At 43.4% G+C, this 58,038-nt stretch overlaps 1 protein-coding gene across 3 annotated transcripts; it reads left to right on the forward strand.

Annotated features, from left to right (window-relative positions):
- The first annotated feature begins 7,770 nt into the window (after positions 1-7,770).
- On the forward strand, positions 7,771-56,919 carry LOC118785659 (runt-related transcription factor 1-like). 3 transcript variants are annotated; one of them, XM_036540488.1, is made up of 7 exons: positions 7,771-7,820; positions 39,178-39,434; positions 42,124-42,280; positions 46,681-46,785; positions 49,651-49,836; positions 53,753-53,911; positions 54,212-56,919. In XM_036540488.1, the coding sequence occupies exons 2-7, from the start codon at positions 39,216-39,218 to the stop codon at positions 54,718-54,720; spliced, it is 1,335 nt and encodes a 444-aa protein (XP_036396381.1). In that variant the 5' UTR covers positions 7,771-7,820; positions 39,178-39,215; the 3' UTR covers positions 54,721-56,919. The 3 variants fall into 3 exon arrangements, with proteins under 3 accessions (XP_036396381.1, XP_036396380.1, XP_036396379.1); XM_036540487.1 differs by lacking the exon at positions 7,771-7,820 and adding an exon at positions 34,314-34,402; XM_036540486.1 differs by lacking the exon at positions 7,771-7,820 and adding an exon at positions 38,054-38,501.
- The last annotated feature ends 1,119 nt before the right edge of the window (positions 56,920-58,038 follow it).

The raw sequence follows: 58,038 nt of genomic DNA on the forward strand, positions 1-58,038 counted from the left end.
ACATTGACCACGCGAGACCATTCCTTGATCAGATGTTCCTGGTGATGGTTGATGCCTACTCAAAATGGCCAGAGGTCTTCATTGTGAAAAAATGTCACATCTACAAAGACTGTGAACATCCTCCTTGCCCTGTTTGCACGTACAGGCTTACCAGAACAATTGGTTAGTGACAATGGCAGTCATTTCACATCAGAAGAATTCCCAGTCTTCCACCAAGAAAAACAGCATTGAGCATATTACGACTGCACCTTACTATCCTGCCACAAATGGGCTTGCAGAGAGATCTATCCAGTCCTTTAAGCAGTCCATTAAAACTATGTCAGATACAAAGCTGTCACTGCAAGAGAAACTGGCAAAGTTCCTGCTTGTTTACCGCAACGCTGACCATTGTACAACAGGTCAAGCTCCAGCTGTGATATTCATGGGAAGACGTCTGAGATCACGTTTGGACCTCCTAAAGCCTGATCTGTGTCGAGATGTGACTCAGAGGCAAAACACCCAAGCTGAAAGACAGCCTCCACCCCAAACGTTTGAAGTTGGCCAACAAGTGCTTGCCAGAGATTATTGTCATTCCAATCAGAAATGGTAGCTTGGTGAAATTGTGTCCAGAATAGGGCCTCTGTCATACACTATGAAGGTTGGGCATGACATGATCTGGCGCAGACATGTTGACCAATTGCTAGATGCAACAGTTCAGAATGCAGTCATAAAGAACAAAGCAGAAGCTGTAATTGGCTCAGTGAACTTTGATTAGGCTGCTTCCATAACACCAGAGTTGCCTCAAGTTGTTGATGACAACCATACCTTTGAGACTCATGGTGCTGTTCCAGACTCTAGTTCTAAAGAGAGATGCTATCCTGGAAGAGTTTGTCACCCACCTCAAAGATTGGACTTGTAATTAAAAAAAAAGAAAGAACAGTGTTCTATTTAAAAGAAAAGTGTTGATTGAGCAGAGACACAGTAAAGACTTTATTCACTGCCTAGTGTCATTGTGTAAGTGTACAAACACAACAAAAAGACACAGGTACTGTCAATGCTTTCATTGATCATCAATCATCTTGAATCCAGCCATTCATCCATTACAGGGAGAGATTAAAGGATTGTTTCTGAGGGTTTTACTAGTGATTGCTGTGGTTTCACTGCAGTATGTCCATAATCATTCTTTTATTAATGTCCCACCCAATCACAGCATTCTAGAACTTCCTCTGTCAAGATAAATTTGGTCAGCTTTGTATTTGACCACATCACACCCTGTGAGGATAAAGTTGGTGTTGCTCAGTCCCACTTCCCATCAAGTTTCTGAACAGTAAGAAGAAAAACACTTTTTATGTATTCTGGTGAACCAGGGCTCAAGTTTCATAGCTGCAACCAGACCACAAGACAACCGATTAGGAACCAAAGAACATCACCATGGATCAAAAAAATGCCTCTTATCCTGTTTCAGCTGTAATGTGAACATACACCAAACGACTGTGAGTTCAGTCCACATTTCCCCATGCAACACAACCACTCCATGATTATATGTATCAATCCATCCATCTCACTTTCACCATCCCTGGAGCCACAGGGGAACGGTCTTGTAGTACCCTACATGCCCAGTCAGGGGTAAGGGAAGTGGCAGGAGGAAAGCTCAGCACTTGGGCTGATAAGATGTATGGGGCAAAATAGGGAAACGTGGGGTAGTTTGGGGGTGAAGCATTGCTGAGACTCATGGGGTGGTTGGTGGTCCACACGGCGTGCTGTGTGGGCAGATCGGAACCCAAGGGATGTAACAGGATGCGGTGTGGGAGGCGCAGGGGCTGCTGCGGGGTAATGGCGGTATTTTGGGGCCGCAGAGACGTGCGAGGCAGATGCAGGGCTGATAAGGGAAGGCGCACACTGCTGTGCGTGTGAGAACGGAAGGTGGAGACAGCAGCAAGAGGAAATGACTCAATAAGAGCTGACGCCTCTATCAGCTTTCCTCCTCCAGTCTGTCTCTCTGCAGTGCTCCCTCTAAGTTCCCTTCACTGCTACAGAGAAACTTTAGTAGGATTTTTTTCCTTTTTCACCAGAACATTTAAAGGTGCCAAGAATGGCATAAATTTATCTAAATATTTCAAACATTTCAGAAAAGGCAAGAATGCAGCATCTAAATAGATACATGAAATAACAACTATACAATTACTTAATTTGTAATTTTAAATCTGAAGAATGTTGGAACAATCACAGGACTTCTGCCTAGATAGCATCAGATGCAGAATGTTGTACCTATTCTAAGACAGACAGGCAAGCAAGGATGCAAAAAACCTCAAGTAGACAGATTAAATACATTAAACATTGCATAAATATTTTTATGAAATACCCCTGCCATGACAGAAAAGGTTCTGACACTTCTTGCTTCCTTCACAATGCTGCCAAGCTCAGACAAGGCAGCCAGCTGACTTGCTCCAAGGGATATACCTGACCAGCCCAAGCTGCCAAAAGCTAACAGCTCACTTTTAAAATAAATTCTGGTATTTAGCCAAGGTAGCAGAATGGCATTACACCCAGTTCACACCTAATACACCCAAACTCCTGGAGTTTAGGTTTTAGCAAAAAAAAAAGAAAAAAAGTTGTGAATATTTGCATTATATGAATTAATCAAAATACTTGAAAAGCGCATTTACACATGCGGGTCCATTGGAGTACCGACTGCTTTGAGATCCATACTCTGACCTCTAGATTGAAAGGGATAAGGAGGGTGGGAATTCTCGAAATTTGCCCTGTGATCTCTTCACTCATCCGCCCCCGGTAACAGGAATCTCAGCAGGTGTCCCATCCACTCCCCTCCTCCTTTCCAAGCCCCTGACCTCCAATCGCCTGACTCAGGTCCCAGCTATGAGAGGCAGGCAGGGACATGCGGCTTGAGGCCCAGCCCACCTCAAGAGCGCTAAGAGCAAGGTTCAAAGACGGGAAAGTCCCCTGCTGTTCTAGTACCAGCACACTGGACTTCCCATCAGTGTGGCAGAGCTCACACAGCACTTAATTGGTAGATTTTTCCCTAAACTGTAGGGGGTTACCTCTTGAAATATGCAACTAATGCAGCCTATGGGGCAATCCCGTGAAAATCATTGCGAGTCAGTAATCAAAAAGTTGGTGATTTATTCTAGAATAATTCTAGACTTCCTGTTGAGCAGGTAGGATGGCATAATTCTGTTCATTCCCCACAGTAGATGAAGAGGAGTACTCTGTTTCAAATGAAGCAGCGGTAGTGTAGTGGAAGTATGTGATGATTTATACAACAGCAGTGTGATGTCAGAGAACTCCAATAGGTCTGATGCTGAGTAGTTAAAACAGAAAACATAGAGTGGAGTGGTTATGGAAGTTATTGAACAAGGAGCTGTCTTCATAAGCTAAGAATGAGCTAATTATCTTTTGTAAGTCAGTTTACATAAGAGCATCTGCTAAATAACTGAATGCAGTGTAAAAGTAATCAATCCACTCACATGCTCTGATTGTAGGTGAAGAAGAACAGAAGCAGAATATTACTGCTGTTGCTTGTTGATGTCTGAGCTGACTTTTGTGCTTTCTGCTTTATTTGATTGTTGCATTCTGGATTACTAGATTTTGAAGCATGCACTTTTTCTGAATCTTAATCTTAGCATTTAACTTTGAATCAAGACTTTGTGTTATAGAGCAATGTAAAAGCCAGGAACTGGAGTCTTGTGTATTCCTCACAGAGCAGTCTTGCACGGGTCCATTTTTACACCATGCACCCACCACAACAGAACCACAACCAAACCACAACCCACTGTCACAGCATACTGCTTCTGCAACCCAAACTTACCCACTTAGACTAGAACTATGAACCAACCCAAAACCACAAGCCTACCTCTAAATCAACTTGACATGTGAAAAGTTCTTCATTTCTTGACGACAAGTTAATTTGTTTTGTTAACAATAATGTAGAAATAGTTCTAATAGTTTCAATAGTTCCATGCATACTTACTTTCGAATACCTTACTTTTGAATTAATGTCCATGATGGGAAATTCACCACTGGTAATATTGGCTTACATCTTGTCCGTTGTCATGCTCTATTGTTCATGTTTAAACAACATAACATAATTGTCCCTAATTATATGCCAACAAACTCCAGTGAATAATGTACTGCCTCTCTACTACTTATTTCTCTCAGAATTATCTTACCATATGCCAGTAGGATTTACACTACTAACACTTAACTAAGTTGTGTATTTTTCCAAGTTATCCCACATCTGTTTGTTTTGGACCACAAGCCAAACTGCACGTTTAGAACATAGTTAGAATCCACCTGCAGACTGCTGTTCATGCAGGTCTCCTGAAGGAATCTGCCAGTACATGACCTGATGCAGGACTCTGCCCCAAAGTAATCTAAATTCAAAATAAATGAGATACCAGTTGATGAGTCCTACCCCATATTGATGGGTCACAGTCATTCTCACCCCAATATGGAGGGTCTCAGTTAGCCCCCTCTAGCCTGGAGGATCACAGTCAGTCCCACCCCAGTCTGGACAGTCAAAATTACTCCTACCCCAGACAGGAAGGTTGTAGTTAGGCTTGCCCCAGATGAGAAGGTCACTGTTTCAGCCCTCCCACCCCAGTCTGGAGGGTCTTGGTTAGTCCCACCTGAGTCTTGAGGGAGGAAGAGGTGGAGTCAGTGAGGATGAGAGAGGAGCATTTCAGATCTCACCATGTGGCATCTGTGCTGGGGACATGGAGTAAGGGACAGGGAGCAGCCGTGGGAACGCAGTGGGGAGCTTGTCTCAGGGACAGCTGTGTGCTGCTGCGGTTTGAAGATGCCAAACTAAAAATGACCCCCTCAGTCTCTTTCCCTCTGATTTCTTTCCCTCCCCTCTTCAATGTCTCTCCCTCTCAATCTTTTCTGTCCTCTTCTCTCTTGTTCCTTTTTTCTGTGTGTATTTGACTTACCACTTGCACATTCTTTCACTCTCCATGTCTCTCTCACACATGTGGCGCATGCAGAAGTACACACCACACAAACTATATACTGTTGAAATATAACATTGCATCCCATTCCAGGACAGGAGATTGAGAGATAGAAAGAATTACACTGGGTAAACAGTGGATTTGTTGCCACTATCTGTAGGCAGCTATGAGAGGTCACAGAGTCAGGTCACAGTACAGTGAGTTGCACACTGATACTCCATCATTAACACCAGCCAAATATCAAACCCTCACAAGCTCACAATACACAATTCACACACTGAACATGAGTGTGGAATATGAAGGGTGTCAAGCTACAAATGTGCATGACCTTTCACATCAACTGCTCTCAGAAGCAGGGTGACATGGGTCACTATGTTTTCAGAATGCATCTTTCACAGCCATCAGAGAGAGGGAGGACAGTAGCACAATGCTTTTTTGACCCCCCAGATACCGCTCTCCACCCTGACACCATAGCCTCATCTGATCTCACTCTACCCAGTCCCCAGATACTACAGCTGGTTCCAGACAGCATCTTGTCTTGAAGATGTCAGGGAGTGGTGTGGTATTACTATAGTCTGATTATCCATCTGCATTTCCTGGTTTACAGTCAGGGCTGGTGCAGCAAACAGTCTTTCAGGAACTAACATTTTCCTCCAGAACAGTGACTGGTCTCTTTTCACAGCTCTGCAAACAAACACACAAGTAACAACCTATTAGCCTCTATCACAGCAGCTTGTTAAAGCAGTCTTTGATTTGCCTGTCATGGTGAGCAAGTGGAGCAGCAGGTCATGCTCAGGTGTGGCAGGTGTGACAGTGACGCACGGGCTTCAGGAAACCAGATTCAGTGAGGGCGACCCCACCCAACAGCTGCTCAGCACCACGCCAACAATACCCCCCGCCTGCACCCCCCACACCCTTCCCACAGGTGTCGGGGGCACACTCAAGATGAATGAGTGGAGGGCGGGACGAGGCTGGATGGTGACGAGGGTGTGGCGGGGTGTGGTTCTTTGTCAGTTAGGCTTGAACAGCCCCTGGACCTCGGCTCTGTAATCTGTGCATTAGCAGCAGTGTGATTGACAAGTCTTAGTCATTATTTTCACCCAAGCAGGTAAGTAGGAGCTGAGGCCCACAATTATTGACCCCTCCCCCTCTTTTACACAAGCACACACACACACACGGTTTGATCCTCAGATACGCACCCTCCCCAAATCTACGAGGTAGCACTGTCTTCACTGCAACTTGAGAAGCTTCCATCTCTCACAGAGACACATACATACACATACACATGCACACGCACACAGACACATACACTGACTATCGGAACAATGGACTGGGTTCCAGCACCCAATCTTAACAGAGCTGTCTAGAGAGCCTGCCAAACAGAAATAAAAGCAAAATCCATAACTTTGACTGCTAGATCACAATAGGCATATTCCAACCTGAACACATCAATCATGAAATAAAATCAAAAGTCTTCAAAAAAACTTTGTTGAGGGCAAAATTTTGCTGTTTTTTTTGCATCTTGTATTTCCACATTGGTACCCTGTATTTCAAAATTATAATTACACAACAAAAGCACATTATTATATATTTTAGTATTTATAATTATAGTGTGTTATCATAATATAGTATATTATCATATATTATTATAGTATTTCTTGTTACCTGAGTATATTAATCAACAAAAGAAATGTGGAACTTATGTTATTGGCTATATTGAAAATAGATACCGAATATTATAAACTATTAGTCTGAACAAAGCTGACCTGTGAGACAGCACAGGTGAGGAGTTTTGGCCCACACAGAGCAGAGACCTCACAGTGAACTGTATGAACTCTCCATGTTCTCAAAAGATGACCTGATCAACCCAGATATGAAAAGATGACATGCAAATATTCTTTTGGTTTAATACCCATACTGGCAGCAAAGACACTAAGCTAATTGTGTTTCCTCCTGGAGTGAAATTTGCATAGTTAGACTTTGTGTGGGTGACTCTCTTTCTCCCTCCCTCTCTCTCTCTTTCTTTCACTCCCTCCCTCTATCGCTCTTTTTCTCTGCACAAGCTCGAGTCACTGTTATTTCCTCAGTCAAATCAAAGAAGAGGAGGGCAGGTGGGGTGGAAGAAACAAGCCACAATACCAGATTAAACAAAACAGAAAAAAAATTATACATCAGCATATCACATGATCGTGTTCACCCAATAGCGTTGAGGTGTTTAGAAGGGAATGGTTAAATTCACATTTGGGGTTATGAGATGCTTTCTGTGGGCCACCACACAACCACAAACCAGAGAAACGGGCAGTCAGAGCTCTGCTAGCACCAGAGAGAGAGGGGAGGAGGGAGAGAGAGAGAGAGAGAGAGAAGTGTGTGAGTGTCAATTTCAGTGTGAATCACCAGGATTGCCGAAAACCACAGCGACTCTTTCTGCCTGTTACTTTCTTGTGCAGAGGTAAGAATGTTACCCACAGGGCTGTCCACTAGGATCCACTAGGTCTCCTGTTCTCAAGCTCACCCAGTACCCAGAGGCAGATGGCGCCACTATCACACAGTCAGTGTCTCGGGGACACAGGGGTTGAGCGGAGGTGACAGGGCTAGAAAAGGCACTGGGTTTCAGCTGTTGAAAGCCTGTTGGATGATTCCCAAGAGTGGATGACCGCCTTTCACTGTTTACCTGTTTATGCATGTATTTCTTCACTAATGTATTTATTCATTACTTAACATATGTATGCTGTTTGCCTAGTAAGGGAAACGGAAGAGGGATCTGAAAACAGAGGGAAAGCACCTCTCAGAAGGAACTCTGCTCGTGTGGGAAACACATGGCCTCCAACAGCATCTTTGAGCCCTTCTCATCCTACCAGCCTTGCTTCGTAAGGGGTGAGTAGAGAGACCTTGTAGTCCAGTCAGTTGGTTGAAGAAGCACATGTTGGTGCGGAATCAGGTTGGGGCAGGGTACGGATATGGAGGAGGGCCATATTGTGAAACTATAGGGGTCAATCCAAAATCTGAGAAATTATTTATTTGCTGTGCTCACTGAGCCACAGTGCTCACTGAGCTCTGAACTGTGCTGACCACAGAACAGGTGGAGCACAATAAGGTCTCCACATGATGTAATTGGACTGATTCGTTGGTTGCTGATTGGTTGATCACTTGATTGGTGTATTGGTTGATTGACTGAAGAGTGTGTGTGTATCTAATATGTAACCTATACATTTTATCTTGGACATGCAACATAATGCATTCCATACACAGGGCTTCATTGCAGCAATGAGAGACTGTTTTTTTCTGAGTAATTTCATGTGTAATGTGTGTGAAATATGCACCTGTTTTTGATCAAGATGTTTTTCAAATGACCATGGTTGTCAGTCGACAATAGAAAAGGCTGAACATTTCAGAATCAAAAGGCATCTAGTAAAACAGGAATTAAGAGAGAGAGAGCAGTGGATTTTGACACAGAGGCCGCGTGAGCATGGCCTGGAGTAAACAGATGCAGTGTGACACATTGTGGAATGCAGCTGTGGTGTTTAAGTTGTGAGGCCAAATAGATTGTGGGCCCTTGGCGCGGCAAATAGAAAATGCTGCAGATGATGAGATACTTTTTATAAATAAACCCACCTCAAGTGAGACCCACTTTCATCCAGAGCTTTCTGGGAACATTTTAGCTTCAGTAATTGTAAGATTGGTGTCTGTACTCTGTATAGATCCATCCCATGTCTGTAGTCCCATGGCTGTCACTCGGTACCCAAATTTGGGTGTTGGGGGGGGGGGGGGGTGCTTCATTAGGCATCATTATACCATTTGCAAGAAGTGGTTGGAGCTTGGCTTCTTTATTTTGTTTCCTACCTCGTTTGTGTCTTTGACTGCAAAGATTGTCAGTTAACACAGGGGGTTTAATGCCATAGCCTAAAGCAGCGTTTCTCAAAACTCTCCTGGAGGACCACTTGTCCTGCATGTTTTAGATCTCTCCCTGCTCCAGCACAGCTGATTCAAATTATCAGTTCGTTATGAACTCCTGAAACTGCTTAATAACAAACCGATCATTTAAATCAGGTTTGTTGGAGCAGAGAGAGATCTAAAACATGCAGGACAAGGGGTACTCCAGGAGAGGTTTGAGAAACTCTGGCCTAAAGCACACTTGTGCGCTTTTGAGTATGGCTGTATTGAAGCTACTTTTTTTCAGCGTCGTCATCAGGCACACCTCGCCCTCTAAGGCGGCTTCCAGAGCTTCTCGGGTAGGCTCGGTACATTTGCATGAGTTTCTGCAAGCGGCTTATGTCTAATCCACACTAGACATTGAGCATGTGCCTCTGTTCCCCTTTATACAGTCCACAGCCATGGTGCAAATGTAATTCCAATGTGGCTTGTGCCAGTGTGACATAATAGTACCCTGAATGTTTCTGTGAGGATGTGTGCGTTTGTGTGTATGTATGAGCGTGTTTGTGTCTGTATGCGGGCAGTTATCTTGCTGCCAGGGAGAGGTGTGAAAAGATGGGGCTGGCAGACTATAAGACTTGATATTGTTTGATCTCAACAGAAAGGTCTGTGAGGAAGTTTTAGTCTATATTTTGCTTTAAAGCCAATGTCTGCATTAGTTTAAAGCAATGTCTACTTCAAATGGGACCTGAGTGTATAAGAAAAGGTGAAAATGAATATGAAAGGGGTCATTATTTAGTTTTTAGTGGCACAAATAGATTAGTTATGGTGTGTCTTAGAGAAGGTAGTCCAATGAAGGAACCACACTAGAGTAGAATTTCAGCAGCAGTTTGTTGGAGTGACACTGTTGTGCATGCACCTGCTGGTCATAGTGAATGCTCCTGAGATGCTCTCCAATACCATCAGCAAGGTACATCATGGGATCAGAGGAGCCAATCAGGAGGTGAGTCGAGTGATTTTTGACTGTTTGGACCTGTGAAAGGGGAGATGTCGCTTTGTGCACAGCGGCTGCATGTTGCTGCTGGATGCACTCCGGTGCCAATCCATGTGCCGCTAAGGGTCCTAGATTGGGGTTTTGAGTTTGTCTATACCACCCATCCCAAGGAAGACCTAGTCTCACTTTCAAGGTGATATCCTGAGTCCCCTCCCAGAGTCTCGATCTCACAGTCTCTATGGGCCATCTGCTCAACCCAGGTTTCCCCTACCAACCAAATCTTCCCAGACATACATACTACCACAGCCCACTCCAGGCCTGGTACAGCACAGGGCCAGCAAGCGCAGATTGTTCTCATGCTCATATATCCATCTAGTTTTATTGAAATGTCCCAATATTTCAAGCTAAGCTGTTTTCTTTTTTCTTTGCTCCATGGAGTAGAAATTTGGGTGAATTTACGCACACCCCCCTCCCTCAGCTCTCTGAATGTCTCTGAAAGAGCTGGGCCTCTGGCCTTCTGTCCAGCTCTGATTCTGATTATCAGCATCTACAGGACTTTCAGAAGGAAGCCATGAACTGTCTTGTTTTTAGATTTAGAGAAAAGCACTTTCAAAAGTTCTAATAAATTTCCATCAGACAGTGTCAAGGCGCTCGTATATTCATTTGAATGTGGTTTACCACAGAGGATATGGGCCCCAGTGTGGCGGGTCCAACTGAGGGCCATGCTGCCATTCCTGTCTGGGATATCCTGAGTAATCCCCTCCCCTCCTCTGTGAGTCCTGGGAAGAGGAGACCCTGAACCTGTTACTAAGACTGCTCCTTCAGTGTGTGTGTATGTGTGTGTGTGGCTGGTCCTCCTCCTAAGGATCAGCCCATCCAGAGGTCCAGCCTGCTGGTATGGCTGCTGCTTGGGGAGATCTCAGCGGCCTCAGAGCTCTGCAAAAGCTGGAGGTGGAAGCAGGCTGCTGTAGTGGTTTGAGGGGAGAGAAAAGGGTGTTTTTGTGGTCCTTTGCCACAAAATGCAAGAAACATATTTATAAAGGAGCTGCAAGAGGTGCGGTTACACCCCACATGAGCCAACGCCAGCACATGCTCTTAAAGTCAACCATTGAGCTGAAAACAGCCATTGCTACTCATTAGCACTTTAAAGGGGACAACATCATGTTATATTAGGAATTTTGGAAACAACATGCTAATTAATCAATCAATCAGCAGCATAAAGCTGTCATTGAATTTAACAAAGTCGATCACTATTAAGTACAAGATACATAGCTGTCAGTGCTCCGCCTCCTTAGCTGTGGTGTTTTTGTTTTCCTTGTCCATGTGCTTTTGTTTTCCTTGTGTTCTAGCCTTGCCCCGCTCCCCGCCCGGTCTCCGCCTGCCTGATTGCCTGCACACTTGCTTCCCATCCCCTCGTCAGCCCTGCCCTATATCTTCCCTGCTTGTCCCTGTCTTGTTGCTAGTTCGTTACAGCGTGTTTTTCCTGTTTCCCGTTTCTCCTGCCTGTTCGTTTTTCCTGGTTTCCGATCCTGTCTGTGCCCGACCTGGTTTTCTGCCTGCTACTTTTGCCCTGTTTGCCTGATTGCCTGCTTGCCTGGTTCCTGACTCTGCCTGACTCCACAATCCCCTTCCCCAGAATTGCCCTCGGACTGCCTGCCTGGTTTAGACCCTGCCTGTTATCGTTTTCGCTACGCTGTCATCTCCTTCAATAAAGTCGCACAGAATCTGAAACTTGCGTGGTCCGCTCCTGAGTCCTTGCCTGAGCCGTGACAATAGCAATAACGAAGGGCTGAAGCTTAGTTCCTATGTAGACTGTTTAAAGGCTAAGAGACCATTTATTATGGTTGTAATTGAGTCCTGTTTCAATTGCCAGCAATTGCCAGCAAGGTTTGTGATTACGGCCTGTGATCACTGTGTCTGTGATTACTGCCATAATATACTTGTTCAAAGTTGTTCACAAAAATATTCTCAAAAAAGACGCTGGTGTTTCACCTTAGAACTGAGCAGCTTTAACGCTGACTATATATAACACTAAAACTATGTGTTGATGGTTTCTTCCACCTACCAGTGCTTAAGAAAGGCAGAATGGTGGCTCTGGCTTTAATATGGATTCACTTTACAGAGAATCTGTTTATAGCAGGGAGGCAGTGGCAATGCCATTCAGCGGTCACCCTTCTGTCCTGTGGGTCTGACTTGTCGGTTGGGGGGATTGTTGGGGGGAAGCAGGATTCCTTGCAAACAGACGAAACCACAGGTTGCATTTGCCAGGGCTGATAAGCCTTGCGCCCCCTCCTTCTCTTTCCTGTTGTCATACACTCGGGCTGTGAGGACAGTTATATGCCCTGGCTTTTCACTTCGTGAAAATAACTGTGGCAGTTAGCATCACATCAACACTGTGGTGGTAACCCCCCACTCCAGTCTCCCCACCCTGCTTCATTTCACTATCCCATGGAAATTGCTCCAGTAATTGTGTGTTTTTAAGTATTTAGTAAAAAACAGAACAGGTTACTTTCTCACGCTCTTCAGGAAAGCAAGGCCCACATATAGAGGATGTCTAAAATTACTATAACAACTGCACACCATTCAGAAGTTACCAGAACAGTGTGTGTGTGTGCATGTCTGTGTGTATGTTTGTGTGTCTGTTAGGGTTTATCTGTGTGTGTGTGTGTGTGTGTGTGTGTGTGTGTGTGTGTGTGTGTGTGTGTGTGTGTGTGCTGCATGCATCTCCCTCAGACATGCCTGTTTTACATATTGGTTAGAGTGTGGGCAGAGCACAAGCCACAGTCACCATGCTGCTACCACAATCTGCCCGCTGTCACTGATATACACCATGTGTGGCTATGCTCAGGTCAGGCTCTAGCCACAGTGTATGCTAGACACACAGGAGATTACTGCACAGGGTGCACTGACACACGCAGAATAGTACTGCACAGATCTGAGATTCACCATATACCATATACCATATACCATAATACCACCATATACAGAGTATCTTCATAGGAACTCAAGTGCAGACCACAATGTACTCAGTACAACCATTCGCTAGCCTACGGGACATTTCTCAGTCAGTAAAAAAACACTTCACAGAGCTCCTTCCTAAGATGTCTCACATCAAGGCTGTCAGCATATGACATTGAGAGCACGCTGAGAGCTATCGCTGTTTTGTCTGTTTTTTTCTGCACAAAGATGAATATGCAGTAGCAGTTCATTTGCAAATACATGGGGCTACTATGTTGAAGCGTCCTCCACACTCCCTATTTGCCAGGAAAGCTGTACAATGAAAACACTTCTCTGCTGCCAGGCTACAAGGGAATTTTAAGGTTATTGTTCTTTATGGGTGGCAACTGTGGTTTTGGAATGGGCACATCAATAGAGATGTATAGGCTGCAATAGAGATGCAAGGCTGTATAAGAAGTAGCAGAACAGTGTGAGTATTCAGAAAAGGAGCCCTGCGAGGCCCCTGTGACTGTCCACTCAAGACAGTGGTCTTCCTCATCCAGGGAGCATAGCCACTCTCACAGGAACAGTAGTGAAGGTGAACTGCTCATTTCCATAACTGTAACAGCAGTTGTCCCCTCTGACAAAGTCTTCCCTGTCTCCCCCAGCACTCTTCAGGCATCCAGGATACATCCCTGGAAAACCATTTGTCAGACAAATGACCCACAGAGAGATAAGACTATAGACACACATGTACACACACACAAACACACTGTTCTCATTCTTTCCATCTCTCTCTCTCTTTCTCTCTCTCTCTCTCTCTCTCTCTCTCAAATTTATGTTTGCTGACCCATGCAGTTTGTACAACTTTAAAGTACACTAAGTACAGACTTTTTGCCATCTTTATATGCCATTTTAGCAAACTAAAATAAATAAATAAATGCCACTAATACTTACCGTACTAATGTTACAGCAACAATATTAAGCTTCTTGAAGCAAATACTACACTGTATGTTTACTGGGCAGACATACAAGATGACATGTTCAAGAAAAACCCAGTTAGGGAAACACAGTGTGACTAATACATCTGGAAGAGCTATTTCAGTGATGTGGGTGATGTGGGTCAGAGAAATGAAAAACACACTTGCAGGCTAGCTAGACATCATAATTTACAATTTCTTATCTGTGGAAACAATGAGATCTTAAACTAGGTTATTGATCAGTATGTGTAGAGGGCTGTTAGCTAGGATATTTAATGCTCTTGAGGTGGATGGGGCTTTATGCAACCAGGAGCAGGGATAGGGACAAAATGTAGAACAGGTAATACTTTGAGGTTCTGTATTCAAATGCTAAAAATCTTATATAAGATGACCAAGGAAGCTAAAGGCCACTTAATTTAATTTGCATCTTATGTATGATTTTGGAATCTGTCATGAGGGGAATGCTAGAATTATATTTGGAAAAAAAGTTTGATTAAAAGGTGTAGTCATCACAAATTTCATAGAAGGAGATGATGCTTAATAAATCTCCTGGCCTTGTTCAAGTGATCTACATAATGGATTGACCAAAATCAGGCTTTTATGTGCCTTTTTTTCAAAAGGTATTTGACAAAATACCACATCAGTAACTTATAAAGCAGGAAACAGTAGAAATCAATTCATTCACATCCATGAGTTTCTGTATCTCAAAATGGATTGAGATGACATCAGCGCAAGGAGCTGTAGAAAGTGGAGACCCGCATGGACAGGTGCTGGGACCTCTGCTGTACCTTATTTGCATTCATGTAAATAGCCTTGATGAGGACATAAGAGGTGAAATAGTTAAATTTACTGACAGCACAAAATCTGGGGATGAAGCAAAAAGTTTAGACATTATCATAAAAAATTTCAAGAAGACTTAGAATCTGAAACCAGTCAGATTGGCTAATGAAATTCATAGCCAAGTGTAAAGTTCTACATGTATACAATAACAATTTAAGTCTGGATTATTTTATTGGAGGCTAATAAATTTAAATTAGATTAGAGTGTGCACATAAAACTGTATATGATAGTTGATCCAAGTCCATCTATACATCTATACTTTAATATATGTATTGTTCTGAAGCAATAAAAAGGGCAAATTGGATGCTGGGATGTGTAGTAAAAATGTTTGCGTACAAATCAAATGTAATATTAATGTCATTTTAGACAGTGCCTTTTATTGTGCCCACTTCCACGCAGTTGAACAATACTCATAATCACACAAAAAAGCAAAAACAAGTACACATAGTCACACACAAATGTGCATCACCCAGAAATGACAAGGACAATGACAAGTGTGCATGTGTGTAGGGGTATATATGTGTGTGTGTATAGGGGAGAGTGTGTATGCAAGTGTGTGTGTGTGTGTGTGTGTGTGTGTGTGTGTATGTGATAATTATGTCCTGACAGAGTGAATCTGTGGCCCCTCTTGGCTCAGATTGTCAGCACAGTCAGCACCACCTGTTAAAGTGTAGTCTGCCAGGCGCCCAGTAGACATGCTGAGCTGAACTTAGTCACACAGCCAGCACAGATGACTGGCTTCAGCCCCATAGTATTACCACACTTCACAGTTACCAAAAAATATGGGGTGCAGTTGTTTTGTGTGTATGTCTGTGTGTGCGTGTGTGTGTGTGTGTGTGTGTGTGTGCTTTTTCTTTGAGTTTAGCTCATCTTTATTAATGGAATCATCATCCAGGTGAAAGAGCAATCCAGTGTTAACCATGTCAGTCTCAACCTTTTTCAAGTAGTTTCTGAGCCCATGCCATGCAGGTGAAGTCTGGTAGTCATTTGGCCATCTACAAAACAGTAGGAAATATTATTAAATTTACATTTACATTTACTTTTATTCATTTGGCAGACGCTTTTATCCAAAGTGAGGTGTGTACAACAGAAGCATATATCAACACACACACACCCCAGGCTGACACACAACCAATCCCTATCCACATCCTCTCTTTTCAAAATCTCTTTCATCTCTAGACATTTGCATGGATCACCTGCCACAGAAACAGAGCTGCCTTTGTTTCCTGTCACCACAGCTAATTGAGTTTTTTACACCTGTGAGTCTGCTCTCTGGGGTGGGAGAAAAAAGGGAAACCCTCATGCCAAATTGGTAATTTTTTAACCTTGTTCTGTTTTTGTTTTTTTTTATTATGGGGATTATGGGGAAGTGTCCTTATTTGAGTTTTCTGGTAGGAATTCTCAAGCTTCTCATGTAAGATTGAGAGCGCACAAGGGAAGGCTCAGTCTCAGGGGTGAGGCAAGCACCACGCATCTCCTTCCCTTTATCTTCTCAGGAGGATGGCCCCGATGGACATCTCAGACTTCATGGCAGCTGACTGGGGCTCATCTGTGAGTTTGCGCTTCTGGGGGAAAAAAAGGCACAATAAAGGCAAGGTCCACTGAAACCGTGACAACCACCTCGCCAGGTTTCTGAGACCACTGTGTTGTGTAGTGGAAGCTTTGAATAGTGACCACACAAATGTCTTCTCCCAAACACATTTACTGACTCACTACATGGTACATAAAATAAAATGAATCAAATAAGCAGACTCGTGCATTCGCCATTGCAAGCCTTGAATAAATGTTGCAAAGACCACGAGAGAAAATAAAACTCACTGGTCACTTCCTCTCAACTTCAAACTAAAAGTGTCTATAAATGCAAATCAACCTAAATGCATTTCCTGTTAACCCTGTCAGCATTTTTTATGTTTTTCCAATAAATATTAAATTTCTTGTATAAACATCTGTCAATACTGTAAATATCATATTTTTAACATGTCTTTATCAACAATTTTTAAACTTATGAACTGTCTTTAACTAAAATAAGTCACAACACACTGAGAAGGAGAACACCTGAGGAAAAGCACAATGAAGATATATACTAGTACATTTTTTAAGGCATACAGCAAAGAAATGTGGCCCAAAATGTCAGTTTCAGATTTCTAGCGGCAGACAAGCAAGGACTTAAAGGAAATGCTGACTGACCAGAAATATTAAAATAGCAATCCAATAGCAACCCTCTCTGCATTCAGGTGGGCAACAATGTAGCATAGCAGTTAGTGCTCAGGACAGTGGTCCTCCGGGACATGTATAGCCTTGTAGAGTAGTGGTTACTGCAGAAGAGTCTTGACCTGAGTATCGCAGGCAGTTGCAGACTACTGGTATGAGCACTGGGCACTGGACCTGAGGGAGGTGGGTTGAACCCTGGAATAATGCCAGTGTATCTTCAGTCGTGGTGCTTTACCTCGCCTACCCACTTTACCCAGCATCAGTTTGCTGCAAGCCGCCTTGGGTGAGGCCGTCCCTGGAGAAAATAAGGAGCATAATGATGTGTCTGCATTCTTAAAGAGGGACTAATCCATAAGTGTGTATGCTGACAGCACAGCAGCTTTCCCTGGTGGCTGCAGGAGTGAGTGCCTCTCCCTGTGCCTTCTTCAGAGCCTGTGTCAGCTTACAGAGCAGAGGGACTGCTCAGAATACCAGTCCTTTCATTTTAACCCAATTCATCCTCTCTTTCCTATTGAGAGAGAGTTGCACACATAACATGCGATGTTGCTGAGTGCTCAGCTCAGAAAACCTTTGTACTCCCCACTACATCCTATTATGTAGTGTACAGGGTCATGTCAAATGCGATTGCCCCCTGCCATGGATGCATACAGACGCATGAAGAACAAGTACATAAGCTTCAACCCTGAAAAGCACTCATCTCACTGCCTCTCCTCTTCTTTTCTCTCCTCCTGCTTTCCATCTCTCCTCCCCTTCTTGCTTTTTGCTTCCTCTTCACATCCCTGCCGCTTGGCTGGCTACTTTCTCCTCTCTCCACTGCCTTTCCTCTCATCCTCTCCTCTCAGCCTCCTCCACCTAATTCCAGCAGCCTTATATTGAACACTTTAGGTTCACATTCCCATGAAACAACATGGGATCAGATCCTATGGTGATCAGCGCTGTGGTCCAGGAACCTTCAGCCTCACCTATTTCACTGATCTCTCCAGACATGAAGAAGATCAGAGAGGGAGCTGTGGTTTCTGTAAGATTATTGATCAAATTACTTCCTCAAACATGAACAGACTGGACCAGAGAGAGAGCTGGAGGAAGATTCCATTATTCCGAGGTCATTTATGTGCAGCTATCCAACAGAGGCACTCAATTCTCTTCATGCATCTGCGTTTTTTCTAGACAGAAAGCATGCATTTTTTAGTGACAGTTTGATTGGTTGATCATTCGTGACTAATCGTGATGCACACATGTGAGTCTGGTTGCAGCAGTTGCTGGTAGTCTGACAGAGATCTGGTGCACAGACTCGGGTGTTGCAATCTCTGACAATAAAAAAATTGTAATCACAGAGAGCTGACTTGGCCTGGCCTCCTGTCTGCATTATGCTGAATGTGTTAACAGGACTGTGTTAGTGCAGAGATGGTAATGGGCCTAACATGGAACATTTCCTGGTTCTTGTTTTGGTTCTGGTTCAAGTAAAGCAGAGGAAGTGCATGAGGATCAACAGGTCCTCCACAGCCCCTCCTACATCCTGTTCACACTGCACTTCACCATATGACAAACCCAGGCCCCCGCCTACCTCATCCACAGAACACCTTCAGCAGCATCAGCAATCTGGAGTGGCTTCCCCTTTATCTGGTGTATGTCTGGCCGGGAACGAGCCAGCTCAGCTGGCAAACCACTCCTGCATACACCCGCACCCCACACTACACCACAATGAGACACCCTTTGGTTCAACATGGTTCCTGTATTACCTCAGCTTATCTTATCTAGTCATACCTTGACATGGATTTATCCCTTGTCATTCAGTGGAACGCTACAGTTTTGCCACAGGTCCATAGCACTACCATTGTTCTTTTAAAGATGCTAGGTCTCCTGCATGTGGTTATTAGTGCACAATTATTAAATTGTTATGAATATAATTATTATGTTATGGAAAAAGCATAGAAAAGCATTCAGACACAACTGGCCAAGTATTACATACAATGACAGACAGTTAAGTGTGACCAAGGAGTGAGAACTTCTGCCTCCGCAGATGAACAGAGAAGAAAGTTTGGTGCCAAAGTAGGACAGGATCATGGGGAAGTCACAGTGAAGCCTCATGCTTTGCCTTCGCCCCCCCTTTCTACTTTTTTTCGGTACAAGTGGCCCATTGATGGTTATGCCCAGGGACGTGGCAGCACTCTGAAGCGGGTAGAATGGCATGCACCTCCCACCTCTCATCACATCTCCGGGTGCCACTGCTACAGTGTCTTGCCCAGAGAAGCCGCAACAGGAAACAGCAATATAACTGTCAATACCACCACAATGCGCCGCAGGGGTGGCCCCGCTCCACCAGACCACAGCCTCACGCTTGTGGGCCCACAGCCCGTCCCAGACCCCCATGTAATGGACCGGGCGCCTGCAACTGTGGCCCGTTGGGAGAAGGAGACCCCCGTCCCTTGCCAGTGTGGTTAGCAAGCTGGGAAGCTAAGTGCATCATCCCTGCTAGCCTTTGTGGTCCTTGATGGGTTTTGTTCCATTCAGGAAGCCCCTAATTAATAAATTCATCAGCCTACTTTGTGTCACCGCTGTGTGCTTTTTGGAAGTGTCTTCTGAGCTATTTGGAAGCACCTTCATCTGAGCCAGGGGCTGGGGGGAAGTGGGGGTAGGGTGGAAGTGAGAAAAACCAAGTGGGTTTTCATGTGATTAAAGCACCTGAGAGGGGCTTTCTCAGCCTGGTTCATATGCAAGACTGTGCTCAGTGCATCTTTAATTGATTTTGTGGGTAACTAATGACTTTTTATTGAGCAGTGTCTTTTTGCTTGTGAGCAAAAGAAGTCAACTCTGTCAGTCACACTGAAAGCATCAAAATCACTGGCCTGGGCAGCCATAATAACTAGGCCTGCTAATCCACCAGTAGCCCACAGCAAGCACAATACATATTCCTGCTAATCCATCAATAACCCAACAAGGCACCATAACTAGGCCTAGTAATCCACCAAAACCTTATGAGGTATAGTAACTAGGCCTGGTATTCCACCAGTAACCCATATTTAGCAAAATAACTAGGAAATAACTAATTCAACTACACTGGAGAAGACACTAATGGTCTCTGATGTCTCCATCTCCCAACACTAACAAGATGAAAGAAAATTGGAGAATGATGCTTTTGCTTCCTGGATATAACCACAGAAAACCTTTCTGGGTGGTAGTTGGTAGTTTGGTAGTTTGGAGGATTACTCTAACCTGTAAAGATGCCATTATGCAATAGAGACATGCAATTACATCATTATCAGTCATTAGCATCAGGAAGAGAAGTCAAGAGAGCTAGCTCATCACATGCAGTCCTTGGTCCATCTTCCACACAAGATCTGTGGAATATTGTCCTGAGCTGGACCAGAGAAAAACGGGTCCTCTCAGTTGTTTACTGTTGAGCCTGACATGGCATCTTGATGCCACTTGGCAGTGAAAGATGCAGAGTGTGGCTCCTAGGTTTCCATGCTGCATGTCTGATAGCACTGGCTTACATCACACCTTTTCACATGCAAGCTGTACGTGGGCACCTCAGTATCAGGTCAAGTATGGCAATATGGCAATGTAGTTAAGGGTAGAGACATTGCACGGTATGGGAGGCAGGTGTCATTTACAATAAGAAAAGCTTAAGAAAACGGTTTCAGGTAGGCCCTTCTTTACACATCATTTAAATATGGTTGTCAGCTGGCAGACACAGCTCAGGCATTAGTGCTGCAGTTTCACATTGCCACAGCTTTCACTGCCGTCTGAAATGAGAGTGAGGTTTGCTCTTTGCAAACACAGGTAGCATCCTTGCTCTAGTTACATCCATGCTTGTGAACAATCAACAGCACAGAGGGCAAGGTGTCACTGTGGACATCAAGCTAAAAGAGCTGTGTGTTAACAGGCCCTAATCCAGCCTACTTCTCTCTCACAGTGAGGCAGGTCATTCCATAATTTAGGGGCCCTGCTACCTGTTTTAGGTTTTGACATTTTTAGGAAGATAAATTAGCCAGCTGCCCATGACAATAATGGTTTACCAGGATTAAATGGAATAATAGCTCTCTCAGGTATAATGGAGCTCGTCCAGCTAGTGCTTTGTAGGTTAGGAACAGAATTTTGAACTCTGTTTTTTAATTAAGAGCCAATGAACAGAAGATACTACAGGTTTACTTAAAGTCTTTGCAGCAGTGGAGCTGACAATGGCTGGGAGCCCACAGCGGTGGAACAATTCAGATTCTTTCCTCCAGGAGGTTCCAGGGTTTCCTCTTCTCACCTCTCTCAGGCACACTGCAATTAATCTGGCGTCTGCATGTTGCTTAGATGACGTCAGTGGTGCAGTGGCTATCCTCCAGTCAACAACCACTTCATTGTAGTGCAGTATGGGACCTGTAATGCAAAAAAATATTGGAGTATTGGTGGATTACACTCAGCTCATCCAATTGCTCTTTCATGAATTCAGAGGTTGTCACTGTGAGACAAGCTTAATGCACAATTGGTGATTCCAAATAGGATTGCATACAGGGCAAAAGGTATTTAAAAAATCCTGGTAATAGCATGGTAATAGGGGAGCAGACCAGTTAGAGAAACTTTGGACTGCTGGGCAGTGAGACTTTGCAAAAATCCAGATTTGTTTTTTTGCATCATTCAGAAACAGGGTGTATTTAGAAAGCAGTTTCATCACAAGGGCAACATGGCGGCGAGCTAAGCTCACGTGTTAACGTTTGCTCCCACTCAGGATTCGAATTATGGGGGGGATGGGGGGACGGGGGGGTCTGACCCCCGTAATTAAGACTAGTACCCCCCAAAAGAGGTAAAAACAGTTGGGGGGGGGGGGGGGTCAAAACATTTATATATCCTTCTTACCTAACCCTAACCCTAACCCTAACCCCAAATAGTACAATATATTATGATTTCAGACACCCCTAAAGTGGACCATACTTTGTAATAATTACAGGTAAGAAGGATATATAAATGTTTCGACCCCCCCCCCCCCCCCCCCCGAACTGTTGTTTTTTACCTCCAAGTCTTAATTAGGGGGGTCAGACCCCCCCTGTAATTCAAACCCCGCTCCCACTGCATTCGACATTCTACTTTACTTTGAATAGTATTATCACTTTTAAATCAGTCAGACCTCTTTATTTGGTGCACATAATATTACATGCAACAAAAATGACATCTAGCACAACTTACAACGCACTATGGGACAACCTACAACGCAAACTGTGGAATGCAACTCAGAGACTGCTAATCAATCCTCCTCCGACATGCTAACTGAAGGCAAAGAAGGTAGTACTAGTGCTAACACAGCTTGCAAAGAGGACATCATGAAGGCTATCGCTAGCATGAGAGAGGATTTCTCCTCGAAATTCAGCGGAATTCTATCTGCCATACAAGATGTTAAATGGGTTGTTAGTGAGATTCCAAGTAGACGTTTGGAAGCTGAACAACACATTGGTGACACGGAGGACCAAGTCTCCTCTCTACAGGGCATGGTGGCAACCCTCCAGCAGAAGGTGGAGACACTCAACTCCAAACTAGAGGATCAGGGGAACCGAAGCCACCGTAATAATCTACGCCTTGTCAACCTTCCAGAAGGTGCTGAGGGGCCTGATGCAGCAGCCTTCTTGGAGCAGTGGCTACCAGAGGCTCAGGGTGCCAAGTCTCTCCTTAACCCGATCATCATTGAGAGGGCTCACCTTAATTCAACAGATAAGGACAGAGTGATGAAGGCAGCCTGAGCTAAAGGCAAGGTGCTGTATGGCGAACAAGAGGTGAATTTCTTTCAAGACATTGCCAGAGAGACGCATGTCAAGAGGAGGAGATACTATGAGGTGAAGCAGCAATTGAAAGCCTTGAACACCCAGTATGGAATAGTCTATCCATCCAAGCTTCAAGTCACCCATGAAGGTCGAAACCACAGCTTCGATGACCTGGCAGATGTCTCATCCTTTATTGGTACCATATGTGGCAAAGACTGATATGTGACAGCTGGCTAGCTACAATGGCTGAATTGCTAAATCACTGTGGATATAATAAGGTAGCTGACTGTGCTAAAATGTCACGAAAGTTTTTTATTACTATTATTATTCTTTGTTCTTCTGTCTGATTTAGCTAGTCTAGATTGTATAACTGGACATTTGTTTCGTTGGCTAACCCTAGTCACCTCAGTCTAATACTGGAGGCTGGCTGGTCGGCCCGCTAGGGCTATACTATTGTGTGGCTTTGGCGGGCTGACTAGCTAGCTAGCTATCTGTCTAGCTCCATTTCACTGATAACATTAGATACTTTAGGGATTCGGGGAAAGACACTGCTATTTTTGGGAGGGAGTGTGTATGTATGTGCCATAGCGAACTGCTCCTCATGGTAGGATCAGTGCGGCACTATGTGGTGTCTGTAGTTGTGGGGGGAGGAAGGGATACATGCTGGCAAGTTCGGGAAGTCGGTGCAAGGGGAAACATCTCAACTTTCTTACTATGTCTTTTGTTCCTAGGGCTTGTTTTGTATATGCTATATCAAGCAGCACTTTCTGTACTTTTCTTTTTCTTTTTGAGAACTCGCTGGGAGATGGCAATGCGGCATAGTGGTTAAGTAGCAGGACTTGTAACCGAACTGGTTTGATTCCCCATGGGGGTACTGCTGCTGTACCCTTGGGCAAGGTACTTAATCCACAATTTCCTCAGTAAATATCCAGTTGTATAAATGGATAACATTGTAATCGATGTAAGTTGCTCTAGATAAGAGCATCGGCTGAATTTCAATAATGAAATGTAATGTAACCTGCTGACCTGTCTCTTAGTGTTAATCTTGTGAATGAAATTACTGACAAAAATGTTCATTGACAAAGGGTTTTTGTGGGCAGCAGTGTAGCATAGTGGTAAGGAGCAGGACTGGTAACTGCAAGGTTGCTGGTTTGATTCCCTGCTGGGGCAATGCTACTGTACCCTTGGGAAAGGTACATAACCCAGAATTGCCTCAGTAAATATCCAGCTGTATAAATGGATACCATTGTTAAAAAAGTAAGCAATGTAAGTCACTTTGGATAAGAGCGTCTGCTAAATACCAATAATAATGTAATAATGAGACGGGGGAAGGTGACCCGAGGGTGGATTTACATACAGTGAACATTAAAACATTATTATGGATGGGGATTTAAATATAAAGATAACATCATGGAATGTAAGAGGATTGGGGAAACTGACAAAAATTAAACAGGTCATGACGAGAATTAAACAACTTAAATCAACTGTGATTTTTTACAAGAAAGCCACATGTCATCTAATGATACATCATCCATATGGAGGCGCTGGCATGGTCAAGTTTTTTCAGCATTATTTTCCCCCAGCTCCAGAGGAGTCATGATTTTGATACACGAATCTGTTCCTTTTCAGACATCAAATGTAATTCCAGACCCAGCAGGCTGATATCTAACTATTCAAAGATCACTGTTAAATGAGAAAATTACAATGGTTAACTTATATGGACCTAATAATGACTGCCCTGGCTTGAAAACTTGTTCTTACTTTTCTCATTTCAGGGGAAATTATTGATTGCAGGGGACTTTAATTGTACAATTTCACCTGACTTTGACAGATCATCAGGTATAGACACCTCCCACATGCAAAGCAGGAAAAAAACTTCATTACCTTACGAAAGACCTTAACTTGTGTGGCCCCTGGAGGAGATTATACCCAACAGAGAATACTCATGTTACTTCTCAGTAACGAAAGGCTATTCAAGAATTGACTTTTTCTTAACCTCTAATATATTTCCCATGGTGATGGATTGTATGTATGACCCCATCATTATTTCAGACCATGGTCAAGTGTCTCTCATTTACAAATACTCAGACATGACAAAAGAACCGCGAAGATGGCGTTTACACCCCAAATGGCTTCATGATCCTAGTTTTTTAGAACATCAGTTCACACATGGACCTTTATTTCACAACAAATAAAGATGAGACTTCTGCCTCAACAAGATGGGAGACATTCAAAGCCTATATTAGAGGACAGATAATTTGTTACACTAGCTCAAAATCTAAGAAATTTAATTTGGAATTGCAAGACTTGGAAAAGAAATTTAAAAAGTTAGAGAGGGAGGCTTATTTAGATACATCAAACACTACCCACCAAGAACTTCTAACATGTAGGGCTAAATACAATGGTCTTTCTGCTGCCAAGGCTGAAAACAGCTTAATAAGGTTAAAGCAATCATTTTATGAACATGGGGAAAAATCAGGAAAATTTTTAGCCTGGCAAATAAAAAGATGGAAGCAGAAAGAGCCATTAACAGCATCGAGACCCCAAATGGGAATGTAACGGCAGACGCTCTAGGAATAAATAACACATTCGTAACATTCTTGTGCATAATGCACATACACCACTCTCCCAGATGTGAAATCTATAAATCACAAATGATGTTGAAATTGTGCTTAGTTGAATGGTTTTAGATCGCCACCTTGTAAACGCCTCCTAATTAATTCCATTAGCATATAAGGGAGCTCGAATCAGCTCAGCAAACAGTGATGTCACTGCCCTGACCTTTGCTGTGAGTGTGTGTCTGCAAGCTATAACTCAAAACGTGCCAAGCAGAACTGACCACACCTCTTGCATTGAGTGGAAACTGCCTATTGGTCCAAATTCTTGCATTCATACAGAGAATATGCATTAAAGCCCCCAATGCTGTCATCATAAAGTAAAATGCATGTTTGACCAGAAGCTTATGACTAGATTTAAACACTTGGGATTCACATCATCAAGCGATATGAGAGTTTCTCGGGCAGCTTGTGAATGGCTGATTTGAAGGTACGATGTGCAGGCTGATTTCACCATGCCTTTCTAGTGGATTGCCTGAGGCCACAGATATCCTGGGACAGAGGCTTGTGGCTCTCTTGCCTCTCCACTGTTGAGTGAGTCTCAGTGAGGAAGAGGATGAGATGGGTGAATGGGGAGTGGGAGGCTACTTCTTTTTTCAGTGCCTGCAACCATCTGGTGCAACTAATTCATTCTCATTGCGCTTTCTGTATACTCTCTCTCACTGCTGATTCATACTGACTGCACTGTCTGTATACTGTCCCTCATTCCTGATCAATAGTCACTGTGCTGCCTGTACACTCCCCCTCATTCCTGTGCTGCTCCCATATCTGAGGTATATCTGTTGTGGAATCCTTCCTGTGTTATATAATGATGCCATACCTTTTCCTCCCTGCTTGTGTTTGAGTAGCCATGTAGTTTTGTCATTCCTTAAAGGAGCATGCCCTTGGTTTGCTTGTTTATGAGCATACTTTAGGAGGAGGAGCAGTGTATATCTGCTAATCTTATTATATGTGTATCTTAATCTAATTGCCTGCCTCTGATCTATAACTTATAGCCTATCCAGATCTATATGTAAGCAGCATTCCCTGCACATGAGTGAGTCCTCTGTTTTTATCTGGCCATTATATGAGTGATTGAATGGCTGAACAACAAATGAGCTGTCAATAAATCATCTAGTGCTTGTCTGCATTGCAGATAGCTCATCTCTGAGACATGTTGACTTGCTAGAAATAGCTTTCATTTAGTTGTCTTTGATAAGTAGACTTCAATGTTCAAATTACAACATAACTGAATGCCAAAATAAGTGTAAGGGTTGTAGAAATTCCTTACAGGGTATATTCCAAAAGTTTTGCTTGACATGTTGGACCATGCGTGATTATCTTGATCAAATCGGCGATCACCCTTTTTTGGTCTTTCTGAGGCGTAATGTAACATCGGCTAACTTTTCTAACTAATGATGGTTTCCTCATTAATAAATGCCTACCAGCACAGATATAATGAAAGGTGATTTATGTTTTATATTTTGGCAAAAAGTTTTTTCAGTTACCACTGAAAAAAATCCCTGCGTTATGTAACTTGCATCCAACAGTTCTTCCTAGTAATGATATTCAGAAGTAGTCAAATGATTGTTTCAAGAAATTGTAAGTTGACAGTAAGTGTTTTAATCAACAATATCAGCATTACCAGCAATATCCATGTCAATTTAAAAATAAAATTGTATGAAATGTTAATTGTAATTATCCATATAGATTAAAATTCTCAAAGTGAAATTAAATCAAATCTCTTTATTAACACATTAAGCATCTCTGTTTTATTTTGTGTTTTTAAATTTGAAAGTAACAAAGCAGTTTTTAAGGAAGGGTGTGTGTGTTCGTGTGTGTGTGTGTGTGTGTGTTTTTGTGTGTGTGCATGAGTGTTTCTGCACCATTGCCCCTATTCAGCCATTCAAACTGCACTAAACAGGGCCTGGGGGCAGATCCCAGCACCCTCTCTCCCTCCCACTCTCTGCCCTGGACAACAGGGCTAGGTAGAACAGCGAACACCCTTAGGAATCAGGAGAAAAAGCATGGTGCAGTGCATAGCACTATTCAAAATCCCTGCAGTGTTGTTTGTGTCATAAAATAAAATGATTCACAATGGAGAGGGGGAATTTGCAACCAAACCATGTGCATTTAAGGGAATTTCATGAATTGCTATGGGGAGAACAGTGTAATCAATGTATTGATTGCTGTCTTGACCAACCTACATTTTGTGACTGGGGCCATCTTAACATTAAGTAACCTTGTGTACAGTAGCCATGCTAAACCTGTTCAAAAATACTGCATAAAATGACATAAATCCAATCAAAACATTTATTGGCTATTTAGTTGACTATGTAAATGTGTTACAAGTCAATCAGTTTTCTTATTTGCTTATTATTTTCCTGAATCCAAGCATCCCTGAATTACTCTCACAGATTCTTTCCCTCTTGGACAGGCCTCAGAAAGAGGACATACTGTATTGATTTCTTCATCACTGTCTCTGAGAAATGACCATCAACAGAGTCGACTGAGTGACTGAATGGGAAAAAGAGTGATGTGAGAAAGAGGAGTAAGAGGAAGAGGGAGTGTACCAGAACAGGGCCAGAGCAAGGCTAGACAGAGGAGACAAAGATGATGTCCTGTGTGCTGTGATGCATCAGTCTTTTTACAGTCCAGGGCAGGAGGGTGCACAGTTTAGCTCTCCACCTATGGACCCCAGATGCTACTCTCTGCAGGCTGCACACATCTCCTTCCAGAGTGAATAAGCACGCTAAGAAATACATGGTCAGTGGATGGCTACACTGACTCAAAGCCACCAGCTGTTCTAGGGAGTCTGTAAGAGCCAGTGTACAGTAACCCTCACTGTTTTTCTCAGACTTAGGTGGAGCCAACAGTAACTTACATTTTTATCTAAGGACGGAGGATCATCTGCGATGTTCTCACAAAAGTATGTCATTTGGACATGGCAAGCATTTATATAATTGGTCTGCCTGGGTCTGTTGTATGTTCCATGTTGATTTCATTGAACCTAAAATTCAGATATAAATAAGTAATACGTTGCTGAAGTAGGATCACAATCATGAACATCATGCACAATCTTATGTTCAAAATCATAAAGATGATGACTTGAATTCATGAATTCATGAATGAATCTTGGCAGAATGGGCTCATCTTCAGAAACTGAACAGACTTGCTGACTGTTGGAAGCACACAGACCTCACATTTATGTTGGGGAAGGAGTAATCATAATGACTCAAAAGAGAAAATCAGACAACCAAAAGCAAACAGTGGCCAGATTAGTGGTGCTCATTGAACATTTTATTTATTTATTTATTTATTTTCTTATAACACTTAATCCATTCAAACTATTACATCATCAAACCACTCCATGTGGATTGGCATGAGTGGCACTGGCACTCCCTCTTTCAAGCTATGACAGAACTGCAACTTATCAAACCTCATCTTGAGCCAGGCTGAATCCCACCCCACAGAGTGCTCCTTTGCAGCTGTTAGCAAAGTCTGCCTCCGGCGCTCTCAGGTCCTGTTCTAAAAAGGGCTACCGTCTCCCATGTCCCTCACGGCACCCTGTGTATGTGTGTGTGAGCTGCTTTATGAGCATTCCGCCCAAGAGGCACATAGCTGGACATAGCCAGGGCTGGAAAGTTCACTGGGAAAAGAGGCCTGGGGGACCACCAACACCAGCGTCACCAGGACGGACACTGCCCCACTGCCAGGAGTGTCAATACAGCTGGACTGGGGGTGCACGTCACCCCCCCCACACACACCTCAGCAGACCACAGCAGCAACCACACGCGTCTACAACTGGGTGTGTGTGAGGACAAGGAGGGGACGTGTGGTGCCTAATAGCGTCAAATCCCTGCGTTGCTAACCAATATGTCAGAAAATCAATTAATTACTTTTAAGTAGCAGTTAACGGTATCCACACAGTACAGTTCCATGAATTATTGAGGAGAACTAAAGCTGAGTTATTTTCTTCCTCCTCTCTTAAACACCACTGAAGTGTGAAAGGAGCTTATCACTCAGAGACTGGGAGAGCAAGAGAGAGAGAGGGCCAGGTTGGAAGAAAGAAACAGGGATCAAACATTAATATTAATATCAGCCAGAACATCTTGATAAAGAACACATGAAGTATATTTTTAGTACAATCTGACTGAAGTAGGTGATACTCTTGGTGTTTTATTAACAAATTTCTAGCCATATCAAAGTGCATAACTACAAACTTTGTGACAGAAACATGTTGATTAAAACTTATTTAAAACATTTTACCTTTGAAATGAGGGATGTCTCAGAGGAAAAACAAGTCAAAACACCTGCTGATTTCTTTTATTTCCTTTCTCCTACTTTTCCATCATTGGACACATTAAGCATGGTGAGATGAGTTCCTTTAGAAGAGCTAGGTGTATATTGATCCACAGTCCCACACTGACAGCACAGGGGACACACTATCCTCAGGGGGCTGGTCCGGAGAGGAACCAAATAAACAGACATGTCCAGGACAACAGGGGTAATGTTTTTGACAGTGACCACAGGTTTCAAGCTCTTCCAGAATGGGCCAAATCTGTGCCACTTCAGACGGGAGGCATGAATCACATTTTAGTAACATACTGTCAAAGCATACAAAGGAGAGATGTCAACAGCCTGATCCCACGGTGCCAGCCTGTGACTGTCATTCACAGCTGTGGTTTACCACTGCCTGACCAATGTGAGCCTTCCATCCTAACCATCACCTGCCATTGCCCTCTGCTCTGCAGTGCTTCCCTGGGGCTCTAGGCAGGGACCTTCATCAGAGCCCTGCAAGACTGCACTGGCAGCCCTGTGCCCCCAAGACAGGCATGCTGCATCTGGTGAACACTCGGTCAGCCTCAAGGCAGCCTGAGTGCAACCAGAGCAGTCACCCTCATTCTACACCTTTCATGACATTCAAATCCAGGAAAACAAATGCAACCACTGCCGGTCAGGAACTAGAACAATGAGCTGAGGTTTAATGTCTTAATAGGACAGGAGTATAAATCCAGGGCCATACAATAACTAAACTGTAAACTTAGAATTCTGGCATGGTTTATCTGGATATCTGGTAGATAGATATACCTCATTTAACCCCCTGCCATCCTCCTGGCTTCACTGACAGTGAGCGTGCCTCTGTCTGGCTTGCCACTGGGTGTCCACTCAGGTCTCCAGGATGGTGTAGGCTGAGGGAAAAGAACATTCACCCCAAGCAACAATCACTTCTGCTGCATGTCCCAGCCATCTCCTGCTCTCTCAAGCGAAATTCAAGTCAAATTCTACTGGCTTGGTTCCATTTTCACTCCTGTGTTGGAATTTTTTAAGAGAAAAATCATTTGAGTAGCTAAATGAAATTAGCAGGCTAAGAGCGCCCCAGGCAAAGTGACGCTCTGTCTCCTGTGGCCACGGTTACTGCAAAGAATATATTAGGCATGAGTGCATGTCTTTTTTTCCCTTCAATTTTCTGGCACTAGCTAATAATAAAGGAGGTGAGCATTGGGTATAAAGGGAGAGGGATAAGATAGGGGCTCTGCCTTTGAGGACTGAATCTTCAGAGACACGCAGAGGCGCCCTCCCCCAACCAGTTCCCTTGTCAGGTCCCGATAAATGCAGGCATGAACGCTGCTCACTTCGCCACCTCCAGCCCCTTGTCCTGGGCCATGCACCTGATGAGGAAAGGCCGAAACAGCAACACACTCTTTGGTAACGCCTTTACTCTCCTTCCTCCTCTTCCTCTCGCTTTTCTCCCCCATTTGCCTTACCTCACCACTGCTCTTTCCTTCTTCTGCACCCACACCTCATCATCACCCTCTTCTTATCATTGTTTACCCCCCACCTTTTTTGTCAGCTTCTCCTCATCTACCTTGTCTCTTCCTCATCTCTCATCTCTCATCAAAGCCGAAAGTGATTGTTACCCCATCTCGGCATTGTGATATAGCTGTATTCTATGCATTGGTGAAGGTTTGCAATATTGTTTTTTTCCTCTGGATATTTAATTTCATCTTCACAGTTTTCCCATGCGGATTACCACCAATAAGTTATTATCCATAAGTCCTCCTTATGTGAGCTTTCAAAAGTTTTTGGAACAGTGGTGTATACATAGGATGAATGGGAATCTGAACACGTAAGAGTAAGAGAATGAGTACTGTTATTTTTTCTTCTCATACACAATCATCATTCAATTTGGTGTATGAAATGATTAAATTTCACTTTAGATATCTCTCTCTGTCTTTGCATGGTTGTGATTTAGCATATTAGCATCACATTCATGGGGGGCTCTGATCACGTGGACTGAGTAAGAATAGAGTGGGCCATATGCGTAAATGTATGTAAAGGTTTAATGTAATTTACAGTACTGTAATCATGCAGACGCAGACAGTTCAGGGAATTTCAAGAACCAGAAAACCACTTCACAACATAATGTTGATTTCTTCAATTGCTGCTTTGCATCTCATTAATCATTTGAGTTTGTAGTATTGGTTAAATCAGTTCAGAGGCAGTGAACGAGACGATCTGTTGTAAGATGTCCAGGATGTGAACATTCTCTTATATTGTGTGTGTGTGTGTGTGTGTGTGTGTGTGTGTGTGTATAGTTTAGTCCGTTGTGTGTGGTGCAACATGAATATGAAATGAGGTGGTGTTTATGGGCACCTCATTTTTGTAATTACCCACGTCTGCTAACTTCTCTCTGTTTTGTCATGCATCTGACAGCACAGAGTTTAGCAGTACCATATAATGTTTCACACGATATTTGCAGGAAGCCACTTGTTTAAATGTGTCTTCCACTATCCTCTCCAAAACACGGTAAAATGATAAATACATAAATAAATGCAGAAATGAAACGCATGTGGTCAGCACATGGATAATTGCATTTTAGCAGCAAACGTATGTATATACCAAAACTACAATAAAATACGGCGGCATGTACAGCATATGAAATGCCTAAGTTATATTAGAAATATACTTTAAAATATATGTATGTATATATTATATACTATGTTTTGTGTTTTTATTATTATTTCTGATTAATACCTCAGTGTCCTACATTGTAAAGTCACACTCTTTACATGTGATCTGCGATTACATTATATTTTGAAAGGCTGAGTATAATATACATCTAAACGTTCCAGTTGTTTGTGTAATAATAGTATCTAGTTTATATCTGTTTTACTGTTAATAGAAAAAAAAAATCAAAATTGTAGCCAATGTAAGCAACAAGGGAAAAATCTAATTATTAAGATATCTTTTCGCGGACAATGTCAAAATTACAAAAACGCACTTAAAAGCATGTATCAGTGAATTAGATACACATCTTTCAAAACACAAACACGCGCATTGCTGAATTTAAAGTAGCACGTGCACATATATTTTATGCGAAAACGTTCGTTAATGACCCATGAACTATTAATGTAATCTTTCTGGTTGTATCATGAATTGAAATATAAACGTGCACCATCCAGTTGCGTATTTGTTGAATAAACATTGATTTTGGTATTGTTTCAAAACTGCGAATCTAACGGGCACGCTTAAAAAAACCTTCATACACGCCACCACGGTTCTGTTGGATTTCAATGGATTTTAACAGCGGATTTCTCTGAGCGGGTGATTAAAAGGAACCTCAAAGAAAATGGATGCATGGATCGTCTGGTTACAAAATCTAACTCTAACTCTCGCATGTTTACTGTGATTTTTTTCACAGTTAAATCGCTGTCTAGTTTTATTATAGGTAATGTTTTAATTAGATCGTATAATCCGGTACCAATTAAAATACAACTACATTTAAAGAGTTCATTTTATTTGTTTGTGCAAATAGGTGCTGTCAGTACTGAATAGACGAATACCAGGAACCTGTTAACACAATGCACTTAAAAGTGTGGTTCCAGAGGTTGCCATCAAACGATGTGTACGCAATAATTTGTGATTAGGACATAACTCCTTTTAGCATTGGGGTTTGCTAAAACTGTTTTAACAAGTGCATTTAAAAGCAGTGGCGGCTGGTGAGCTCGAAACAGGGGAAGCCCAAACACTACCTTTAAATCTATCATTACTTTCAACCTGTTGCCCTTTATCCTCCTTGATTAACAATAAAACAAATAATTCACAGAATAATCGACACCAGTCGCGTAATTAGAATAAATGATTACCAACCACCTGCTCACCAGCCACCACTGTTTAAAAGCTACCTAATTGTGCTAATTAAAAACAGCAGTCTCAGATGTATTTCGAAGAATGAAATTGTTGTGAAAAATATTATGGGAAGTCGCCTCACTCAGATGAGGGTCAGTTATTCATTCCCGGTGATGCTATTTTCCAGTATATTTATTACTTTCACCTACAGTAAGAAATTGTTTGAATCTCTGAAAGAAACAGCATAAAATTATTGTGATTCAGAGTGCATAAATGCTTTATTTGTAGATCGTTTGAGAAACCATATGCATTCAGCCTTGTTACCACCAAATATATCAGCATGCTTTTCAGATACCATAAGACAAGGTGAATGCTCATCATAAGCGTGGTAGTGGGGGATAAAGGAAAACAAAAAATCGCCTAAAACAATATTCTATCAATAGGCCGATTTCCATTGAGACATTGTTACAAACTTACGATTTGCGGGTTTCTTGTATGAAGACGAGTGATTTCATTTGTTTTTACATGTCGTATTTCGTGATTTTTGCTTTAGTTGTGTTGATGAGAGCACTGTATATGTACTAGGTGTCAACAACAAATATTGTTAGCCTCATGCTTTTCTCGGTATGTATTTCAGTATGGAAGAGTCACGTGGTGGTTTTGTTGCAAAGCAAGTACATTGCGAAACCCATTGCGATTGACATCACCGTATATGTATATAGTAATGGGAGATCACATATATAATTTAATGGCGGGTTTAAGAATATTATGTGGGTGAGTGTGTGTGCGTGTGTGTGTGTGTGTGTGTGTGTGTGTGTGTGTGTGTGTGTGTGTGTGTTTCAGAACAGAGAGACAGGCTATCATGGAATATTACAATTTTTGTAGGAATGATTTTTTTTTTAATTATTGCATATTGTGTTTGTGGTGAGTTATGTTATGGAATTACTTACATGTGTTTTGTCAGTTATTCGTTGAATATGAACAGAAAGGGGACTGTTAATATTAGAGAGTGACGCAGCCGCAAGTACTCGGTTTATGCAGAACTTCTGCGGGAACGATCTGTAGAGAGCGGTTGATATCGAGGGAGATAAATGCAGCTTGGCCTCACCTGTGGCTCATCCGACGTTGGTTGTGCAGGAGGTTGTGCTGCGGTACCGTAAGTGTATGAGCTAGCTTGTTTTCAGCATTCTGAGAATCAATATTTAGCTAGGTTGGCGCAGTGTAACCAAGTTCATTCATCCTGTGTCTTGCTACGGCGTGATTTGCGGTATTGCTTTCAGATGCTTGGGTTTAGTGGACAGAGCTGCTATTTTAACTGATAGAATGCACGGTTATAAATCAGTCTAAATACAACATAAAATGGGTTGCCTTATAAAGTAGGCCTACATATAATTTTCGTTAAAATCGGTGACGCTTTCTGAGTTAAGGTGAAACTATGAAAGGATACAAAAACGCAGATCTCATCTATAAAATGCATACCCATCTGCCTTTGACAATGAAAAACTCAGCATCACAACGTTCTAGAATTTCCCCTCGCGGTGTCAGAGCGCGCTGTAATAATAAGGCACAATACAGAATATCACAGAAGTATGGAAAAGACAGGAGAGCATCAAGCAAAATACACGCCCCTGCGTATACAGTATGTGACAAAACATTGCAATATTCCTGTTTCTCGTTGTATCATTGGTGACAGAGAACAAACATTATTATTAAAGACCCAGTCGTGTTATAAAGGTGTGCAGCTGTTTTTCTTCCCGCTTTATAGCAAGTGACGTGGCCAGTCACTTTACATCACCAGCGCGGCAGGCAACCTGGAAAACGCACGTCAGAGAAGCGCAAAGCTTTACATTTTTTATCATCCCCGTGGCTAAACTCTTACAACAAGACTGACTCCACATAAAAGGGCGAGTAAAAGACAGTTTCCCTAAACTCCTTGACACAAATGCCAAAGTTAGTCCTCTTTGTGAAATTAATTTAACGATACAATCAGGTATTATGCTAAAAACGCAGAGTGATGTTTTAAGAGACGGGTGGACATGACCGATGGCGCGTTGGTATGGATGATGACAAACCATCTGGTATTTCATCAGTCCAGACCCGCCAACCGCGGGGTTCTGGAAAATCAGTGGTTCTCTGTTCAAGCAACGGATACATTTTGGAGAAGCCAGCACGTAAAGCTATCTTGATAAAAGCAAATTAGCCTACTTCGCTCGTTCTGAATGAACAACGTTGTCCAAGCGTCTTGTAACGTTTTCGACAATCAACATAGTTGTTTCATGTTTTTAAATGTTTTGACAGAACAGAATAGTGGGGCTGATTCATCCGAGATGTGAAGACTGGCTTTGGTGTGTTAACGACAGTTATTTTAACAGCCTCTTAATCTACAATCCATGTCAATAAATGCAAGATCAAGATACGCTGGAACAAGTGGTGGAAAGACATACATTTTTTTGTTATTATTATCATTTTAGCCTCTATGTATTTCAAAAGTTGCTTTGGCTAACTTGGCTTTCAAAATCGGTAATATGTTGCCTAAATGATTTCTCAAGTAAATGACATGCCTGACGTTAATTTATCCGTATTGCTTTGTAGCCATTTATTCAGTTCAGAGGCTTTGTGTTATTTGGAATACTTCGTAAATTCGTATGATTAAAAATTACACAAGACTCGCACAATTCAACAAATGTAAACGTTGGTGAATATTATGCATAATCGGCATTGTCTTCCTGATATTTGTAGGCCTATCTGACTATTTACTACTCGATTTATGTCTAGTCCCTTTTCATTCTTCACCCTGTTGCCCATTACAAGTATGTGAACGCGCTGCTTGTAATAAATACAACTGGGCGTATTTCCAGGGTGCGCAGTGTCTATCTATGTCTATCACATTACGGTGCTGACGTTTTATCACCACCTTAATTTCGTTGTCGACTTTGTCTACTGAACGCATCCCTGGTTCATGAAAAAAACATACCTGTCACATCTCCTGTATTGACACAACAGAGCACTGTAATAGGTCGTTTACTGCCCTCTATTGGTATTATTTTGTGATGGCTTTTAGGATGTGAATCCTAAGGGGCGTTGAAGGCGCTTTGAAGACAATAGATACTGCACAGTACAAGCCAGTGTAAACTTTACACGTGGAAAAATGTTCTGTAAAGGATAAGAGGGACGATAAAGAACAGCATAGTGGTCTCGGAAATCAGAAACGGACGTTGTCCAGTACAAAGTAAAATTATGAAAGCAAGTCAAAACTCGTTGGAACACTCGAGAGGGTTTATAACCTTCGATGTCCATCCGTGTGATCATGGAGGTTTGCAGACCTATACGAACGTCGACTGTAATACACTTTTCAGAAATGTACCAACAAAACATGCCAAATCTCAAAAAACTCTAGGTGATGTGCTTTCGTGCCCCCTCCCTCCCCTTAAATGACATCATATTTATAGAAGGTTGGTAAAAAGCATCTGACAAAAACAGAAACATCGTGGCGCTGGATTTTTCGCCATCTCGTGCAGATGGATCGGTGGGATCTTATGACATCGGACTGCATCGCTGATGTAGCTCAGCGCACTGGGGGGTTGTACTCACAGCCAGCCCGGGTCAAGTCAGTGATAACGAGTGGAGTGGATATTGCTTTGTATCAAGTATATTGCTTTGGCTTCTATATTCTGTAGTATATTTGTCGAATTATGAAGCGTGCTAAACAACTACAGCCCTTAGTAATAGCCTAAGTATCGAAAATCATAAACCCTTGCTAGCCTAGCAATAGCGCGTGTTATAAAATCATATTTCTAATTTAGATTTTTCTTTTGCTTTCCGTGTTCTCTAGTGTCGACTCCCATTTGAAGTATTAACATTTGTGTGTTTCCTCATGTTCTTTGCACCATCAGTTAAAATCACACCATCAAAGGACTTTAACCTTAGCACGCGCCTTGTCCGTGGAATTCCATTGAAGGTTAAGGCGGGCCAATTCAATTGCTGTGCTTCTGGAGCGGTCTTTTGATTGGCTACGGCATCCACCAGCCTCCTCGTAGTGCTATTGTAATGGTTCAGACCTGTCTATGCAAATAAACCTTTCCGGGCTGCATTCCTACACTACTTACTGGCAATAAAGTCATCCCGCTGTCGGGAGATTCAGTCTCACAGCATTTGTGGAGTAGTCCCGTCTATGAGACGTGTGACAAAGGTGTGTGCTAATTTTGAATGTGTTATCCAGTTCCATCTATCTGACAGAAGGCAAACTAACTGGAAACAAAATCAAGAGACAATCATTTTAAGATTTTAAATGACCGGGTAACGTCCAGCAGCGTTATTTTGAATGGAGCATCTGTAAAGGAAGTGAGTGGGAGATCATTCTCGACTTCTCCCCACTCTGAATTTAACCGTCGATCATATAACATGTAATGGGAAATCTAAAATAAACAGTAAGTCTCCCACTTAGGTCATATGTAATCAAAATATATTTTGTTGCCACCCAAAGCCTGTTTTAATGTAATGCGTAATATTTAAAATATAGCCCTAGGATAGCTAGTCATACATCTGTACTGCAGTCCACAGCTAGCTATTTATCTTGCAAAGTGAACTTAACCCTGACTGCATGTGGAGACTTGTTTTCTGGATCTTTGCAGGTTTTTTAATGTGGCTGTTCAATTTTGTTCTCAGCTCTAAGAAGGAAAGGGTGTTTCTGTCGCCTTGTCTCGGCTTTGTGTGGTGCTAGTGCTGAGAGTGGCGCGTGTACCGTAACGACGAGGGTGTCTCGGACGCTGTTGCACTTGCTGGATTCATTGCCGGTGGCCAAAGGCTGGCAGTTTCAGGAAGTTTCTCGCGCTGCGCAATCTGACGGGGTGTCATGCAGTGAGTCAGTTGGAACTTACAAGAACAGTCTTCGCGTGAGAGAGGAAGAAACGGAAGATGGGCGATATGGATACTTTTCTTCTTCGTTTCATCATATCCTGATAACTAAAATTATATTCAATATTAACACAGCACGCACTCTTTTTGATAGGATGTTTGCAGTGGCCACTGGACTTCGACTTACACTGCGCAAGTAGGAATCCGCGGATCTGCCAGTGCGCTCGGATACATTAAACGAAACAGGAGGCCAGGCGCTTTATTTTCACGACTCTTGGTCTGCGCGTTTGGGAAATCCGCCGGTGAACTGTTGCATGTAGCGGTGAATTCTGGAGCTTTACACTAACCAAGTGGAACTTACCACTCTGCACAAATGGTTTTCCTCTGGGACGCCAAATACGGTACGACCATGTTCTTAAAACATTGTTGATGTCAAAATGTAATTTAAATGTTTGTGTCAAAAATCTATCACTCATTCGAATCTTCACTTCTGACAAACAGTTGCGAAAAAGATGCAGACTAACGGTGGCTATTAGGTGTCTTTTGTTTGTTTCTGAAAGATGCCAACACACTTACAGACAGACAGACAGACGCGTGCACACACACACACACACTCTCTCACTCTCTCTCGCTCTCTCTCTCTCTCTCTCTCTCTCTATTTCTGCAGTCTCAGTAAGCACAAGGGTGGGGCATGGGTTGTCTGACGTTTTGCAGTTGTGGGCCAAATGTGTATTTTTATTCATCTTTCTGCTGTGTTATTCAGTGGAGCATTTCAGTGGTAACCTCTGTAACCACACTCATGTGGCATCGATTGTGGTTGGCAGAATGACAGAGTTCTTCTTCCCCTATCAAAAGGAACACTACAGATTTATGCACCTCTGCTTCAGGTTGGCTGTTTTTCTGCAATGCTGTCAAGTCATACCTCCCAAGTTCCAATTAATTCCTTGGAGCTGTTCAGCTTCAAAAAGCCCTCTATCTAAATTTAGTTTTATTGTAGAAAGATTTTTTTGATCAGATGTTTGTACGTTAGTTGAGGCTTGTGTTCCACTCTCTTCATCTCTCTTTACTGTGTTTTAGATCCTGCCCCTGGGCGCCGTTTCACACCCCCATCGACAATGCTGAGTCCAGGGAAGATGACCGAAGGGCTGCCCCTGGGCACCCAGGACAGCAGCGCTGCCACCCTGGTGGGCAAACTGCGCATCACAGACAGAAGCATGGTGGAGGTGCTGTCGGACCACCCCGGTGAGCTGGTCCGCACAGACAGCCCCAACTTCCTCTGCTCCGTGCTGCCATCCCACTGGCGCTGCAACAAGACCCTCCCCGTCGCCTTCAAGGTACCTCCAGTGCAGGAGCCTGGCCAACACGCAACACTCACACAGTGCTGCAGCAATGTTGAATAAATGTTCTGCGTGAGTTGGAAGAAAGTTCATTTTAAATCCTTACATTTTTAAAATGTTTGGCTTCACAATAATTAACACCACAGAATTCTGGTACAAAGTCCTGCAGCATTTCATCAACATTCAGAGTACATTTTGTGCTAAGTGGAAAACAAACATGTAATACACATAAGACCATTTGTCCAGTTTAAAAGCACATTACACAGTCATAGCTTTAGATAGAGGATCCCCAACTTTCCATGCAAGTGTCTGAAGACAATATGTTTCTTATTACCCACTTTCAGTGACATTCTTTTAGGAAAGCCATCTATGTCACAAATCATACTTAAATTTATCTGAATACTGTATGCATATGCTCAATACAATAGCAGCTTTTCTTTGATGCAAATGGCTAAATGTACTGTGTATAAATCTGTAGACCTATTTTTAACATGCATCTGGTATCTCACTTTGACTCCTCTCAGGAAGCAGTGCAGAGTTTGGAAACTGGTACCGTACACTGCTTTAGAAATAGGTCTAGTATTCTGGTGAAAGCAGACATGGACACAAATGCCCAGTAAAGTTCAACGTACATTTTTAGTGAAGTTTGTATCAAAATTGGCTCTCCAAACAATATTGCAAGCATTGTAACCTTTTTTTCACCTCTTTGTTTTCCATCATTTCTAGTTAATGGTTCCTTTTATTGAAAACTAGGGGAACCAAATCATATATTTAAATCATGTCTATAATGAAACCGTATTAAAAACTTAGGTAATAGAACAACTGCCGTTTAAATCAATGGTTATTATTGTTCCATTTTCTGTAGTCCTAGTTTTAATCCAAATAACTGTAACTATTTAAGTGAAAAGTTATGTTCACATAGACATTTTTAAAATCTTACATAGGGTAAGATCTAGTACAGTACGGAGGCGCAGCATGATTGGCACAGGCTCTTTCTCTCGATGCTACACAGATTGAAAACATAAAGAAATCCAACACAGCGAAATGCGCATCGAAATGTTAGTACCAGATCATCTTCTCAGGCGTACCCAACTAATAACATGAGTGATATGATGGGCTTCAGTCGATCTATGATGAAAATGAATGCTGAATATTTTATTATTATTATTTTATATCCACCTGCATTTTTTGACATAGGCTGCACTGACTATACTTTTTAAACACAGCTATCAAGCATTTGGCACTGGTCTGCTGAAAGCTAGGAGCGTCTTACAGTCGCTCTGCCGCTCCATCGGAAGTTTACCGTTTGCGATGAAATGATGTCGCTTCTTCCTTGATATTAATCCGGATTACAGGTGGTATTACTTATTTTATTTGGAGGGAGTGACTAAATCTGTTGAACAGTTCAGCTATTTTGAAAATACAGCGTTTTGTATAATTATATTATTGCTCATGTAATATAGGCGACCAAAATATAATGCAGACATTAACCAGTCCATTTAAATTATAATATTTTTTAAAATTCATTTATTTTTTATATTGAGAAAGTGAATATTTTTCATTTTTTTCTTTTTCATTAAAACATCAACTAAGTGAGCATTTATTGTAGGCTGTATTGAGCTGTATGGTTTCCGTTGATTTTCATGGCTCTTTGTGTCAGTTCTTTTTTTTTTCAGTTACAGTACAGCTGCGATCATCTGAAATCGTTGATGAAACAAACGATTAAGATTACAGACGACTGTTATGTTAGACTGTTCTCGCACCAAGAAACATATAATTACCTCCGTTTATTATTTAGCCCAAGTTCTGGTTCTTACGGATGACTTAAGATCTCTGACAGATTTCCGCAATTTCCAAAAGTCGCAGAAAATGCAAGCGAGTGCCAAAATTGTATTCTCTACTGAAAATAGAGCGTCGAGACGCTTGAGTGTCCACAGTGTGCTGTGAGGTTGCGACTGTTTTTATGTTGACCACTTAACCGAAAACGGGACAGTTTAACCTAATGGATGTAGCTACCACATTCTTACTGTAAGACTTACCAAGAACGAATTGCCATCTATATGGAAATGATCCACCTTGAGTACTTATTTACTTTTTGGGTGTGGAGTCGTGCACCTCTTGAGTACACACTGATTGCTTTGGCTCCAGCTATAAAAATAAGGCCTGTGTTAAACAGACCCTAAATCTTATTTTTCCATACAAAAACTACAATATCACAATCACAATATGTGCCAAATAGTACATTCTAACAGAACTTACTACTTGATGATGATGATGATTATTATCATTATTATTATTATTATTACAGTTAATCCAATAGGTAATATGACTTAGTTTTCATGTAGAGCAACTCACATTGCAGTTAATAACACAGGTAGAATAAAGAGTACACGACAAAATATACAACTAAGCTAACGCAACACTGCCCACATATTTAAGTCCTACAGAGACACAGGACTTTGTTAGATACGTGTACAATATCATTTGCACTCAGGCAGAACTGACTGTTGACAGATGAGGTCTTTTATTGATAATATATATGTTATATATATATACATATATATATATATATATATACACACATACACACATAGCGAAAAATACTGGAAAAAAAGTAAAGACGCATGATTTAGGCTGTCCTTGAAAGGTCTTGTGCGTGTTTTTTTGTCCTCTGCTCCGATGGCAGGTGGTGGCCCTTGGTGACATTCCCGACGGCACCCTGGTGACAGTGATGGCAGGGAATGATGAGAACTATTCGGCCGAGCTGCGCAACGCCACCGCTGCCATCAAGAACCAGGTGGCTCGATTCAATGACCTGCGCTTTGTGGGTCGCAGTGGCAGAGGTTAGTAAGGGTAGAGGGGTTTGGGATGGCACAGGGGTAGAGGGGAAATCTTGTTAGAGCGATTAACATTGGAGTGATTAACACTGAAACTATTAACACTGGAGTGATTAACATTGGAACAATTAACACTGGAGTTGTTAAAATTGCCATAAGTAGTGATGATGATTCAGCTAAAGCCCTGAAGGAGACCATTATGGCACTGAAACATTGCATCTGGCACTGGTTTCTGGGTGTGATGCAATCAGAGTGTGACACATATGGAGTGTGACAGTGATGACATGTCCTCTTCTCGCTTCTGTCTGCGATTATTCACATGCTCTGCACACTCTTTTCTCTCCCTGTCTTCTGAGGCTGGAAGTCCCTTTTTGAGAAACTCTTTCAAAGTCACGGGGCATAATGGAGTCACTTAATTGTGGGCTGATATTACATGAATTATTAACAGAAAAAAGGCTGCAGATAAATGGATGTGATTCAGCTGGGGCAACTGCAGCCCACTTCCCCTCTGTTATTCTTGTTCTTTCTCTGTCTGTTTCTCACTCTATTTCCCTTTCTCTCTCTTTTTCTCTGTCTTCCTCCCTCAAGTACACTCATAATTCATTGATCCATCAATATTATTGTTGGGGGGTACTTGACAAACTGTGACAAACAGTTTGTAAGGGAGAAGGTATAAGGTCTTCTTTGGTGCCCTAAGACTTTTAAAAAATTAGTATTATTCTTATGTCAGATCAGGAAAAGCAGAATAACCCACAGACAGCAATGATAAGGCAAAAGCCACAATTTGAAAATGGGGCAATTTGTACTCAAACATATACATCCAAGTGAAAGGATAAAAGGTGGCTTTGTCTGGTGAAGTGTGAATGGTAGCCCAGCAGTGCTTGTGATTTGGAGGCGTCAATATCTGGTATGACCAGTGAGGGTAAAGGTAACATTTAGTGCCAGCCACTTTGATGTGGAAGGAGCTTACAGAACCTTCCTGAACTACGCATTATTCAAAAAGAGGTACTTTTTTGGCGGAGTAATTGAGGTAGTCAGTTGAGGGTAAAACAGTCTGAACTGCACTGCCCCCTGTTTGCATGGGACAAAGGAAAATAAAATGCAGAACCCTGTGGCTGCAATAGTGCATATGCTGCTTTTTATTTATACACATATAAGAGGTTAATAGGGGTCCATCATCAGACTTTTGGCATGTGTCATATGTCTCTGTCTATCAGATCATGGTGTAGCCAGACGGTGTACTACCATTAGTGTGCAGCTAAACAGACTGAACTGGGTGCAGTCACACATCACATCCTCAGCCAGGTGTAGTTATATACTACAGCCTTAATCAGGTTACACCATATACCACAGCCTTACACAGGTGCAGTTATATACCAAAGCTTTCACTAGGTGCAGTTGTATACCACACCAGTCCTCTGTTCTTAAAATAACCACTCTCTCTTTCTTCACTTAGGTTGTTCCCCTGTTAATCAAACAACAATCTGACCAATTCCATTTTTATGCCACAGCAGCTGTGGGCTGGGTATCACCATGTCCACTGATGATGTCTGGATGTGTATTTATGAATCTGGTCCCACTAGTTAGAATATGTTTGGTGTGAGAATCTGACAGTACAGGGCAGCATACGCAGGTTGTGTTAATCTGTTACCACAGGTCAGAGTGCTCTGGCTGTATGTATCTCTTTTGGTGTGGGTGTATAGCTCGATATGTACAGGAAGGTGGAAATGTGAGAGTTGAAAGAGAAGAGAATCTGCTCTTAGCTCGGTCACTGTCATTCTGTCCTGAACACGATTCTGCTCAGAACCCACAAAAAGACGGTCAATGTACATGACCAGAGTGTATGTATAAGACCGGAAACACTTACTGCACTGATGGACGCGATTACAGCACTTACAGGAAAAAAAGCTTTAGAGTTGCTGAAAAGTGAAGCTCCATAAATCCCCCTGGCCAAGGGAGAGTTCAGAGGGCTGGGTGCTGCCAGTGGTGCTGGATGAGGAGAGGTAGAGTGATGGGTAATAAACAGCTACAAAGTGCATTTTTCATCTTCATTTTTCTGTCTCTCTCCCTCCATTTGTTTCTGTTTTCATCTCTTTGGACATCCACCCCCCAACCCCCCCCCCCACACGCGCACACTCACATATACACACATACAATTGTCCTGCCTGCAAGACAGTCTATCTGGCTATTCCTGTGAGAGCTAATCAAATACTGTACTGTTAATGTTTGTATGTGTGTGTGTTTGTGAGTGGATGTGTGGCTGTTAGGGGGTGATTTCCTTACTACAGTTGAGCGTTAGCTCACACTAAGAAAAGGGTGTTGTGTGTTTGTCTCTGGCCCTCTCTAGAGAGAAACAGCCAAAAAGAGGGCTTGAGAGTAGCTCACTGGCTGGTGCAGTGCTGCATGTGGTCAGGTCAATCTGAGCTCTCAGGCGGGTGTCATTTGGGCAACAGACTGAAGATCCTGAGATGAGCTGGCAAAACTCCAGACTGTAACGGAAACCTCCAGTTGGCATGGCGATCACCTACATCCCCCCTGGGACTTTATTTATTTTTTTACCTTGAAGTGTTGAGTGACACGCAGGAGTGGGAGGACTGTAGTTAGATGCCCCAGCGTCTCGTTCAAAAAAACCTCCCTTCTCAGACAACTCCTTACACCCCCATCCCAGCGTCTGCCCAAATCCCACAGATGCGCACAGCACCCCCCCTTGTCCCAGTCTAGTACCCCTTCTGGATCCCTCATAGTCACCCCCTTCGTAGCTGTCCTGTCATCACCCTGCTGTTTCCAGCCAGACCAGATGCACGGCAGGAGAGAGACTGGCAGCCTTGAGCTGTCCGCACCACAAAATTCATTCATTTACACCATAATTCCCCTTACATTTACACCCCAACTCCCACATCTACACCACAACTCCCATCACATTTAGTATCAAGGTCAATGGCAGATGTGGGTACCTTCTATCACAGATCTCAGTTTGGGTTTTCCACACAGTCTGCAGAAAGCAAAATAATCCTTAGCTACCTCCGGGTAGGCTACTCCTCAAAAACACACTTTCCCACTAAGTTCATCTGCCCCCCAGTTCAAATTCAGCAAAATAGATTCTCTTTTAAATGTTAGTGAAGTTAAACTTGTTGTTCAGTGGAGGTAAACTAAAAAAATTTACAACCTACAGTGAGCTGAACTTCCTTTTCAGATAAATACAAAACAGTTAATAACTAAGCAAATAAGCACTCTGTAATTATCTTCTAATTCCAAAGTAATTTCAGTGACACTGTACTCTGGTTTTTGAATTTCAGTGAACCTGAACTCCCCTCTCAAGTCTGTGTGTGTGTGTGTGTGTGTGTGTGTGTGTGTGTGTGTGTGTGTGTGTGTATGCGTGTGTGTGTGTGTGTGTGTGTGTGTGTGTGTGTGTGTGTGTGTGTGTGTGTGTGTGTGTGCGTGTGTGAATTTATGAGGAGCAACTCAGCACTGAGCAGGAGTCTGGCGCTGTTTGATATTCACACTGTAATATTTATGTCTGATCTGGTTTGGGGGGGTTGGTTAATCCTGTCCCGTGGTATTTTGGGAAAGGCAGGGGGAGTAAACTCGACACCAGAGTGGACCATGCTAGCGGTTTGCGGGCAGTATGGGTGTGCTCTCTGGGGGCGCCCTGCCCTCGGCCCGGAGAACCATAGGTGATATGTCTGCAGCAAGGGCAGACAGCAGGGTGGCTGAGGCTGTGGGGGTATGGCACAGAGTTGCGTAGAGATTATCCCGGGCGGTCGCCCTGGAAAAGCCCCCGTGTCTCTAAGGTGAGCCAGTATGGGAAGGAGGCCAGGGGAGGCCCAGACACTTGGATCTCTGTGGGATGATAGAGTTACCGTGGCAATAGCTGCCACTTCTGGCACTGGCAGTCCCCTCACCGCCCCCCCCCTGCCCCCCAGCTATGTCCTTTCTTTCGAACACTGTTTAGATTTTTTTCCACCGCATAGTGTGATCTCGGTGTGGTCACGGCGTGGCTGTGATGTGACCTCGGGGGCAGTCGTTCTGCAGTCTCAATGCATTGAGAGGGTGATGGCTTTTCTTGATATCTGGCCTTGACCATGGTGGCGAGGTCACGGTATACTCTCAGGACGGGCAAGCTTTGGTTTGTGGCCCCTCCAAGCTTCACTCCACTCCAGTACAGTCCCAGGACACGAAGAGTGTGCAGCAAGGCCAGGATGGCTGTTGACAGGGTCTTGCTACTGTCTCTCCCCTTCCTGCTCTCTTTCTCTCTCTCTCTCTCTCTCTCTCTCTCTCTCTCTCTCTCTCTCTCTCTCCTCCCTCTCTGGTAGAGACAGGAGACATGGAAATCGCCAAGTAGGATTTCTAATGAAAGAAGCCTCTGTGTGCTCTTTGTTCTGCCTGCCCCTCCCCCCAACCCACAGGGAAGAGCTTCACTCTCACCATCACAGTCTTCACCAACCCGCCCCAGGTGGCCACCTACCAGCGAGCCATCAAGATCACAGTGGATGGGCCCAGAGAGCCACGCCGTAAGTCCTGCGCCACATGTTCTTCCTCTTCCTCATCTCTCTTCCCCGGCTGCCCTCTACCCAGACTAGGCATTAAGTAAGCCCCCATTATCATGCCATTACAATGGTCAAACCAACTCCACCCGGTCCCACCTCTGGCCTCCATTTCTAAATCACAGCCCAACATCTGACCTCTCTTCCAGTTCACTTTCAAAGCACACAAGCCAAGGGGCTGTGAGCTCTAGTAGTTTTTTGTAGGGACCTGACTATATGCAAGTTGTTAATCTACCAAATCCTGAAAAGAAGCCATTGTACCTTTGAATGTGATGCATTTCATTGTTGTAAAACAGACACTTGCAGCAGTTGGATCCCTCTGCCCTCACGGGCTGCTAAGTGTCATAGTGTAAGCCATCAGGTCAGGACTGTTACAAACAGCCAAGGCAGAGCAAAGAGAGATGGGAGAGGAAATGAAAGAAATAGAGGAAATCAGAAACAGCCACACTGTAGCACTATGGAACCACCACCATCTGCATCTGTACTTGCACAGGTATGTGTGTGTGTGACCATGTGTGCTTCTGTGTCTGCATCTGTTTGTGTTGATAAGTATATGTGTGTGCACCTGTGTACATACACATGTGTGTTTGTTTTAGCATGCGTGCATGTGTACATTTGTGTGTGTGTGTGTGTGTGTGTGTGTGTGTATGTTTGTGTTAGTGTGGTACTGCTGTGGTAGGGTCAGGTCTGTGTACTGCCATTGTGGCTGCAGTGAGGGAGTGGTGTTTATTACCTTAGTGTCACAGGGCTGTGATGGGACTATTCCCTGTTGGAATCTGGGGAGCTGGCGCCGCCCCGCAATCCTGGGTCTGGTCATCGCAGGCGCTTGGCTGCCTCTTCAAAGGTTCAAACAGGAGCTCTGATTTCAGCAGCACTTCCTCTCTGCAGGCCGAGTGTGTGATGGTCTCTCACAGCTGCGTGCCGGGGGATGGCCGCTCGTTAATCCCCCATTCGCCGCCTCTGGGTGAGGTGGCCCGGCTACAGGGGAGACACTGCCCCCTGCTAACCCCCCGAATCCCACGTACAGTACATCCCAAAACACAGGAGAAAAGTCAGAGTATAGCCCACAACACAGGAAAGAACACAGAGTCAAAGTACAGCCCAAAACACAGGAGAAAACACAGTCACTGTAAGACTGGAAAGAACACAGAGTTGGAATGTAACATCTCCATAACCTACTGAATCTACAGAAATCAGACAGGCCGACAGTAGCATTAGGACAGCATACTGTGTGATACTGTTTGGTTTTCTTTTGTCCTGTAGCTGGAGTATACTTTAAATGATCGTTTAAGGTTGTGTTCATACGTAGCATCTTTTTTTGATGAAAAACGCTGGCCAGAGCATTTTTTCAAGGGAAAAAAAACGCCGGCAGCGTTTTTTTCCAAAAAGCAGTTGAGAGCGTCTTTTGTTGCCATAACAGTAGCATGTACGGTAGCATGTTGTTAGCAATCTAGCTGGCTATACATTGTTGCAGAGCTAACATTAGGTAACAGGCTAGTTTTGCTAACGACAAGCAGTAAACACTTTTCAGAAACTCCTATGATACACCCAAACGGCATCTTTTGATGAATGTTATGATACCTTTTAACTGTCACGTTGTGCAGTTCACTGTGCTCAGAAACTAGCACAATTAACTTCTCCACTGCTACCTTCTCCATCTCCGCCTGTGATTGGTCAGCTGTCAAAAAAGCGCTTGACGTAGGGCGTTTTTTCTGAGAAGATGAACTTTTTCCAACTGAAAAAAATGCCCTGAGCTGCAGAAAAACACTGGCGATGGCGTTAAAAAAACGCTTAGGACGTTTTTGAAAATACGGTCTACTCCATAGGATTATTATGTAAAACAGACGCTGACAGCTTCAGAAAAGACGCTACGTGTGAACACAGCCTAAGGGTATGTTTTATTTAGATGTGAGTAATGAGGGTAGTGTAGGCACAGGTTTTGAGCAGTCTCTGAGTTATCTCTGAGTTCTCTCTTTCCTTGTCTGGCTCTGCACAGAGCCTGTATCCACTTACAGCAAAACAAAAAATGTTCAAATTAGCCACCCTTAAATTTTTGTAAGTTCTACAGCAGGTATGTTTATTTGTTGCAGTAACATATTCACTGGCTGACAATAGACACTTCACATCAATCTTTTCCAGTTGCTCTTCCAACCAAAGAGTATATGGAAACACTTATAATAGCACAAGATTAAGACAACCTGCCACTTGCATGAAATGGTCCGATTGATATCTGTATTTGATAAGAACTCTTCTCCTGTCAAAGTCATGTTAGCCACTTTGCCCCTATTTGGCAACACCACATTACAAACCAAATACAACTCAGCCTAATGCACTCTCCTCAAAGTAGACTCCTACAATTATAAGAAATCTCATTGGCTGGGCAGAGCAGTTCTAAAGACCTCTCAGATGTTTATGAAACAAGTTGAATCAGTGGCCTTATTTCTGAAAGATACTGTGCCCTGTGTGTCCTGCCCCAAGGGGAGGCTTTGCAGCTCCTTCTGTCTTCGTTGCTGGATCTCTGTGCTGGCCACATTGTCTGTCTCCTTCACCGGCTTTTGTTCAGCTTCCACACGTGTATATAGTGGCTAGAATGTAACACCTGTGTCTGTGTGTTTCAAAATTGGAAAAAAGTATCAGCATCTGGTGGACACAATCATGGTACTTTGGTATAAGGGGAATTTCTTAATTTTAATACTCAGAAGACTAGTGTATAATTATTTATAATGTATTTACTAACAAGCAGAAAGAAATGCCATAGGACAACTTTTTTCTATGTCCTTTTGGATAAAATAAAGTATTTAAATAAGCATGTATGTGTGCGTATGTGTGCAGGACACCGGCAGAAGGTGGAGGAGTCAGTGAAGCAAGGCACCCTGGCATTTTCAGAGCGCCTGAGTGAGCTGGAGCAGCTGAGACGGAGCGCTATGAGGGGCAGCCCCCACCACCACCCTGCACCCAACCCCCGCCCCGGTCTCAACAGTGCCCCCTTCAGCAGCCCTACGCACAGCCAGATCCCCGGTGAGTGTGTGCTGCAGGACGGGGAGGTATGTGTGTGTGGGGATGGGGGAGAATGAGGGAGGGGGGTCTTGAGTAAAAAAAGGCAGAAACATTGACAATGCTACATATCACAGGCACACTATTCTAGGGCTGAAGCACCGGGCACGGCCCTGTAGAAACCACACTTGTGGGATTACACTGATTACCTCAAATTACTGAGCATGTTTTCTTTATCCCCTCACTGTCTTTTACATCGGTTTAGCCTGTTCATGCTGTGTGAGTGTGTGTGTGTGTGTGTGTGTGTGTGTGTGTGTGTGTACACATGTGTGCATGTGTACCTGTATGTGTGCATTCTTCTGTTCATGTGTATACCCTTCTTTGCAGGCCAGGCTAGAAAGTACAACCAATAAGAGCATGAACATGCCTCTCATTCTCTCATTCAGTCTGTCAGAGTAGAGCATGGGCAAGCCTCCACCCTGGCACTGTTCCACACTGTCCTATAATGTCTCACAGCACCCCACACTGCACCCAAACACATACTCCCATCCTCTACAGATCACAGTATGTCTCCACACTGCCCCACTCACACAGATGCTGGTTGGGGCTGCCCAATGGTCTCAAAGCTCTGCCGATTCTATCTGGTTCTGTCTCCGTTACAGTTCCTGTAAAACTGTTGTTTGCTCTACCTTTTGTGTGGTTTTTGGCTTTAAAGAAAAGCATCACCAACCACAGATATAGAAAAACAGACATGCATTTTTCTTGCATTTGACTGCTAAGACTCCACAGGACAGTTGGGGTGGGTCCTGTCTCTGATAAGGACCCCAGGGATGGATTGATACCTATGCTTTATTTCTCCTCGTCTTCACTGGTGGACATCATTGGCAGTCAAATACCATGTGTGTTCACAGGTACATGTGTGTGGGTGTGTATGCACCAAGCATGTGCATTAGAGAGACAGTGAGAGACAGAGGGAGGGAATAGGGGCATGAAAGACTGAGAGACAGAGAGAGTGAGGGAGGGCTGGATAGGGGCTCCTGGGCAGTGCGGGACAGAACAACTTCCTGCCGCGCATTACTCTCTCTGATCCTGCTTCCAGAAATAGTAGCAGGAATCCTGCCAGCGGAAACCATTCTGAACTCACTCAGGACCTTTTTCGTTTCTCCTCAACGTTTCTTTTCATATTGCCAAAAATTAGAAGCAGCTGGTCTGGGAGGTGCAGGCTGCCCACGCCTGGCCTGCAGTGTGCCCACAGCGCTGTTCCACCGGTGGGTCTGCCCCACACCTCTTTGACCCTGTCTGATCCTAAATCTCATACATCACCACATGTTCTGAATCGATACACACAAAATAATTTAAATCCATCAGCCTTGTGCTGGTTACGGCTGGACCCTCTGAGACAGAGAAGGGAGGAGACAACAGGGCCAAGTTCATTCGTCTGATAGTCAGGCTAGCTGCTGAAATGGCCAACTGACTATCCAGGCTGAAAAAGAAAGTCATTCATTAATTTTTTACATACATGATAAATTCATTGGTGGACCCTGCTCTATTTGGCACTGACACAATGTTCAAATAAGGCTTGTTGTGTCTGTGTCTGCACAACATATCATGCTGTTTTATATTTTAACTGTGCTTTGCACTAGCACTTTGGAAGTCACCCTGGGTCAGAATGTGTTCTAAATGACAAAATGTAAATGCATTTCAGGTTAGTTCCATGGGCATGCAGAGGCCCGTGATTAACCCTTTCGCACGTAACTTATTTTATGCTGTGTAGCACGAATGTTACGTAACATGGCTTGTTATGTTTTCATTAGCAATATTAAGCTACCGCCGCATTTGGTATATTTTTTAATCACCGTTTCCTCAAAGCTAAAATCAGCTTAAAAGGGGAGACAGTGTTGATCTCCTGTGGTCCTGTGTGTCTGTCTCAAAGCGAGGCGCAGGCCAGAAAGCTGTGTCCCCCTTCCAGCCACCCACGTACCTGGCCCATCGGCCTGGGCACATGTGACTCCTGCCTCTGATCAGAGAGCTGGAGCCTGGGGAAGAAGGCAGGAAAGGAGAGGGCTTTGGTGAGGGGGTTGGAGGCTTGGCATTTGGCCGTGTGCTCTGCACTGGGAGAGCTGGCTTCACTTAAAGGCAGCATTTGGCTGCTGCATATAATTTGCTTCCTCTCAGATTGTCTCCTTTGGTCTGGAAGTCTGAAGGCGATCACAGCATTTATTAGACCGCAGGGAGGGCTGGGCTGCCTGCTCCCTCCACCCCACATCCCTCCTAAATCACTTCCTCTTTCTCCTTCTCCATTTCCCCATCTCTCCCCCTTCTCATTCTCTCACTTCTTATCCCTTCATCTCTCTGTTCTTATTTCAACTCCGTTTCTCCCTTTCCCTCCTTTTTATCCTCTCTTCCCTCTCATTTCCTTTGTTCTTCTCTGTAGTGACAACCATACAACACAGACACTCAATTTAACAGTAACAAAAAATGTGGTGATACAGGTGTGAGTAGGGTGACCAGATGCAAACAGGACATTTTTGGACATTCTAAAACGCTTAACATTGCTTAATGTTCCAAAACTGCGATCAATGATCACCAAATTTCTCTCTGACATCTCTTGTCAGAAACACTTCCTCCTGTCAAAAAACCAAAACCGAAATCCTAGGAGTATGGTCGTTATCTCATGTTAAGCGTTTTCCTCTCCAGTGATGCCTTTTATAAGGAAAAAGCTTAACGTGGCTTTATGTCCCAAAACAGCGATCAATGATCACCAAATTTGTATGACATCTCACATGTCATAAACAATATCTCCTATCAAAAAAGCAAAACTGAAATCCAATCAAGGGGGTAACTATCTTGCGTTAAGCCATTTCTTCTCCATTGACCTCCATTATAAGGAAAAAGCTTAACATAGCATTATGGACCAAAACAGCAACGTATGAGGACTACACTTCTCTAACACGTTTTTGATCATGAACACGTTCAAGAACCAATACGAAAACACCATGGGTTTAATATAAACACTGACGTTTTCATTGAAGTTCTCCACATAGGAACCCAAATTTGGTGGTCATTGGATGCTATTTTGGAACATTAAGCTACGTTAAGCCTTTTCCTTATAATGGGCATTGATGGAGAGGAAAACGCTTAATGTAAGGTAACGTCCATACTCATAGGATTCTGGTTTTGATTTTTTGACAGGTGGAAGTGTTTATGACAAGAGAAATCTGGTGATCATTGATCACTGTTTTGGAACATTAAGCCACGTTAAGCCTTTTCACATTAGAATGTGTTTTAGAATGTCTGAACATTTGTATTCTGCCTTTCGGCTCGTAAACACCTGTACTTTGTCCTTTAGTCGATTCCACAGCACACCAGTTAGGCCATAAAAGATACAGGCTACAACTTTTGCTATATGAAAGATATGATGAGCACAGTGCTGTTTGTCATCCCAAAGACACACTAATTTTGCAACATAACGTCCCACGTCTGCACAGTTTGATTAACGGCCATCACAGACTCTTGATGACCGCCTTCACTGCTCTCTTCTCAGCCATTGGATGAAAGCCAGGCTTTTAGAAAAGCTTGGCTATGTTGCATTTGTATGAGCCAGGTTGCTGCTTTTGACATAGCCCTATTAAATAGAGTAGAAACTATGCCGCAACGGCATAAGTGGCTCATGTGCCGGGCGGGTAAAAGAACGCATCCATGTGTTCTTATTTCTGACAAAAACCAAATTACCAATGAAAATGCAGGACATTATCTCAATATGCGGGATGCGGGAGAAAGGGTCAAACAATTGTTTTTTGCCATAATGATCCAAAATTATGGTTATTTTCAACCCACAAATCTCTGCTTGAAAGTCCTACCCGTGTCAACATTTTATTTTCTAGTATTTTTGCAATCCTTATGAAAGAGGCAGGATTAACAGCTGATTCTCTGATATCAGACTCGAGACAGATGCAGACGTCACCCTCCTGGTCGTATGAGCAGTCCTACCCCTACCTGGGCCAGATATCCACACCTGCTGTCCACCCTACCACGCCCATTTCACCCAGCAGGGCCAGCAGCATGTCCGCCCTCACTGACCTCTCCAGCCGGCTCTCAGGTAACCCACCCAGCAGCCACCCCTTGTGAGACCCTTCCGCAGACAGCACCAAGACCCATTCCCATAATCTTCTGAGAGGCAGCAGAGTGTCCCTGCCCTTATCCTCAGTGACAGAGGGCACAGCGTCTCTCTCAGATCACTGCAGAGAAACTCCACTTCTTAGGGGCCAATGTGTCTGCTGCACTCCTCCAGTTTCATAAAGTGGTAAGGCTTTAAGTTGGAGTTCACAGCTCCAGAGCAGAAGGGACCATTGGCTGGCGTCCTTGAGATGTTGCTGACCTGTGGTGTCATCCTCCGTAGGTCCAGAGCTGACGGCGTTTGGTGACCCGCGCATGAGCCTGGATCGCCCCTTCTCCTCGCTGCCTTCCCTCCCCGACGGGTGCTTCTCTGACTCTCGCATGCACTACTCAGCTGGTGCGTTCACCTACACCCCGACCCCCGTCACCAACGCTATTGGCATCGGTATGTCGGCCATGACGGGCCCCACGCGCTATCACACCTACCTGCCCCCGCCGTACCCAGGCGGCTCTTCCCAGGGGCAGGGTGGGCCCTTCCAGACCAGCTCCTCACCCTACCACCTCTACTACAGTGCTGCCGCTGGCTCATACCAGTTCTCCATGGTGTCTGGGGGGGAACGCTCGCCACCCCGCATCCTGCCGCCGTGCACCAATGCATCCACGGGCTCTACCCTGCTCAACCCCTCCTTGCCCAATCAGAACGAGGTGGTGGAGGCAGAGGGCAGCCACAGTAGCTCCCCCACCAACATGGCCGCCGGACGCCTGGAGGAGGTGGTGTGGCGGCCATATTGACCCCCCCGCAGTGCTTTCCTGCCTTGCCAATGGGCTGGTGGTTGTAGGACAAGCTTATGGAACACTCACACTAGAACACTGAAATTGTTTTTTTTACGTACGTGAAGGAAACTGTACAGAACTACAACAAGCCTAAGACAGAGAACAACACATTAAAGACTTGGGCAAGCCCAAATTTGTTTTCTGTTCTTAAAGAGTTTTCACATGATTTGGAAATGATTACCAATTGCTGTCAGCGCTGTTGTAGTTGTTTGTACTGTAAGTCATTGCCCACCCCAGCACTCCACCCCCTACATCCTAAAGAAGGAGAAGGTCATAAATGAACAGATTATGTGTGAGCTGGTGCAAGACGAGCACATTTCGAATGGTTTGGACAGGTGTCAGTCATCAGTGGATGGGGCCTCTGCTGTTTCAGGTGTCCAGGTTTTGGCTGTGCATCATGAGAGGGGCTCAGCCTCACTTGCAATTGTGATTCTACCACACCAGCTGCACAGAAAACTACAGGCTCGAAATTTTCAAGTTTCAGGTCAGCACCCCACACTGCACAGTGGTGTTGGACACAATGCAAACAGTCTGACCAGCCAGGGTGGGAAAAAAACAAACAGACTGGTTGCACAATCCTACTGTCTTTGTGTGTCCACACAACCACTCCCTAGCATTACATTCAAGGAACTGTTTGTCTTTTATTTATCTAATGTATCTGAGTTGTGATATTTAACTTTTTGTATCTGATCACAGGCTTTCTCAATGGTGTTTATAAGTCCTAGCACAATGGATTGAGACGAGTTAAAATCAGTATCCTCCTTCTCTGTTTTGGCTCAAGGCTGCCCGCTCTACCTGCGTGGAGGGGATTACAGGCCATTTTGTATCACAGCTCTGTAAATAGCCCAGTTGTTGTTTACTTGTAAATGTTTACTTGATTGTCCATGCCCACTGCACAGGACTGTGTATTGACACATCTTAGAAAGCAAAGCAAACAGAAGAAAACAAAAAAATAATGTTCGTTTTTAGCTTAGTTTTATTTTCTGAATATAAATTCTGTTCTGCAGCAAGCCTTTGTGGCTGTAATGCATTCTTCTTACACTGTCCATCTGGATTTAAATCCAGCAGCCAAGAGTAAATTCAGCATGCTATCATGTCCACACAAGCAACCACACAGACATGTTTTCCCATTTTACACAAATCCACCTTGCATTCTAGCATTTCATTCCCACTTGTTCTCCACAATTCCATGTGCAATTCAAATGATCCTTTATTGACATGATTTCATGGTACTGCATTAGCATAGCACACATGTGTAATGATGACCTAGGATTTGACCATGTGTCTGCCCTAGTCAATGGCCAGGCGGCAGTCAATGACCCTGTGCTTTGACAGAAATGTGTCTTTCAGATCATTTTATTTTTAGGTATTCTAGGTCGTCCCCCCGCCACCCCCCATCTCTCTCAAAAATATCATCTTGGGGTGATGATAAAGCTACAGACTTAGTGCCAGCCTGCTCCACCCCCCAACGACTCTGCTATTCCTGACCCAGGAGGAATTTACACAGCCTGGCAGACAAGTCTCAGCCTGCCCATAGCCAGCAAACACACACACCCACACACACAAACACAACGATACAGGAAAGGGGTCCACACAGTCTCATGCACAAGGGTGATGGGGCAATGGGCTAAAAAAAGCCCAACCTGTCCCAACACAAAACATTGAGGCAAGGCTGCAAGGCCTTAGTCCTAATCCCCTCTCAGGAGGCCAGGCAATGGCCATAAAACAGAAAAAAAAAATAGCAGAGGGCACAGGAGCAGCAACCAACAAACCCCTACCACCCCACACTGTGCATGGTGCAACCTGGATGAGTTTATTTTGTGTCGAGTGTATTTTCAGATCCTCTTCCTTTGAGAGAGAGAGGAGATTGAGATGTACTCCACATTTCGGCTCACCTCAACACAACATGACAGACAGGGGCCTTTCAGCTCCCTGCTCCTTACTCCCTTACAGAAATACATTTATTCTTTCTGTAAACAAGCCTACAGACACTCAAGTGAATGGTGGTGAGAGGAGCCAGGCCAACAAACAGCTGGGGCAAAACATTCTGTCACCAGAGCACCATTCTTGTCTTCCTTCGCCGCACCTGTTCACTGCACTGCCACAAACCAGTCAGTTCTGACTGCTAAATACAGTTTTATTTGACCAAAAAGGGTGCCTGCATACATATACATGGGTGTTTTTGAGATGATTCCCAACCATAGGTAAGGTTTGTTGGTGTCAAAATATTTGCTCAGAACACCATACCATGTAATATTTACAATAAATTACTATTCATGTTAATACAGATTTTTTCATTGCTCTACAAAGTGACTCATCACAATACAAGTACGTCATATAAGCACAGTGAATGATGTTTAATTTCTTTTTTAAGGTTGAGGTAAGGGCTCCATCCTGTGGATGACGAAAATTGTGTGTGTACCTCAGGCTTAATAGGGCCAAATTATTGGGTATTCAAAATCTGAATAGGCATTTTTTTATTATATTATTATATTATTTTATTATATTTTATTATATTTTTATTATATTCTTGCTGATGTTTTCTTCCCCATCCATGTCTTGATCTTCATTTGAAATCCATTTTATTTTACATTTAATATTATGGGGAGCTGATGAAATTGATACTTTGCAAAACACAACACAGTCAACACGGGCTTGACCAATCACGAAGTCACTCTGAAATTCCGCCGAATGGCTAGATAAACGTCATTAACTGATTGGGGCCCTCCCATAATACTATAATAGCTGTGACTGACCTTATCACTTTCTCTTTGCCAACTTTGCACTTGAACCGCACGTACACTATATGGACAAAAGTATTCAGACATTGTAATGACATTCAAATACATATACTTTAATATGGAGTTGGTCCCCCTTTTGCAGCTACAACAGCTTCCACTCTTCTTGGAAGGCTTTCCACAAGATTTTGGAGTGTTTCTGAGGGAATTTGTGCCCATTCATTCTGTAGTGCATTTATGAGGTCAGGCACTGATGTTGGACGAGAAGGCCTGGCTCGCAATCTCCGTTCCAGTTCATCCCAAAGGTGCTCGATGGGGTTGAGGTCAGGGCTCTGTGCGGGCCAGTCAAGTTCTTCCATACCGAACTTATCAAACCATGTCTTTATAGTCCTTGCTTTGTGCACTGGGGCACAGTCGTGTTGGAATAGAAAAGGGCCTTCCCCAAACTGTTGCCACAAAGTTGGAAGCATAGCATTGTCCAAAATGTCTTGGTATGTTGAAGCATTAAGATTGCCTTTCACTGGAGATAAGGGAAAAC

This window comes from Megalops cyprinoides, chromosome 11 (genome assembly GCF_013368585.1).
Source record: "Megalops cyprinoides isolate fMegCyp1 chromosome 11, fMegCyp1.pri, whole genome shotgun sequence".
Taxonomy (NCBI): domain Eukaryota; kingdom Metazoa; phylum Chordata; class Actinopteri; order Elopiformes; family Megalopidae; genus Megalops; species Megalops cyprinoides.

Excerpts from the sequence above, each read along its gene's own strand:
- LOC118785659 (XM_036540486.1), top strand. The coding sequence starts at position 38,474 with ATGGTTTTCCTCTGGGACGCCAAATACG. Across the intron at positions 39,435-42,123 it reads CCCTCCCCGTCGCCTTCAAG|GTGGTGGCCCTTGGTGACAT; the intron begins GTACCTCCAGTG and ends CTCCGATGGCAG. Across the intron at positions 53,912-54,211 it reads CCTCTCCAGCCGGCTCTCAG|GTCCAGAGCTGACGGCGTTT; the intron begins GTAACCCACCCA and ends CATCCTCCGTAG.